Source organism: Lissotriton vulgaris, chromosome 10 (assembly GCF_964263255.1).
Source record: "Lissotriton vulgaris chromosome 10, aLisVul1.2, whole genome shotgun sequence".
NCBI lineage: Eukaryota > Metazoa > Chordata > Amphibia > Caudata > Salamandridae > Lissotriton > Lissotriton vulgaris.
In genome coordinates, this window is record NC_141698.1 from 329,574,388 (window position 1) to 329,646,476 (window position 72,089).

Here is a 72,089-nt window from a genome sequence, read left to right on the forward strand (position 1 = left end):
TGGTGACAGTAGAAATAAGTTAGGGGAAATGATTGAATTTGCGTTATTGGGCATACTGGAGCCCAGTTACAGATATGATCCACAGCCCTTCTGTTCCTAAAATTAATTACAACGCAATCACCCTGAATAGTTTTTACCCTAGGCCCCACCCAATCCACTCGTCGGGCGAAAAGGATTTCACTGGATACCTGGTTGGGAAGTGGCCTATTATAATTCAGCCAGTGGATGCATTTGTTTTTAAGCTCACTGTAGACCTAATTTTTTCCCTGGCTGAAAACTGGAACCCCTGTAAGTACCACCACATACGGTATAGACTCGGGAGGGAGATCTATACATGGCAATGCTTTCCTAGATACATCATGTGTCGTGGTGCTGTTAGTTGGAGTTTGTTGTTTCTCTACCCCCTCTTTCCCCCCTTCCCCACACTTCTATTCACTGCTAGCTCATTAGTCACAACAATGTCACTAGATTGAATTGGAGGCTCAACAGGTAATACAGTGGGGGCAGATGATACAACTACATTATTGGGGGCAAGCGGTATTGGAGGGTAACAACCTGCATTTGCCCAGACAACCCCTCTGAGTTACCAGTACCACCTTCAACCCGCATACCAACCTCTACCTGTGCCGGAACAAGCAATAATACAAGGTGCGAGAGTCTATCTTCTATGGAGTTAAGTCTATCATAGATAGGAAGACATGTCTTTGTAAATATGATTTCCAATTTAGACCAGAAGTCTTCTCCAAACTCAGTATGGGATACATCACCAATACTTAGTGTAGCCATAGTCACATGTTCGGTAAGCTGGGGTACATCCGGGCTAGGTACAGTTCTTATCAATGGACTTACCCCCATAATTTTGTTACATTTCAGAATTTTCGCCTTTCTATTTTTCAATGTGCACCTCCACGCTTCCTTTTGGCTACTGGGTCTGGTCCCGGATGATGAGCCCCCGCTTTAAAGCTAGATGCAGACCGTGTTTGCAGTCTTGGGATTGGTAATCCAGTGTGCTCGTCATTTTGCGACGAAGTGCATAGATCATTTGATACGACGTCCGTGATGGTAAAGGGACCAGACAACCCTCCAGCAGCTTGAAGTGACTGGTTACCCTTGCCAATATGACCCAAAGACACAGCATCAGTGGTTAGTTGTTGGACTGGCGACCGTACTTGGGCCAGCATGCCCATTGACGACCGTTTTTTTAAATCGGGCTCCATTGAGAGCCTTTTTTCGGTCATTTCAATTTCGTGTGCCAACACAGAGGAAGCCCTGGTTAAAAACTGGTCCAATATACCCACAATTGACCCTCCTTGTATAGACTTCCTGCCACTTCCAACCTTAGTGGTAGTCATTATCTGTGACAGTTAAAGCTAGAATGTCAGGCTACAGCTGCTCCGCTTGTCGGCACCAACAAGGATACAAACAAAAATACCAGGGCGCTCTAATTATCCAACCTGTGTGCACTAGATCTTCCTAGAAGGATTGAGGATTAGAAAGTAAATGAAAGGGGGGGCCCGTCCCATCCTCAACCGTGTTCGAACGGGCTCAAACGGGCCGACCTTGGCCCGAGATTTGCCCGGCGCACGCCCGCACAGGTCCCGCGAAGCGGGGGCCGCAAGTCGTGAAATCGAGCTGAGGATGGGCGGGGCTTAATTCTGTCCCAGGTGTGCGTGGCCAAAGTGCTCCCGGTCCTCCTACTCCCTGGACTCCAAATGCGGCAAGGAAGCAACCAGCGTGAACTCCGGCTGCGAGCGGCTCCCGCGAAGCGGGGGCCGCGAGCCGTGAAATAGCGCTGAGGGTGGGCGGGGCTTAATTCTGTCCCAGGTGTGCGTGGCCAAAGTGCTCCCGGTTCTCGTAGTCCCTGGACTCCAAATGCGGCAAGGAAGCAAACAGCGTGAACTCCGGCTGCGAGCGGCATTAGTTTTTAATTTTAAGCTATTTGCATCGTTGCTGTGGACCTATCAGTATGTTCTGTTTTTTGTCCCTTTGTCTTTTATTGAGAACATAAGAATATCGATGAGGTGTAGCAACCTTTCTTTATATGAGGTAGTCTGTCTCGTTCAAAGTGTTCACTTTTATCTGAAAAGAATGATGTAGTTTGGAGCCATACAGAATCTTTTATACACATGGAACCAAGAAGTCCTGTAGTCTCCAAATAAAAGTGATGAAAACATGAAGGATTGTATAGAAATATAGTAGACTGAGCTTCCACAGTAAGAGCCAGAGGATCCAAACAACTGTTATCAGATTCAATCAACACATATAGATTCCAAAAGAGAATGAGGATATAACTAATAACATAGCAGTAGAAGTATACATGAAATTAAATTTCATTTATAAGGCAAACTACTACCTGAAGATGTCTAGGCGGTAGTGCTCTGACTTAGGAGGAGAAAGAGAAGAAGTTGAGAATAGGGCGAGAGCAAGGGTCAAGGAAACATAGGGCCTAATTTAGGAAACTCCCTGCGGCTCCAGAATGTCACTTTTTGTGATGTTCTTTGGCACAGAAGCCTGTGTGATATTTATCAGGCATCACCAAACCACTTGTCGTGTTGCCCTTTAATCGTAGTGATGTTGAAAAGGAGTTGGAGTAGTAGGTTGGAGAGGATATAATTGAAGCTTTAGAATCCTCCAAATGGATTTCTCCAGTTGTAATCACCAGACGTTCAAATGGCAAAATTCGGCTATGTGTAGATCTTCGCCATTTGAACGAGAACATTGTAATTGATACGTTTCCATTACCTAAGATTTCTGAAATGTTGTCTTCTGTTAAAGGTGCCACTATTTTTCTACATTGGACCTTTCTGCCGCTTACCATCAGATCTCCTTGGATTATGACAACAGGCACCTCACAGCATTTATTACCCCTATGGGGTGTTTTCAATTTAAGAGGATGCCATTTGGTTTGGCCTCCGCTGCTGCCATTTCCAACGTATTATGCACCAGTTATTTGGCAAACATCCTAAAATTAGATTTTTCCAGGACGATATTTTAATTTATGGAAAAGATGAGGTTGAGCACAATTCCATCCTTGAAGAGGTTCTTAGTATTCTGGAAAATAAAGGTTTAACCATTGAGTTTTCCAAATGTCATTTTGGGGTTAAATCTGTAACTTACCTAGGTCATGTACTGTGTTCAGACGGTGTTTCAACTAAACCCAAGCTAGTTGATGCCATTAAGGAAGCACCCTCCCCAACTAGTAAGGATGATGTCCGATCATTCCTTGGTATGGTAGAATTCTATTCTAAATTTGTTAAAGGTTTCTCTAGTAAAGTTTTTAATATTAGACAACTTTTGAAAAGTAAAGTCAAATTCGAGTGGTCCGCCCTTTGTGAAAATGAATTCAATGGTATTAAATCCGACATCATCAATGCCCCAGTGTTATTCCCTTTTGACTTAGACCTTGATTCCGTCATTACTGTTGATGCCAGTAACAAGGGTTTGGGAAGCGTTCTTTCGCAAATTGACAGTTCTGGTAAAGAACACATTGTCGCTTTTGCATCCATGGCTCTTTCAGTTCCAGAAAGTAAATTTTCTGTTATTGAAAAGGAAACTCTTGCTGTTGTTTGGTCTTTAGAACATTTCCGGAGTTTTGTATGGGGCAAAAGTTGAGTAGTTAGAACTGATCATAAACCTCTTACCAAACTCCTCTCCACTGATGGCCTTTACAATGCCACTGCTAGAATTGCTAGGATGACTATGCGCTTACAAGACTTTATAATCAAAATCGTATATTTTCCAGGCAAAAGCAACGTTATTGCTGATTTCCTTTCGCGCATGCCCTCAGACCTGCAAGAGTGTGCGGTTAATGAGTGGAATTCCTTTCAAGTTGCTCTTATTCATGATGAGAATCCTTTTTGCATTGAGAAGAAAGTTTGGGCTGAGGAGTATGTTAAAGACAATGTTTTGACCTCTGTTGTTTCTTCTATTCGCAAGGGATGGCTGGAGAAAAGTAAATTGTCATCTGATCTTAAACCGTTCTGGGAGGTCAGGAATGAGCTCACTATTTTGGATAATACGATTTATCGTGGTGACAAAGCTGTTCCTCCTGTAACGTTGAGGGACTCCATTTTAGGGTTATGCCACAAGGATCATTGTGGTATTGTCAAGACCAAGCAAAATATCAAACAGTGGTACTGGTGGCCTGGTATTGATGTCATGTCTGAAAGAATGGTACGGGAATGTGTGGTTTGTTCTAACTCAGATAAAGTACTCAATACTTTGATATGTGTGTACCTGTAGTTCCTGATGGTCCTTGGCATACTGTTGCTATGGACATTATGGGACCTATTGGGGATTGTCAAAAATTCGTGATTTCTATCATTGATATTTTTTCTAGATGGCCCTGCAGTACCATTGTAGATAGAGTTGATTCAGCTACGGTTTTAGAATTTATTGATAACGTTTTTATGGAGGAAGGTCTTCCTACTCAAATTATTAGTGTCAATTGTGTCCAGTTCTTATAAAAGCTGGCTAAATCTTATTTTGACAGGACAGGTATAATTCATAAAACCACTTCATTATACAATCCGAGTGGTAATGGATTATGCGAGAGATTTAATAGAGACTTGAAGAGTGCCATTCAACTTGCCAAACTGAAAGGAGACGATTGGGAAGTTGGTGTTTACAAAGCTGTTTGGTACTATAGAACCAATACTCATGATGCATTAAAGATGTCACCATTTGAAATTATGAGCGGTCGTGTTGCTAGGACTAAGTACAATCCAAATTGGTTGCATAAGAAAGATTGTTTAGATATCTGTATGAATGAAATTAAAGACAAAATTATTGAAAAACATCTCCAATATAAGAAGAATTTTGACAATAAATTTGCTTCTGGTTCTGCGAAGGTTGAAACTGGGATGCTGGTTAAAGTTAAAAAACCGTGGAAGGTTCGCAAAGGTGAATCTCAGTTTTCAAAACCTTTAATGATTAAGAAAGTTTTACGCAATGCTGACCTTTTGAGTGATGGTAAGGTGTGTAATTTAAAGAGAGCTGCTATTTACAAAGGGAAGAAGGATTTTTGTCCTGTTAATTCTGCTAATTTTTCTAACATCTCTCCGGATCCTCCAACTGTTCAAAAGAGGATCATGGTGGTTTTCTCTTTTCTGAAAATATTTTTGCTCCTTCTGGAAATGTGTCTGTTCCTGTTAGTACCTCTACTGGTGGTATTAACATGAAGCTGTTCCAGAAGTTACTAATAAGGATGTGTTGGTTTCCACTGGTAATGTTAATGATGTTCACATTGCAGATGAATGTTGTTCTTCTAATCAAAACACCAACAACACCACTGTTAAAGATTTCAATTGTACTAAGGATACTGTTATTGGTAAGAAACGTGTTTGTTCCAAACCCATATGGCTACAAGACTTTGTTTGTTAATTATTATTTTTTTTTTCTTTTTGTTCATAAGGAAGAAGGTGTGTCGTGTTGCCCTTTAAGTTTTGTTTAGAATTGTTTTGCTTTGACATTCCTTTATGTCACATGATTCTCTTCTAGCCTCTGTGTGGACAGTTGCTGGGAAGAAGGCCTGTGTAGGTTGTACCCTACCTTGCTCCTGTGCTTTCCTTGCAATAAACTCATTTTTCTACTTAATATTGAGTGGACTCAATACTACACCACTTTATTGGGCTTAATGCTGCCTGATAAAAATCAGTCCCTTTAACGCAGTGTTCTGCGTTAAAGGGGCCTGCAATGGGTGTGGTTGCGGGCATTCCCAGCAACGTCCATGGCGTAAGGGAGGCATAACGAGGAGAAATATCTTTATTTCGTCTCATTTTTAGGTTTTCTTTCATTCTGCAGCACACATAGAAAGAGGAAAAGCCTCTTGTGATTATTTGTGTACAGAAAAGTTTCCCTTCCTGTACAAAAATAATCATCCCCGCAACACAGGCACCCTTGCACCATGGTACGAAGGTGCCTGCGTTGGAACACAGCAGCCCATTGTACGCCGGGGAAAAGGACAGGAATGCACTGTATCTTATAGATACGGCGCATTCATGTCCTTTTCTTTTGCTGTAGGGACCCTACGGCAAAACATCATAAATGAGGCCCTAAGTTATTAAGCAGCCATGTTTTTAGGGATTTACAGAAAGGGAGAAGATCAGACATTTGATGAAGAACAGGTGACAAGGCTATGCCATCTACAAAACCGCTCCCCACTGCCCCCCCCCCCCCCCCCCCCCCCCCCACAAAGAGGCTGTTTTGTCTTTGGGAATCACCAGAATAAATGCTGATGAGGATCCTAGATGCCAGTTCAGAACATACCAAAGAAATCTCTTTTTAAAACATTCAGGTCCAAAACCATGAAATGCTTTGAAGGCAATGATAGGGATTTTAATTCAATCCATCTTTTTACTGGAAGCCAGTGCACAACAAATCAAAGAAAATACCTCTTGGAGAACATTGTCATTTTTCATCTCATCCTCCCACTGAGCCATGGCGAATGAACCAAAACCACTTACCATCACATCCTGCACAGAGGCCACCATCCCTTCTGCCTGAAAATTCATTACAGATTCACGATACACAATCTTCCATGGCAAAGCTAAGCTTGACAAGCAATCCGCCTGGACATTCCACCACCCCTGCATAAATTCCACAGTGTACGAATATTCCTGAAGGAGCGCCTCCGGCCTAGCTAATCTGGCTGACCACTTGCCCACACATCCAGATGAAAAATCTTGATCAAAGGTGTGTGATCTGTTCACATTATGAAAGTCAACCCCCACAAATAGACCCTATACAGCTAATGCCTCACACTCCTTTCATGGAGCTGTGAGAGTATCACCCCCAACCAAGTGGTACTGCCATCAACAGTGAGTATACACTTCAACTTGTTGACAAACAGTGACAAAATTCCTTCCTCGCATATAGCAATATAGCAGTCTTAATAGTGTTAGAAGACCTCTGTTGTTCACTCTCCCAGACAAACTTCTCTCATCTCTACAATAATCTTCTCAAAGTTTCTGTCCTGACCGCAAAATGTTCTTCAAATTTAGAGTAGTACTTACCAAGCACTAAAAACGTCCAGAGTTGACAACCACAGTTGATCTTTCTCAATGGGTATGGATGCCTCCTTTATGGCTTCCAATGGGGATCTTTTGAGCCTCAACCCACCATTGGAAATAGTGTATCCTAAGTATTCCACTTGTTCACACAAGAACACACATTTATCTTTATTCAAAGTGAGACCAAATTCATCCAGTTTCTTTAACACTAATATAAATCTAGTATTATGTCACTTCAAAGTCCCGGCCATAACAAACATATCGACCTGGAAATAGACAACATCTTTCACAATACCTTCTATCTTTCACCAAGGAAAACAACTCATTTATATTAGGGAGGGGAAGGACATCAGTCCCAATCTCTTGTTTGAGCACCCTAAGATCCACACAGAATCTCAGGCAGGTGTTAGACGTCTCAGTAAGAACAACCAGAGAAATCAATGGTAAAACCTCTACAGATTCAATGATCCAGTCTTTGAGCATGTCATCTAGCAATGACTTAACACCCGTTCTCACTGCAAGTGACACCCTCCTAAGTTTGTAGTTCACAGGTTGAGCACCGTCCTTTAACAATATCTTATCTACAAACCACTTGAATCATCCAAGCAACCCTTCAAATACAGCCTCAGCATTCATCAGTACATCCTCTAAAGTAGTGTCCTCAACTGCCATAAAAGTGACGTGTTCTGGGATTGATCATAAAATTCAAATCAAATTGGTGCATCCGTCTAGAATCGGTGGACCCTCCACTAACACATATACTTTGCCCCTCGTGTACCACTCGCCCTATTGGATATTACCCTCCATATACCCTACTATATTAATGGGTTTGCCTTGGTATCCTCCAGGGTTAATATCTCTAGGCAACAACTCCACATCACCCCAATGTAACTCAAAAATCTTTTGGGGGTTGATGGTATAGATTGAACCAGTATCGACTATCAACTCAATATCTTTCCCACTCACAGAAAACATAGCCAGGAGTCTGCTCATTCTTCTGCTGTCACTTGCTTGACTCTCTACATTGAAACCATCAATCACAAGAACTCTGTCTCCCAAGTTGTCTCCATAATCCTCATCCACACTACCCACCCATAGCTTTTTCTCCTTGCCCCAGAAATGGTTATTTTGCAAATGCAAGCATAATGATGTTTACGCCCACACCTCCTGCATTCTTTCCTCACTGCAAAGCATCTTTTTGAATCTGAAGAATGATACTACCACACTGTGTGCACTCCCTCTCCTCTTATTTTTTAGCACCAAAAACAGTTGCTCTCTTGCCATCCCCTTTTTACAACACACACCTCCCTCTCTGCACCTGAGGAGCTGTCTTTTTCATGTTAGCAACATCATTCATTTTTTTGTTGGTTTCTTCATGCACTTTTGAGACTCTTCAATGACTTTAGCCATCTCAATAGCACTCTTCAGCGATGGGTCTTTTGCTGCACATAGCCTCTTCTGGATCCTTTTATCCTGACACTGAACAATCAGTTGGTCCCGAATCATCTCATCGGTCATCACGCCAAAACGACATTTGATGGAAAGTCCCTGAGTCTTACAACAAACTCATCAGTTGATTCATGTTCAGATTGAGGTTGTGTATAGAATATTTAGTTTACATAGCTAAATTGAGCTTCTTTGCAAACCTATTATCGAGGCTCTTGATTGCTTCTTTGTAAACATCAGCAATGGGCTGCCTATTCTGACCCATCGCTTGCAGCAAATATACTTTGGCCCTCATTACCTAGAGCACTCAATAACAATGCCTTCTTCCATGCAGCTGCAAAGCCCTATCCATCTTGTGCTGTGATATAATTTTCTTACATCTCATCCCAATTCTCCCATAGTAATTTCCTGGAACCAGGCTGAGAAAGGAAAGGTGGTGGACTGATTATATTGTGTGAAGCCATAATCTCCACAAAAGCACACAAACACAACTCCCCAAAACCCCCAAAACACCAGGTTACACACTACAGTACTACTATGAAAGGCACATCAATAACATTTATGAAGACTATTTATGGTGTGCCAATCACCGTTGAATAACACAATAAAGAATGAACTAATTACCCCAAGCCCCGGGATGTACAAAGCAGTACTTCTGTGAAAAGTATTTCAATAGCGTATATGAAATATCTTAAAGGTTTGCCAGTCACCATATAATTGATTTTTGAACTGGCACCAGTAATTACCCCACTCAGCAGGATGTACAATGCAGTACGCCTGTGAAAAGAACATCAACAACGTATTGGAACCAGCATAAAATAGCTGTCTCAGCACTGACTGCAACCTCTAGAATCCGATGAGGTAGGGCACAAACGTACATTAATCCTGGATGGAAAGCACTGCCGCCAAAATCCTGGAAGCCTTGAGGCACTCCTCCTGCTCTGTTTTGCCAAGTAATTGCACTGTGAATAAGATGTACGGCACTTCTGCTGGACAATATCGCCATGGGATTCAAGATGGGAGCCCTACACACTGCGACGTAGTGGCATAGCATTCCAGTGTTTCTGTTCCAAGAAAGCACTGCGATCAGTGCAACTACATGGACGGGTGCCGCACTGGGATGCACGTGAGTACACACAGGCACAATATCGCTCCAGGGGTTCCACGGGGGTGTCCTCATGAGGACTCATAATGGTAAGTCCAGCGTCCCTTGACCCAAAATGTAGTCCGCGAGATTTACCTTCTTGACTTCCCCAAATACTTCTCAAAGTGCTCTGAGAAAGGATGGAGGCCGGCAAAATCACATACAATCACGATTATTCCCAAGAAGTGGCACAAACTTTTCTCAGGGCTCCCCACACTGTGTTCAGATCGTTCTGCTCCCACACCAAACCATAAATCTTCACCAAAATGTTGCGATGACAGATAACACTGGCACACTTCCAGTTGATTTTACGAGGTTTAATCGGAACAATAGCCTGGCGTCAGCCTGCACCAAGATGCCCGCAACAACTGACATCCTTGAAACACTGTCACCTTACAATCCATCATGGAACAAACTAACATCACAATAAAAGTGCTCATAGATCAATGGTCACAATTGAAAAACATCTCACAAGTGCTCTACCCATCTGATTCACTTCCAGCCTCAGTTTGTCTCTTGTCTTTCCACATAAACGTAGGCGCATATTTACAAGCCCCTTTCACCACTGGAGCATCACTTTTTTGATGTTCTGGTGGAGTAGCAGATATTTTCCCTACATACAAGGTGGCGCTAACCCACTTAGCATGGCTTAATTTCACCTTGTGAATATGCCCCTTTCCACCTCAGTCCGCTGCAGTAAAGGGGCATGCAATGTGTGTTTCTGTGGGTGTTCCACCACAACACCCATTGCTTTTTGATGCAGCCCCAGATTTACGAGGCTGAGGCAGCACCACAAACGAACACCATGGGATACCAGGTGTTAGAATGGCAATACGAAAAGGAATTATTAATTTCCCCTCTTTTTTATCTTTTCATGTGTGCTTTTAGGTGTTCTTTCCGGCACATAAACAATCGTCCCTGCAGCACAGGCATTCTTGCAACATGGCAGCAGGGTAACGTGCACTGAAGCTAGGCAGATTTTTTTTATAACAGGCATAGAGTAAGCACAGAGAAACACTGTACAGGGTGCACTATATTCTTGTGAATACAGTTCTTCCCTGCGTTTTCAAAATGATGGAGCGCGGCACTGCCAAATTTGGTGAGGCTCCACGCTTCAACATTTGTTTGTCAAAATGCCCTTTATTATTTTCACCAGTTTTGGTGTTTTTAGGTAACCAGAATGCAGCACAAAACTTCATTCAAAAATCTAAATATATTAACTGTTTTCCTTATACGTCTTTTAATCCATTAGCCATGACATTAGCTGTGGTCGTGGAGGTTTCCACTCGTCAATAAGGTATTGAATAAGGAAATATTCAAGCTGCTCATCAATGAAGTTTAATAGAAACCACTGATGCATTAGCATAAAATCTCAAAAATATTATTCAGAGGTTTTAGCTTTCTAAGTTCCTGAAAAATTCATTACAGTGGCCACTGTGTACGTAGTGACGTCCTCTGGAAGAACATTCTGATCCGCTCGACAATACAGGAGAAAAAAGCACTATAAGGATGTCTATATTTGCATCATAGAGTATTCAGATGCCAGAGATGAAAAAATGCATCTTGTACTTTCCTTTAATTACTACTTCTGATTTGGAATTGTATTTCCAAACAATAACTTCTTCAGCTTATGTAGCCTCATTGTTATATGACAAATGTAATATTTCTAGTGGGGATAATATCAATTTTCCTTCGACGTTCTGAAATAAAGAATTAGACTTGTCATTATCTTTTGATATGTGGAGGAAAATTTGGGTGAATTCTGTCTCGGGTTGGTTACCTGTATCTTTATATCAAACTAATTCCTTTATACTTTTTAATTGTTTTGGGTCCCCTTTAAAATTGTAGAATGTGAAACATTTAAATTTGTCTAATTGTTGGAACTGTTCTTTAAATACAGGTTCAATATGACATATGTTATATGATTGTCATATTGTTACAAAGTACTGGAATGAAGTTTGGCAGGTTATCACTCAAATATTGAATGTCACAGATACTTTATTGTGTACTATAGTAATTTGTAATCCTCTTCACTATCCACTTAAATGTCTCTAATACATAACAAACTCTTTCATTTCTTAATATCCGCAGCTTTAAAATCAATTACTACTAATTGGAAAAATGCCTCATTATTATCAATCAATACATGTGTGGTGGGCTTGGATAATTTTTACTAGGATAGGTGCTCATTTGATGTTATCTGGTCTCATTCATATTACTCTGAATCATCAAAATTTTGGGAAACAAATTGATGAGTATCTAGATTTCAATCATTAAATAAGTGTTATTACAGGTTTTAACTTTTTATGTATAGGTTTAATACTTAACTTTAGTAACACTGTATATTTATAGATATAGATTGCTTTATTTGTTCCCTTTTTGTCTCTCTTGTAGTGATATCCTTTAGTAGTATAAATAATTTATCAATTAACCTTGATGCTTATTTATGATATATAATGTTTACTTGCTTGCATACATCTTTGCAGTTACTTGCTTTTGGCTAAGGGTTTTTAAGGGTTCTCTTGTGAAGATGCACAGTTACATACCGGCTTATTTCTCAGATATGTCTCTTATCCTCAGATTCTGTCTTTGCATTAAAAAAAACAATAGGATGGCTTGGTTCATGTTTCTCATTGCTAAACACTTGTGCAGTATGGTCAGTTGGAATTTAATGTCTCTTTTTTACTTTATTATCATTATAATGTTCTTTATTCTCCTGTATTGTCCAGTGGATCAGAATGTTCCTCCAGAGGACGTCACTGCATACACAGTGGCCACTGTATTGAATGTTTCAGGAACTTAGAAAACTAAAACCTCTGAATAATATTTTTGAGATTTTATGCTAATCATCAGTGGTTTCTATTAAACTTTATTGGTGTTGAGCTTGAATATTTACTTATTCAATACCTTATTGACGAGTTGAAACCTCCAGGACCACAATTTATGTCATGGCTAATGGATTAAAAATGTGTGTGGCTGGCTCATTTTAATAAAGGATTATGCCACAGCATTAAATTCAAGTCCAAATCATCTAATATCAATGTTGTAGATTTCAACATTACTGATTTCTTTAACAAGGCAGAATAATTGGAGAATGTGAGTAAAGTAGGTAATGGAAACAGTGATACTAAATTGTGTTTAATGCGAAGACATGAAGGTGAATTATTAGGGTCTATATGCTGAAACCATAAAGTACTTTCTTTTAAGATAAAAGATTTATGATAAACAAGGAAATCCGATAAACCAAACCCACCATTGTTTTTAGACAACTTTCATTTTTTATAACTCAACCAAGAAGATTTGTTATTCCAAATAAATTTAGAGAAATATTTGTCAATGGTCTTATAACATTTAAGAGACAATTAAATATGTATTATTGAAAAAAGATAGAAATGTTTAAGAGCCATAATCATTTTAATTTCATTTACTCTTCCCCACCAAGATAAACGCAGAGTAGACCATTTTTGAAAGGTATCCCTAATATATGCCAAAGTAGATTCAAAATTCAATGACAGAGATTGTTTTATGGTGCTAACAAATAAAATGCCTAGATATTTAAGCTTATCTTTTTGCCAAACTATTTTTTTTTATTATTAAGCATATCAGACGAACAATGAACATTTAAGGGAAATAATTCTGTTTTGTTAGTGTTAAGCTTATAACCTGAGATACATTTCAATTAAACTCAATAATGGAGGGATGGAAGAATCTGGACTTGCAATATATAAAAGAATATCATCAGCATATGCAGACGTTTTAATAGGAACGTTGTTTATCTGAAGGTCTTCAATTGCTACACAATTTCGATTAGTAATTAATGAAGGTTCAATTGCAAGAAGAAAGAGCATAGGAGATAATGGGGAACGTTGCCTAGTTCCCCTAAAAAGGAAACATTTATGGGAAAGCTGACCATTAATTAAAAAGTTAGGCAGACGGACTGGAGTATAAAACTGAAATCATACAAACATCCAATGTACCAAAATTCAAAGCAGACAAGGTGAGAAGAAGGTTTTGCCAATGTATTTTATCAAAAGCCTTATCTGCATCGAAGGCCAGAACACCTGCTGGAAAAGGTAGTAATGATCCAACATCAATTGCATGAAATCATAATCTAGTTTTATATATTGGCTGCCTGTTTTTCATGAAGCCTGACTGATCCATATGTATAATATGAGGAAGATCCCTTGGGAGCGGAGATCACACACAAATTGCAATAGCACAAATGTGATCTATATGATCATCTGCCCTTGCGGTCGCAAATACATAGGTATGACCATCAGAATAAAAAACCCTGCATTAATGAACATAGGAGCACAATACGCTGCAAGAGAACCACAACCAGACTTACGACCCATTTTTTAGAAATGGATCACTCAGACACAGACAAACAGCTGACCATCATTGAAAAAGTCACATCAAGAAATGGGGCACAGAAGGCACTCCTCTTGAAAGAACAAAGACGGGTGCACCGCTTAAAAACACACATGAGGGGCCAAAACGATGACATGCCTTGGAACCAGCTTGATAACCTGAACAAATAATATTATTTAGGCTGATACGTGGGTATCAGGTGACTTATCTTGAAAAATCAGATTCAAAACTGATCTCAGGCATTGATAATGGGCCACATCGAAATCTCGCACTTTTTTCGCGTAGATACAACTACTTAACTGTAAGTGTTTAGCCAGCAAATTACAGAGCTCACTGCCACGTTTATTAAAATAAAGGACCCCTTCACCTATATCCATATAACCCCATGAATTTTCTAAAAAAAGTATTTCGGCCAGCTGAAGATTGTAGGTGACTGCTTATGGTGACTCCACATGCACAACAAGTTACATCTTGTGTCAGTCTCACGTAGATATTACTATTCTTATGCAAAACGCTCTGTGTGTATATTACAAAGCTAACTATCGTGCTAGTTTCACATACATATCGCTTTGTATATTCAAAACATCTTGTCTGTACAACATAGAGCTTACTATCATGCACTTGTTAAACAATAAAGGCACCTTTCTGGTTCGCAGACTAGTTCCGCGACTTGCATACTCGAGGCCGAGGACCGGTAACACGTGTATTCCTGGATGACGTGGCACATGCAGCAGATTGCCTATGTGTTGTAGCTTGCATCCTGTCAATTAGACAGAAGGAAACCGCCCAGTTGAAAGCCAGTCTGTCATGACGCAACTCTGGTCACGTAAGCCAAGCCCCCTTCGGCACCCAATACTGAAACATCTTGAAGCAAAAGGGTATGACCGGCTGCTTTTTTAGAACTCCCGGTGCGGTGCCAAGAGAAGTATTTAACCCCGCCGGCTCCACTCACACTTTGGACAAGCAGGGGAGCAGAGCACCAAGTAGGTTACAGCAGGGTTGGACCTTTGACGAAGTAAGTGATTACTATACTTTAAATCGAGGCGCCAACCGATTTGCGTGCCTCGAGCCACTGCTCATTTTCTACTCCACATTTGTAAGGAAAGTTTAATCTTACATGAGACACGGCCACTGTTTATTCCTATACCCACAGTGTGTGACTACAAGGCCTCCACCCTGTGCTCCCTCGGGAACTGAAGGCCTGATTATACGGGGTGAGTACCTCTGAATAACTATGCTACCTCAGGACCTGTATGTATGATGTGGTGTAACAATACATAGTTTGCATGTTTATTGTGAAAGAAATAATTCATTTATGCACAACCCATAGCTCATGTGAAAATACAAGAGTGCGATTGGCTTGATATGTGTAGAGCATGATTCACATGATTAGAGCATGTTCCAGTTGCGGGGGATCACGCATGTTTCCCTTACACCGTCACTGCAATTTCTCCAGTGGGGACTACACTTGATCGTTTGAAGGACAGAATACGCCATTGTAGTGCACAATACTACAATGTTGCATTATACGTTTTCTTGTCTCTGCTTGCCTACAGGAAATTCCTCTCACGAATCCAGCGGCAAGTATTAGACTTGTTCCTATAAAATCACTTAGATGTGCCTTATGCAAATTGCGTAGTGTAAATGCACTCACGTCCCTGGGGGAAGTAACCTATTTATATACCACCCTGAAGAAATCCCAGGACTTATTAGGCCACTAGGAAGGGCTGAAACATGTTAGTGCCTAGTTTAGGGTCATGGACCATTACGTCTTAGAACCCAACTATGGTGTTTTTAGTCTTCCCTCCCACTCCACTAATAAAGGATACTTTAGGAGTGGGTGAGGAATTTAATCTTTAAGTTATGCTCCCATACACCTTTTTATAAGTGCTCCCTGAAAGATGGTTGGGCCCACCCCGACTTCTAGGAGTTGGGGTGAGGCCTATGATGAAGCATGTCACTACTAGAGTGAGTGAGGGCTATCTTAAGAAAAGGATATCTCTTCCTTCCCACACACAGACACAGGTTGGACTTAGAATTTCTTGGTACACCTCACTGAAGAGTAAACCATCAGATAACAAAGAACCTCCTAGTCCCCCTTTCTTCTGACCCCAAAGTAACATTTTGCATTCTTCTGAACGGACACCCTTTGCACTGAGTTTAATATGAGGAAGCGCAAGAGCTAATCTAGTTGCAATGATTTTAGCATAAAGTTTACAATCTTGATTTATTAAATAAATTGGGCGATAATTTATAACCAAAGAAGGGCATTTATCAGGCTTTGGGAGGACAACAATTGACAATTTATAGAATGAACATGAAGTAGAACCAGTATCACTAAAATAAGAAAACAATGAAAGCAAATGCGAAGAAAGGTGAGGTGATAATTTCTTATAAAATTACGCAGGAATACCATCTGACCCTGGAGATTTATGTAGCTTCAGAGATTTAATTGCTAAAAGTATTTCATCCATAGTAATTGGAAGATTGAATATAGTTCTCTCTGCCGGTGAAATGTTAGGCAAGCCATATCCTTCCAAAATGTATCAATATGTAATATATCAGAAGGAGGTGGTTTGTTGGATAAGTCAGAATAATATTTAATGAACTCATTAATTATGTCTTCGTGGGATAAAGCAATTGGGCCATTTGGAGTGTGAATAGTATTCATTTGATTTGTATCATTTTTAATTCAAGGATAGTTTGCCAGGAGTCTACCAGATCTATTAGCACAAAAAATAAGTTGCTTTGTTTTTAGAGGTTTGCATACCTGCCCTATTGCTTAATATAGAGTTCAATTCTTAACAAAGATTTTGCAATTGTACCTTATATTTGATTTGACTAGATGTAATATATAGACATTCATATTTAGCTGTTTATCAAAATCTTTAATTGTAGAATTAAATGACTTGTTATCATGTGCCATATTAGATATAGTTTCTCCCCTGATATATACTTTAAATGCATCCCATCTAATAATAATAGATATAGATAAAACCCTCAGGATTAAATGAGAAATAAACATGAATCGCAGACAAAAGACTTTTGTTCTCATTAAGAGCAATATTGGTATTAATGCCCCATCGACCTTGAACACATTGACAGGAGTTGAAACATAATACGCATGATATAATTGCATGGTCGGAAATATCTATATTCTGGCTAGTAGGATTACAAATTGAGGATATTAGACCATGAGATAATAATAAATAATCAAGTTCAGAATAAGAATTATATGGGGTAGAAAAAAAGTAAACTGCTTGTCTGTAGGACCATGTAGACGCCAAACAAATACCATTTTTGTAGTTCTAAAATAGGATTTAAGACTGAAAAAAGCTTTTTGAGGACAGTATTTGGTTTGGGAAATGCTATCCAACAATCGATCACAAATAAGATAAAAATTACCTCCAATAATAAGCGGAACACTACCTAATTTTAATACTTCTGAAGTAAATCGGGACCAAAAATCAGGATCATCACTGTGGGTTCATATACATTAATTAGATAGAAAATACTATTATCAATTTTGATATTGGCTATAATGAAATGAACATCGACGTCAGAACATTTATGCAAAATCTGAGCATATAATGTTTTTGCGAAAAGAATAGCGACTCCATTTTTCCTATTAAGAGCAGCAGAAGAAAAAATAGGTTCCTCCCATTTTTTATTCATATAAGATAAAACTGTATCATCTACATGAGTCTCCTGAAGTACACATATATCTGAGTTATGCCTAGCTAAATAATCTAAAACCTTAGTACATTTAACAGGGTGCCGTAAACCTTTAACATTTAAGGAGAATTTTTAAAACCGTTAACATTTGACAGTATGAGAGAAGAAGAAATATCGATAGAAGAATTGACGAATCAGAAAGAATGAAACAAGAAACATAGCTCCAAAACCAATAAAAAAAGAAAGTCACAAACTAAAACAGAAAAGAAAGACTAGACAACAAAGAAACATAAAAAGTACTCTTGAATCGCACACACTCATGTCAAGAATGACCTTACTCCACAAGCCCTTATAAAAATACTCTACTCAAAAGGTTAGCAAATCAGAACTCAATTATCATTAAGCTCGGTATCCATCCCATTTGTTTCCGTCGAGTACTGTGACTGTCGATCCAAAAAGCAACGAAGATCATCCTGATGCTGAAAAGACTAAGAGGACCCATCTCAACCCCTACCTTAACTCCATTTGGAATTCCTCTTTAAGTTCGGGGATTTACCCGGAGGCCTGGAAACATGCGTTTCTGGTCCCTATCCTAAAAAAAGCCAACGCAGATCCAGAGAGCCTGGCTAATTACAGGCCGATATCCCTCCTCCCTGCTCCAGCTAAGATTCTAGAAAGGCTAGCCCACCAGCAAATCGCCCACTACATTGAGAACAACGGACTCTATCACAATTCCCAACATGGCTTCCGTAAGGGCTACAGCACGGAGTCGGCCCTCATTGAGATGGCAGATTCAGTACGCTGGACATTAGATCAGGGATCGAGGGCGGTGTTGGTGCTGCTGGATTTATCAGCAGTATTCGACACTTTCTATCATTCCCTACTACTGAATAGATTGAGGGAGATTGGAATTCAGGGCAAGGTCCTTAAGTGGATCGGCTAGTTTCTATCCAATCGGTCACAACAGGTCCATACCCCCCCATTCACCTCTACTCCCATACCATTGAAATGGGGTGTCCCTCAGGGCTCCTCTCCTAGCCCTCTTTTGTTTAATGTTTATTTTTCCCCTTTGGCTAAATTGATCTCCTGCACGGGAATTAAAACGACGTCCTATGCGTACGATATCCAGCTTCTTTTCACATTTAATGAACCGTCCCTCAATGCCTTTGAACCCCTCAAAACCTGTATGAGAGACATAACTAAATGGATGGACCTCAATTTTTTACGACTAAATGCAGGTAAAACTGAGGTGCTCTTTTTTAATCAGCCATTCCCACTTAGCTCGAACCTATGGTGGCCGGAAGAACTGAGCCAAGCCCCCACACCGAAAGATTCCGTTAGGAACCTAGGAGTGCGTTGGGATGAAAAATTATCCTTTGAAAACCAGGTCCCTGTAGTCTCAGCCGCCTGTTATTCTAAGATAAGAACTCTAAAGAAATTAATAAATTTTTTCCAATGCACAAATAGAAAAACCATTGTCCATGCCCTAATCATTTCTCATCTCGATTATGCCAACGGATTGTACCTAGGTCTGACCAAAGGCCTCTGCCTGAAACTTCAATTGGTACAAAATGCCACCGCACGGTTAATTGGAGGCCTGACTCGTCGGCAGCATATCACCCCTTACCTGAGGGAATTGCACTGGTTACCCATGAGCAAACGAATAGAGTTCAAGGCATTGACACTGGCCTATCGATCCACCAAGGGGCTTGGATCTGCCCACCTAAGCTCTACTCTACGGCCTTACTGCAACTCGAGAGCTCTTCGATCTAACACCAAACTCCTGCTGGCCACTCCAAGATTCAAAAGAGCGCGAGCGGGGGGCAGAACCTTTGAGCTAGGAGCCGCCCAAAGATGGAATAAACTGCCCCTAGATCTGCGTAAGAGTACCTCTGAACGCGAATTTCGCAAATCCTTGAAGACCTTCCTATTCTGCCAGTAATTTCCTGTATTCAGAGTCCGTTTCTCAATCCTTTCAGCGCCGGGACACCCCGTTGGGGAGGCCGCGCGCTTTACAAATGACACTATAATAATAATAATAATATGCACATAGTGGACGGATCAAACAAGCCATACTTAAAACTTGGCCAGGGCGGTGAAATCCACTCCGTTCGTGGAGTTTGTGGAGTTTTCTGCAGAAAACTTCACTCCGCATAGTGCAGCAGAGTTTTTTGCCCTCTTGCGCTCGCCAACAGAAGTAGAATTTGTACTCGAGCAGCAGGAAGATCAGCGTGAACAGCAGTTCAAATTACACCACTTGTGGAACTCAGCTGCATTTTTTTGTCACTTCGCAGAGTTCTGCAGAACTCCGCAAACTAGGCCCAGAACTGCTAAAAAACAGCACTTCTCAGAGTGGTCGAAGATCAGAATATTCTTTGCAAAATTTACCTGTTTCATTAGCGAAGTCCTGATGAAAACACATTTTATTCCCATTGACCATTAAGTAAGGAATGCCTATGGCTGCTTTTCTTGTCAAAACTAAATGCTGATGACATACTACTTTAAATATAATTTGACAAGGCTTATCCTGTATTGGATTACGATGAGAAGGAATTGTATGCACGTTACCAATCTCCAATTTTTCAGGAAACTTTATACGTAAAAGACCAGGTAATATGTTTTCCAAATATAACCTGCAGTCATTAGCTTCCACATCCTCTGGAAAAAACAAAATTTGCAGATTATATTGTCGATTACAATTTTCTAAGTCCAGTTATAATTTATTAATTGGTGCTATTTTAGCTGTAATAGCCCTAAGGTGGTCAATTTTAAATGTATTATCCTGAATTTTATTAGCATTGTTAGACATTTTCATGGAAAGGCCAGCCATATCCTTTCTTAATTTTTTTATTTCAGACGCAACTTTATCTGTATTGGAATGCACAGCTTGTAACTCTTCCAATAAAGTGTGTAATGAAGTTTCATTATTATCCACCCATTTAGGCTTAACTGGTGGAGGTGAAATATCCTATTTATGCTTAGTTGACATAGTTTGTGTATTCTTGCCATCCATGTCCAAAAGAAGGAAACACAAAAAACCCACATACAAAACCCAGTCACAGTATTACCAGGGAAAAAAGGAAGCAGGAATAAAATATACCTTAAAATGGGCTGTGCAGCAGCTAAAACTGACGGTGGAAGTGACTAGGCCACAGCCGCACCCTTCCCTGCGAGTCACTCATTCCTCCTGACAGGAAGATTTGGCAGAATTTGTGAAGGAAACACTGGAGAGCAGTTCACTGCTAGTTGCTCCAACAAGCTGACATGAAAAGGCATCAGAAGCACACAGCTGGAAAGCGCTGAACAAAGAAAGCCTCCGCATCTTCACAAAGTGGTACAACAGATTATTTTTTTTTAAATCTTCAATTTAGGGAGAATTCTGCTGCAGCACAGCAGGAGTAGGCCATCTTGCTCGGCACGCTCGCATGACTCCTCACTGAAGCTCTTTAATGAACAAGGCCACTAAAATGTGACTATGAGGAGAGATGTTCACCGTAACAACAGAAGAGTGTACCTTTTATTTACACAATAAAGGTAGAGCAAAAAGAAGAAGAACCAACTAGGTTCTTTTTAAAGCCCTCACTCAGCAACCTATTTGGTGACATGCTTCATCGTCGGGCCCCACCAGGAGAGGCTGAGTGCCACCCTGGTGTGCTTTGACGCGAGAATTACTGCGGAGCTGGTAGTTCGTGTGCAGTGAAAAGTGATAAGTGAGAGTTAAAAATGTCACAATTGTGTCATAGAATACATTTTATTAGAAGCTAATCAGACATAGTTAAAAATGTGTGGAACATTAGGGCTGAATAGATTGTTCAGCGAAGTCCACTAGGAGGTGGTCAACATGTTTCTGCCTATGTGTTATGAATTAAACAGGCATTCGTCAGGACCGTAAAGTGTAACCTCTGCGGTATGGGCGCGTTAAGGCCCACCCTAACCAGAGGTTATAGGTATAAAAAATGTTAAATATATAAAAAATTATATATGATATGGGAGGCCGAGTGCACCAAGCGGATGTTCTGCACTGAAGGCGGTGTGCCACTGTTGTGACCACCCCCTCCCGAGACCTATGAGGTAGTTAGTGACTACTTCCCATAATAAACTCGGTTCCTCTGCAAACACGAGGGATACCAAATCATATATAATTTTTTATATATTTTTCTTCCTAGTGGACTTCGCTGAACAATCTATTCAGCCCTAATGTTCCACACTTTGGGGTAGATTAGGATCGCAGTTTTCCCGCATCCTCCTGGCCGGCGGAAGCCACCGCCGGCCCGGAGGATGCGGGAAAACCGCTGCTGAGCCACAAAAGACCCACCGCCATATTAGGATGGCGGTGGGTCTGGAAATCTGTCCGCAGCTCTTCCGCCGCGGTCGCCTTCCGACCGTGGTGGAAAAGCTTTAACATGGCTGGTGGTGTCTATCAGACACCGCCAGCTATATTAGCATGGTGTAAGATGTATGCTTTTCCGCGGCGGCTTTTCCGCCATGGAAAAGCATACGACCTTCACTTCGGCGGCCCGTTGCGGGCCCCCTGGGTGAAGGGGGGGTGGGGGATGCACATGGGGGGTACCTTTGGTACCCCCCTGCATTTGCGTGAACAAAGCAGCAGGCACCGCACGGTGCCTGCCGCTTTGTGCATGCACATGCACAACTTACATTTTTAACATTGCGGCGGGTGCTGCTTGAAGCAGCACCCGCCCCAATGTTAAATATACAGGATGTGACCGCCAGGGTGGCGGTCACATCCTAATTTGCACAGAGGGACCGCCGCTGCCCCTGCGAACGGTCCCTCCTACTCTATGGTGGCGAACAGACTCAGGTCCGTCCGCCATCATAATCGGCCCCTTTCTTTTCAACTATGTATGATTGGCTTCTAATAAAAGTTATTCTTTGACACAATCGTGACATTTTTAAGACTCACTTGTCACTTTTCACTGCACACGAACTACCAGCTCTGCAGTAATTCTGGCGTCAAAGCACACCAGGGTGGCACTCGGCCTCTCCTGGTGGGGCCCGATGATGAATCATGTCACCAACTAGGTTGGTGAGTGACGGCTTTATAAAGAACCTAGTTGGGTCTTCTTCTTTTTCTTTGTGCTCTACCTTTATTGTATAAATAAAAGGCACACTCTTCTGTTGTTACAATGAAAATTACCCTGGGGAACTGAGAGTGCTCCTTTTTATACTCTTCCCTCCCTCTCTTGTTATTTCTCAACATATGAGGAGAGATGACCTTGAAAGTTCCATCTTGAAAGAAGGAGAGGACACATTGTAACTATAGGCTCCCTTGTAGTTTCTAAATCCAAATAAGACTATTGTTCACTTTTCTGTGAGGCAAAACAAGAGTCAAGTGTGAGGTGACCCCTCCTTGCTGAATAGATCATCATGCACAAGAAAGGTATATAAAGTCCAGTGAGTGGTCTGGGCACACACACAAACCTGTTGCTGGAGGGATTCCAAAATTCACAGTTCCAATTTAAGGCTAATGGTATAATAATGCAAACAAGGGGCTTTACATGACCTGGCATATAGAAATAAACAAATACAACTTCTCTTTAAAGAGCTTGTTATAATTTACTTACTATAAAATACTTGTAATACTTACAATCACTCTCATTTACATGATGTAAATTAGAGTGTATTATAAATATTTGTAGCAAAGTTGCCTTTTCTGAGTGGTCGCCCTGGATATTCTTTTTACCTTTTTCTGCACCCTATGTTTTCTGGTGTTGCTACCCTGAGCCTCCTATTGTCAGAACATGTATGCACCGCCCCTAAAAGAATATGTAAAATGCATTTCGCCTAACTGGTCTATTGCAATCTCTAGTTAGACCATAGTAAGTTGTCGCAGAAATTTCACCAGTGGTGTGGAGGTTGATTGTCATATGTGGGTTTCTGTGTGTATTTACACGTCTCATATTTATGCCACAAATATAGGGCTGCCAGCAGCAACATTGCACGATGAATGTCTGCTGCTTACAATTACTGCAGTGACAAATGCCAGGGAAATATGTCTTTGCCTCATAGAAAAACCTAGTTTTATATACTTGAATAGCCAATGCCTAAACTGTGCCTGTAACAAGCCCATGTGGGCAGTCCATAGTTAATATATGAACAAGTGGCATACTACATATTGGGAATACTATGCCGCCAGAATGAAAAATTGTCCAAGAGCTATTTTCGCTCTGTAGTTAAAGCTGCATTGTTGAGATACAGGCCTAGATGTAAAGAAAATCCAAATTGTATGTGTATACCTAGAAAAATGCTAGAGAAATGAACCAAAGTTGGTTTTCACTTTCTTTAAAACATCTATTTCAATGGTGAAAGTAGATTATTATTATAGATCTAGTGGAAAAGCAACTTTGACAAAGTTAAATTTTTCTGCCTTAGAAAAAAACTAGTTTTTAACCAGTTTGAGTCTCAGCCTTGCTCTGGAGACTAAATACACAGTTAGGGCCTTATTTATGAGGCCCTATTGACACTATCACGCAGCCAGGATGTCTTTTTTTTAACGTCCAGTGGCGCAATGTGCCACTGGCATATGTATAAGGCCAAATAAAGCCACGTTAGGCGACTTTTCATGGCCTTATGAATATGTCCCCCTTTCACGCAGAGAACTCTGTGAAAGGGCCGTTCCATGGGTGTTGCTGGGGGCGTTCCCAGCAACATCCATGTTTTTTTGACACTGCCTCATATTTACAAGAAATTGTAAGTTGGAGGCAGCACGAAAAACTTATGCTTCCCCTGGGAAGGTGTAAGGGAGGCACAAGAGGAGAAATATCTTTATTTCTCCTCGTTTTTCCTCTTTCTATGTGTGCTGCATTCTGCAGCACACATGGAAAGAGGCATAGCCTCTTGTAATTGTTTTTGTGCAAGAAGGCTTCCCTTCCTGCACAGAAATAATCATCCCCGCAACGCAGGCATCCTTGCACCATGATGCAAAGATGCCAGCGTTGGCGCACAGCAACCCATTGTGCGCTGGCGCAGGGTAAAAGGACAGGAATGCACCTTATCTAATAGAAACTGCACATTCCTGCCCAAATCTTTTGGCGTAGGGCAGCGCCCTACTGCAAATAACCCATAAATTAGGCCCTTAATTGTCTTCCTGGATAGAGGACAATTGATTGACCTCTGGGCTTAGTAAGGCAGTGTCAACAACTGGCCACTTAACATGTACCAGCCATATGGGAGGGGACAGAATTGGCCGAAAAAAACACAGTCTTAGCACTTCTTCTTTTGACTTGGTGAAGCCAAATGGCCCTGGCAGGACCTGTTCTCTTTCATTTTTAGGTCTATCCTAGACTTTTTGGCTTCAATACCAGCAGCAACATAAACAAGTTCAGACCCTGCCAGAGCAGAGGGGTCTTTGTAGAATAGGGGAGCGATTAAAGGAAGAACAGGGCATCGCTAGATGATGGAACAGGGCAGCCCTCTTGCATTTAGGGGTTATACGATTTTTTGCAATAAACCAAAATAGTAAGTGTTGAAAAAGAAAGTGTTGCTAGGGTGAGAAAGTAGTCAGGATGTGGTGAAGAGAATGTTCTACTCACCAGCTAGTGTACATAATAATACTGGCACCTCACCACCACCGCCACAGAACTTCCTTGGGCCTGTAAGAAAACTGCTGCTGACAATCTGGGAGTGGAACTGCTCCCCAACGTTCAAATGATTGTCATTTTGTTTGCCTTCTCTGAGGACACAAAAATACAGAAAGACTACTGGCCTCCAATTAGTCACAACTGAACACTGAGGAGAGGACTTTGAAGGAACCCTGACTGTAGTGACCTGCTCCCTAGAAACCTGCCCACAAGACCTGAGGATGGCAGGATGAACCAGGAAGATTTTTCCCAACAGTTGGAGAAAATGTGGACTTTGTCCTTTTGTCGATTCTGGATTCCTGGGACAAGGTGCTGAGGCTTGCACAGGAAGGGCACATCCACAGAAATTAAGAAAAACATATTTGTCTCTCTTAAAGCTTGTTGCTGCATTGAACCTGGTTCAAGGAGTTTTCACAGTAAAGGTATTGAGGCATGTGGAGCCCTGCCTCATAGCAAGTTCAGTAATTAATCAACTGGTAGGGAGGAGGAAAAAGTGATCCGTTTATTTCCTCATGGTGAGTATGAAGATAATCAGAAAAAGAAAAGGGACACTTGAAACATTTCTAAACCATTGTTTAGAAGAGTAAATGAAACACCCTCAAAAACTCAATGTTATTCGAAACAGCGGTATATATTTTTCATCCGCCCCACATTGATGTTGTGGCATTTATCATTGGATGTTCCAATACGTGCTCAATGCCAGCCTCATCCAGAGGCATCTCTGGTATAGAATGCAGTGTCCAGAGATTGAGGGTTACCCCCCAAAAAAGGTGTAAACAAAAACAAGAATTCTTGAAAAAGAGATATGTTAAAAAGAGAAAGTCACCCTAATGCTTTAATGTGAGGTGAGATTCTGCTATCCTAAAATATACAGATACTTCAAAAAGATTGAGTTACTGGATCTATTAGTATAATAATAAGCTTGTCGACATGTTTCAGCTCCTTTTGGCCCAGCCGGGTCTATGGAGCTTTCGTCAGGACTAACATACATGAATATTTATACTGACACAACTTGTGTAGTACATTTAAGTGTTCGCTTTTTGGCACTTAGTTATGAAAACGTGCTCTCAGTAATCTGTAGTATAAAGAGAGAGGCAAACAACAGTACACAAAATTCATTTGTCTGTCTGATTGATTTCTTGGTTGGGAGGAGAAAGGGGGAGGGTTTGTATCATCCTTTCACTGACAGCGTTTTTTATCGCTAAAGTGCTGGTTTAGGAGGGGATTAGTTAGGTAGTGGATTAGGATTAACGAGCTAAATGTGATGGAAAGAGTTACATCATTTTGTTAAAATGACATAGTGACTTGGCATTGTTATAGATCAAGTCTCACTTATCGCGCGTCTGACCACGCTCTAATCGGCTGATATGTTAAATGCCATATTCATTGGGGGTTTATTATTGGGTATTTTCTAGTGTGCTATACATGGATCTTATAGTATATAATGGGATACACAGTGACTTCGAATGTCTCAAACAATTGTTTTATTAGTCCAAATTTTATTCTAAAAACCTCTCGTAAAACCTCTAGTTTGGAAAACTATTGCCCATTACTTTATTCTATTCTAGTTGTTCTACTCGATGAATAATTAGTGCCGTTGCGCTTCTGTAATAAGGTACTGGTTCCCCAAGTTGCACGTGCCTCCGTATCTCTAGTACGCTAGCACATTAGAAAAATGAATGCGGAGACATGGTAGTCATTACGGGTTGTTTTTGCTCCGGGCTAAAGATATTTCATAATAAATCCTACCTGTTTGTAAAAAGCCTGTTACTTCATCAGGGGGATGCCGCTTGTTAAGCTTAACAAGCGGCATCCCCCTGATGAAGTAACAGGCTCTTTGCAAACAGGTAGGATTTATTATGAAAATATCTTTAGCCCGAAGCAAAAACAACCCGTAATGACTACCATCTCTCCGCAATCATTTTTCTAATGTGGGAGCGTACTAGAGATACGGAGGCCCGTGCAACTTGGGGAACCAGTACCTTATTACAGAAGCGCAACGGCACTAATTATTCATCGAGTAGAACAACTAGAATAGAATAAAGTAATGGGCAATAGTTTTCCAAACTAGAGGTTTTGCGAGAGGTTTTTAGAATAAAATTTGGACTAATAAAACAATTGTTTGAGACATTCGAAGTCACTGTGTATCCCATTATATACTATAAGATCCATGTATAGCACACTAGAAAATACCCATTATTAAACCCCCAATGAATATGGCATTTAACATATCAGCCGATTAGAGCGTGGTCAGACGCGCAATAAGTGAGACTCGATCTATAACACTGCCAAGTCACTATGTAATTTTAACAAAATGATGTAACTCTTTCCATCACATTTAGCTCATTAATCCTAATCCACTACCTAACTAATCCCCTTCTAACCAGCACTTTAGCAATAAAAAAGGCTGTCAGTGAAAGGATGATACAAACCCTCCTCCTTTCTCCTCCCCCCAAGAAATCAATCAGTCAGACAAATGAATTTTGTGTACTGTTGTTTGTCTCTCTTTTTTATATTACAGATTACTGAGAGCACGTTTTCATAACTAAGTGCCAAAAAGCGAACACTTAAATGTACTACACAAGTCGTGTGAGTATAAATATTCATGTATGTTATTCCTGACGAAAGCTCCATAGACCCGGCTGGGCCAAAAGGAGCTGAAACATGTTGACAAGCTTATTATAATACTAATAGATCCAGTAACTCGATCTTTTTGAAGTATCTGTATTTTTTAGGATAGCAGAATCTCACCTCACATTAAAGCATTAGGGTGACTTTCTCTTTTTAACATATCTCTTTTTCAAGAATTCTTGTTTTTGTTTACACCTTTTTTGGGAGTAACCCTCAATCTCTGGACACTGCATTCTATACCAGAGGTGCCTCTGGATGAGGCTGGCATTGAGCACGTATTGGAACATCCAATGATAAATGCCACAACATCAATGTGGGGCGGATGAAAAATATATACCGCTGTTTCGAATAACATTGAGTTTTTGATGGTGTTTCATTTACTCTTCTAACCAATGGTTTAGAAATGTTACAAGTTTCCCTTTTCTTTTTCTGATTATCTTCATAGCAAGTTCAGCCTTGCCCCATTGGTGATTCTGTGAACCAAAAAAAGTAAAAAAGTCTGCAGGTAAAATATTGGACTGGTGCAAGGCAGCACATGTATCCCAGCCGCAAAATGAACTTAAAAGGTCCAAAATCCAGTATAGACCCTCACTCGACTTTTCTACTTAAATAAATGTGTTAAGGGGATGCTTAGTGAAGATGTATTTGACTTAGGTGACCCTCAATGGTTGTAGCATTAGCTATTTTCGCATTCCAATTATTTGACCACCAAAAAGTAGAGTATGTCTCACAATGAGTTTGTTGAAAACGTGGGATATCTTCATCCATCCCAATCAGGCTTTCGCGCTAATTATTCCACAGAATCCGCACTCCTTGGGGTGACTGAGCGACTCCGACACGGTATCGATAGCGGTGAGACCTTTGCGCTTATTCTTCTTGATTTAAGCGCTGCGTTCGATACCGTGTCCCATTCCATCTTATTGGAGTCTCTCTGCTCCCTTGGTGTTGTTGGACCAGCGCTTGCCTGGGTGGCCTCATTTCTCAATGAGCGCACCTTTCAGGTTTTCTCAAACAAAGCTGAATCTGCGATTCACTCCTCTGCTTACGGCGTCCCTCAAGGGTCTATATTGAGCCCTCTGTTGTTCAATATTTACATCAGACCACTTGCTTCTATCGTAGAGGACGCCGGTCTGTCTATATACTCATATGCAGACGACACGCAGATTGTGTTTTCTTTGTCTAGCAGCGGGGCTCAGGACACTTCTGCCCTTAAAACTGGCCTTTCTCGTGTTGCAGCTTGGATGCAAGCGCATCTGCTAAAGCTCAACGGTGACAAGACCGAGGTGATCATACTAGGCAAACATAAAGATCTGTGGGGCTCTAGACACTGGCCCAGTGATATGGGTCCGCTGCCTACCCCCGTGCCTGTTGCTCGTAACCTCGGTGTCCTGATCGACGATAAACTCTCGATGAGGCAGCAGGCAACTAAGGTCGCTGCAATCTGTTTTAATACTCTACGCTGGCTGCAGAAGATCATATGGATGTTGCCTGAGTCCACTCGAAGAACTGTGGTACAAGCCCTTGTGATGTCCCGCATCGACTATGGCAATGTGCTCTTTCTAGGAACAGATAAAGCCACAATCAATAAACTCCAGGTTGTACAGAACTCAGCTGCTCGCCTGCTGCGCAATGTTCCACGTAGAACGTCCGCAATGCAAGCTTTGCGTGACCTTCACTGGTTAAAAATTTCTGATCGTGTGGTCTTCAAAACTTTGTGCTTCCTATTTAAGATTCGTCAGGGTTTTGCTCCCATCTACCTGCACAATCTTGCCCAGCCATATCAGCCTGGCCGCTCTCTTAGGTCATCCAACAATGGCAATCTTGTGATTCCTAGAATCCGACTGGAAAAAATGGGAGGCCGTTCATTCGCATATCTAGGACCTAAGAAGTGGAATGCTCTCCCGTTGGCGCTAAAAACAGAAACTAGTCTTCTTGCTTTCCGCAAAAAATTGAAGACTCTTCTGTTCTAAGTTCTTCGGTTCTGTTTTTCTTTTCTTTCAGCAATTGCTTGTTTTCTTCTTCAGTCTGTCCCTGGCGCCGGGAAACCCATTGCGGGTAGCTGTGCGTAATACAAGTTCAATAAATAAATAAATAAATAAATAATAGGTAAAATCTTTCACCAGGGCGACACAATTAGAATATCGGACCTCCACTCCATAGTGGTTGGCCTGAATTAAAACCTAGGGGCATGTTATCAAGGGGGTTTATCTCCGCTTTTTTGGCTTTAAAAGCCAAGAAAGCTGAGATAAAATTATCTCCCTATTACCTAGCTGTCGCTAACACCAGTTAGCGACAGCTAGTAGGAGATTGTGACCATCTTGGGCCCCGCTTTGCATGTCAGTGATATTTATCACTAATGATATGCAAAGTGGGCGTGCCAAGATGTTAGCGACTGGAAACAGTTGCTAACATCGCTATCTCCAATTACCAACTTTTGGAGATATTCGCGCTAAGCGCGAATATCTCCAAAAGCTAACACCTGCCCTGAGCAGTTCTTAGCCATGTTATCCAATGGTAGGTGGATACCATGGCTCAGATCATTAGCTCGGTAATGCATGAATATCGCTGACTTTTCAGCGATATTCATGCATTGCGGACGATTTTTATCGCATTTGCGATAAACCTTGGTAATGCCAAGGTTTATCTGCGATAAAAATCGCCGCAGGTCGGTGATACATTTTTGTCTCTAACCAAGCAATAGCGATAATTATCGCTATTGCTTGGTAATATGCCCCCTAGTTCCTCAATTCTTTTCTTTGTATTTTAAAACCATAAAAGACATCAGTAGTATAAATACAATATATAAAAACATACAAAAAAGACAATTCATGTAAAATCAAGAGACTCAAAATCTGTACAGGCATAATTTATCATGTTTTACACTCCGTATAAAAACAGCAGTGTTTAAAAAATGAATAACATTTGCAACAACAAATGTATCTGGTAACATCTGCAGAAACAGTAGGGCTGTGCAAACTTGTTTAGAGCCTTTTCCTTTAAATAACAGAACTATAAAAGATCTCTTGGGTTCCTTATAATATTCCCAGGACATAATAAAATGCAAGGAATCCTGAGGAGATTTGTTATCCCAGCCACACGGGCCCAGGGATTTAAAATCATACCAGCTATGTGGTGAGGCTAAAAACAGATGCAACAAATGGAATTTAAATTGATTTAACAGACTTCTATCTCTGTTGCACTTCACCAGAGTTGGGTTGTGCTCCATCTCCAGGGTGGTAGTTGTCAAAACATATGTTCGGACTGTGTTTTATTAGCTCACTCTCTTCCCTGAATATAACCACTCGGTCCCTAGATCTCTCTTTAACCCATTTAAGGTTTTCTCTGTGAATGCCCTCTGGATTAAAACATATATAAATCCTCCCCAGGTTAACAAAAGAGTCCCTTATATACCATAGCCAGAGTATTTTTGAAGCATGATCAAGTGACAAGCAATCCCCCATAACTAAACGATTCAGGCCCAACTCTTTCCATGACCAATATCCTAATCCAACTCTTCAGTGGACGCAAGCTATCTGGTCATTTAGATACTTAACCCCTAAACACCTCGTGCACACAATAGGTTGTCAGTCCCAAACAGTGCTTTTGATATACAATTAGCCACATAGATTTTAACTCAGGCTTTAAGGGGTCTACTGTCCAGCTTAGAAGCAAAACTAAAAACAGCTCCTACAAACTTCCTAAGCCCCTGCTTCTTGTTCTCAACCAGGGGTTTCCAGATTCATTTTGAATTGAACAAATCCACCAAATAGGGAAAACTTGTGACTTGTACTATAGTATGCTGATTCAAGGTAAAAGTCTTAGTTCTGGTTGACATGGTTCCCACCAGTATAAGACTTAGAGAGGTTGACAGACAGGTCTAAATCTCTAGTAAAGCAATCAAAGTAATTAACCAAGGTTTGCAAGCCGTCTCACCATTAGGACCGCGTCATCCACGTAAAATAATACTGGTAACCGACGGGAGACAGCAGCTAGACAATCAGCTTTGGAAGCAGCTAAGGCCTTCTCCAAACCACTTATGTATAAAGAAAACAAAAATGGGGCAAGACTACACCCCTGTCACATCCCCAGCTTATTTTAAAACTATTAGTTCATGCTGAGTTGTTTGAGAATCTTACTATGGTGGTGGTTTCAGCTTAGAGATCACGTGAAAAATAATGCGGCAGAGAGTGTTGAGAGAGCCCTGTCAGTTTTCTCCTCTCTGAAAATTATCTAGTCTCCTTTAGAAGCTTGGGACATTTTCCATGAGACACCAATAATCTGGAGGGTAACACAAGAAGATTTATTTAGGTATAACACACATGTTAGATATTGAATTACTGCTGAGTAAGGGGCATGAAACACATAAGGGAACTCATTTGATTGATTTATAGCTACATTTCAACAACTTGCTATCCTCCTATTGATTAGGAGACCTGCAACAGCCCAGTTCTACTTATTTAAAGACTAGAAAGGAGAATAATGAAATGAAGAGTCACTGCTTTTCTTGTAGAGAAATATTCCCCATATCCAGGTGGACACCAGGCAAAAACAGTTGCCCAAAATAAGGGGTCCATTACGATGTCGGGCGGATCGCCCGACATTCATGCCCGCCCGCCACCCATTTCCCCCCACCATATTACTATGGCAGGGGGTACCGCGGCGGACGTATACACCGTCCACCGCTTTTCCGCCTGGTCGCCTTGCAGACAGGGCGGAAAATATTTATTATGGTGGCAGTGTCTTTTGGAGACCGCCAGCCATATTATGATGGGCTTGCAGACATGCCTTTCCGTAGTGGCAAGGCATGCAGAGACTCTCTGCGGGGGCCCGTTGCGGGCCACCTGGGACTCCGGGGGGTAGCGGGTGCACATGGGGGTACCATACATTTCAAAGTGCAACATGGCAGGCACCGCGCGGGCCTGTCATGTTGTGCTTTGAAATGCACAACGTGCATTTTTACCATTGCGGCGGACGACGCTTTCAGCACCGCCTGCCGCAATGGTAAAAATACAGGATGTGCCCGCCAGTGTGTCGGGCGCATCCTAATTGCCAAGGCGGGACCGCCGCTCCTATGGCGGGCGGTCCCGTTTTGCACGGGGATGGCGGGCGGGCAAAGTCCGCCCGCCATCCTAATGGACCCCTAAGTACAGGAATTGTGACTGAAATAATTTGATCAAGGTCTTTGGTTGATAAACTACTTTTAGAAATTGGGTTAGAAAATGCACCCGGTCCACACAGAGGCCACAATCGTAGTCCGGTTAAGCTAGATACACACTAAAATATGTGATTATCCTCTGGTAGCTTAGCACAGAGCAGTCAGGCTTCTCTATAGAGGCTATGTGTAAAATATCTGTGCAACACACACACGCACACAGTAACACAATGAATACACCACAATAACACTCCACACAGGTGTATAAAAATAGGCTATTACAGTATAAACAAAACAAGACCAAAACAACAAAATTCTAACATATAGAATTTGAACAGTGTGGGGACACGTGCACACAAAGCAAACTTTGCAAATAGTCATGATGAGGCTGATCTGGGCGAGTGGTGTGAAGCATGATCGGCACATGCTATATGTGCCATGTGGAGCACATCTATTGGTAATGCACCAATCAATAAAGCGATGTACATCCCGAGGGTCAAGGAAACAATGAAGTGCGATCAAACTCAGGCGCACAGGACTAAAACCATGCAATTTAAATCAGTCTGTCGATGTGAGGAACTGACAGTCCAGGGCAAGCCTGACCAGTAAAGCTATGCATGCGACTTGCAGGGAACATGCGGTTCATGCATGGTGCGCACAACGTGCTAAAGTGCAGGCAATAAGAGAAAACTATTAACCTATATGGAACAGCTGAGGGAAAATCACTGCATGCTGAAAACAAAGTCAAAAGCCCAAAACATCATGAAAAACTATTTACACTGGCACTGAGAAAACAGGCAGACTATTGACCTGTGTGGAACAGCTGTGTAGACAGCTTTGTTCCTCTGTTTCAGAAGACTGGGAGTTGCATCACAGCTAAGATTAGAGCTGTGCCCTCTCTCTGACATGCGTGCTAACCAGTTACTCCAGATTCACAGAAACAGATTACTGGAATGAGTAACACAAGGCATGCAGAACGGAAGCGTTGGGTATTCTAGACTGGGAGAGCTTTCTTCTCTTTGGCCCCCAAGTTATTCCTTGCTGCGCCTGAGACTTTAAGAGCTGCGGAACAATGCAACATTTTTAAAAATTGTGTGAATGGTTAAAAACTTGGCTTTTCTGCTAAGCTCCCAAACAATTGTGTTTAGCACTTAGAGTCCCTTTCAGGCAGATGTTAGCGTTTAATAAATGTAATTCATTCATTTATTATGTAAGAAGTATCAAGAGTATACTGAGATACATTGCCCAGGTGTCACAGCGATGTGTTGTGGCTCAGCAATCGCCAGAGAGAAAGTCTGAGATCACTATATGTAATTTATACACTGAAGGTCAAAAATAGTGAACCAATCATATCGACTACAACTTGTTTCAGAAGATCCTTATATATATGGAGTTAAGAATAATACATATTCACTGAAAAAGCCATAGGTTTCAGGCCTGACCTATGACCCTGCTAGCAGGCAGGTCACTCCCAACGCTGCTGCACGGCTCTGCCTGCATTGTTTTTGCCTAATCTTGTATTTTTCCCCTGTGCCTAACTTTCTTTCTTGCGGTTGAGTGCGCTACTGGGGTGTAAGCGCATCCCTGTGGTGGGCACACTTATGCAGGTTCTATGTGTCGGGTAACACATTAGATTCCAATAAAGTTCAGTGAAAAGTTCCAAGTTATAAAGTTGTCGGATTTATTTGAAGATTTTAATTTCACAATTTTCATTTGTTACTTCAAATTAGACATCAAATGATCGATTTAGTCTTCATCATTAGATTAACGTGGCTCCGATGCATTTCGGACTAACCAAGTCCTTTCTCAAGGAGCACTACAACAGAGAATACAAAAAAAAGACCTAAATCAGTGATACAGCTAAATCAGCAAAACTAATGTACATGAGTGAATGGGTGGGCCAACCACATGCTACCCTCGGTGAATGATGAAACAAAGTGAAAGGTAAAAAGGTGATGAGACTCCAATGCATTCAAGGGATGATAGGCGGGAAGGTGCAAGGGAAAGCGAAGAACAAAAAAAGTGGGTAGTAGAAGTTCAGGAATACCAAGGTCGTGCTACTGACGGTGAAAGCTATATACAGAGTGCAAACGGGTGCATGCCGTGGGTGTCAGGGGAGGCTGGGGAAGTTATGGCAAGATAACGGATATCCTCGGGAAGCGAGGCTTACGTGGTTATCTTCGCATGGATTGCGGAGGCTGTAAGGAAAAAATAGTCGCAAAGATGCGTTAAACCCCGAACGGGTTGTAGGATACGGGTAAACTAAACCGGTGAAACCGGAGGGTGACTTACTGGAACTGGAGTCAATGCTTGCGTGCGGAGAGCCGGTTCAGGAAGCTGAAACTACGCGGAGTGAACGCGGAGTTTTAGAGTGAGGGGAGAATGAAGATGGAAAGAGAAAAAGGACTGTGGAAAAACTGAAAAAATGGTTCGGCCATCTTGGAGAAGGAAAGGAAAGAATAGAACCATAGAAGGGTTGAAGAGTTTAACTTTCATCATGTAATAGCAACAATCAGTAGAGTAAAGATACATTGCATCAATACAGTGCCAACACGGCATCATAAATAACAACTAAACTCAGTCCGGTCATTAAGGTTCTGCGCTTGAAGTCTGTAGATCCAGGCTGAATCTCTTTGCAAGAGAACCTTGTTGTTGTCTCTTCCTTCAGTCCTGGGGAAAATTTCGAGAACCATATATTTTAATTGAGCCACGTTGTGGTTTGCTTCATTGAAGTGGATGGCTACATTTGATTTGGAGTTCTTGTTGCGGATATTTGACTTGTGTTCGTTCACACGGGTCTTTATTTTCCTGCTGGTTTTCCCCACATAAATTTTGCCACAGGGGCACTTTAGGAGGTAGATTAGATTGGAGGAGTCGCATGTGGCATCCAAGTTTAGCTTGATGTTGAAGCTTCTCATGGGGTGATTGATGTTGTTTCCCTTAATGATGTTGTTACAATTATTACAGTGGTGACAAGGACATGTCCCAGTGTGTTGATCCGAGCTGGTGTTGGGAGTAGTTTTTGATAGAATTTCTTTGATATTCATGGGTCGTGTGTATGCGAAAATGGGGGGTTCCTTAAAAAGATTTCCAAAGTCTGGTTCAGATGCCAGAATACGCCAGTGTTTTAGTATGATGTTCTTGTAACATTTGCTGGTGGTAGAGTACCTAGATACGAGGACCATCCTCTGTGAATCTGTTTTTAGACGCTCCGGAGGGCATCAGTGTGGGGAGTGGCAGTAGTTCTCTCGATGGCTTCCTTCAGTATTTCGTCAGGGTAACCTCTGTTAAGGAATCTTGACGCCATGGATTGGATTTGGTTCAATCTGGTGTCTGGATCGGATACTATACGAGTTACTCTCAACATCTGGCTGTAAGGTAAATGTCTTTTGAGGGAGTTCTGGTGGAAGTTACTATAAAGTAGAGTGTTGTTACGATCCGTCGGTTTTCGGAATATATCCGTCTGAATTCCCTGAGGAGTGATTTTGATTAGGACGTCCAAGAATGCGATCTCTTGGTGGTTAATGTTCCACGTGAACTCTATCCGGTCATCCTTGGTGTTGAGGCTTGTTAAAGCGAGTTCAAGGTTTTCCTGTGTGTTCTTCCAAATGAAGAACAGGTCATCTATGTAGCGTACATAGAGTTTAAGATTGTCAGTCCAGGTTTTTTCTCCATGGATTCAAAGTTGCCCATATACAGGTTCGCGTAAGTCGGAGCCGCACAATTGCCCATGGCCATCCGGGACATTTGCAGGTACCATTTCTGTTCGTGTACAAAGTAGCTATGATACAAGGTGTATATCATAATCTCAAGAATGAAGGATTTTAGAGGATCGTTAATGTCTGATTGGAGTAAGGCTTGTTCCACTGCAACAATTCCACCTTCGTGGGGAATAGAAGTGTACAAGCTTTTAACGTCTGCTGTGCACAGGATTAATTTTTCATTTTCATTGATTTGTATGGAAGAAAGTCTGTTTATGAACTCCGTGGTGTCTTTAATGTAGCTTTGTAGGCCGGAGACCATGGGTTGTAGATATCGGTCTATAAATTTTCCCGTTGGTTCATGTATCGACCCTCTTGTCGAGACGATTGGACGGAATGGGGGATCCGTGAGGTTTTTGTGTATCTTCGGTAGCATAGTGATGGTGCGGCTCCTGGGATATTCTACTAACAGGTATTTTTTAGATCTCTCATCGATGATGCCATCAGATGTCGCTCTGTCAATTATTTCTGTCAGTTCCGTTTTAAATTCTCCCGTGGGATTCCCTTCTAAGGGTAGGTAGACATTGGAGTCCAGGACATGTTCTGCGATCCGTTGATCGTATAATTGCGTGTTGAGAATGACAAGGGCACCCCCTTTGTCTGCTTTCAGACATTTAATAGAAGGATTCCTGGCAATGTTCTTTAAAGTATCCAAATCTTTATTGGAGATGTTTTTATGAGTCTTCTTGCGATAGTTGATTTTGGCGATGTCTTGTTTCACAAAGGTCTCGAAGGTATCGATGCTCTTATGACTTGCGGGAGGCATAAAGGTGCTTGAGGGTCGCAGGCCCAAAAGTAGATCTGGTTTGGGGTTCGTAGGTGGTTCTAAAACTTTTTCGAAGAAATGTTTTAACCGTAGTTTCCTGGTAAATTTAAAGGTGCTAACTTCCAGTTCAAGCTGGTTTGTGTTGCTTGTAGGGACAAATGACATTCCCTTTTGAAGGATCCTGGTTTCGTGGCTGGTCAGAGCAGTGTCAGAGATATTGATTACTAACGATTCCTCTTTGTTTTCGGTTTGGTTTTCTGGGGTTGTTGGGTACCTTCGTTGTCTTTTTCCTGCCCTTTTGCCCCGTCTGGGTCGTCGGTTCTGTCTGGGCTTATCTCTAAAAAAGGCTCAGTGATAGTTGCATCAACGTTAAGTGCCGGCGGTATTTCACTGGGTGTGGTTGTGGAAGACGAGGCTCCAGCTGGAGTTCTTTTTGGTGGGCGGTTAGAGGTGTAACTCCCAGAAGATGAGGTGTCTGTGTTAGGATTGAATGGTTTATTCCTGCGGCGTTGGGCGTAAACGTCCGCCCACGTATACACCTCCCCTAGCTTGTAATCCAAGGTGTCCCGGCGGAATTTCCGAATATTTCGGTCATTAATATCCTTAGTGTGTCTGTCTAGTTGTTTGTTGATATCTTCTAGGGTTGCGGTAAGTTCTTCTGGTGAAATAGAGTCTTTGAGTTCGTTTTCGATGGTGGTGATTTCTTGTGTCAATTCCACTAAAATACCTGATAGTTCCTCGACGATTAGTAATATCAGATCCAGACTGCACTTGTTAAGAATGGCATTCCATCTTTCAACAAACGCTTTCGAGTTCTTGCATAAAGACGGTTTGAGGGCGATCCGCAGGCCTCGGGGAATGCGGAGAACTTTATGGTACTTAATTAAGGTGTTGGCGTGAAGCTTTTGATTGATGCGCCGTTTCGATAAATACAAGAGTTGTTTGATGCATTGTTCTTTGGATCTACTGGTTGAAGTTTGAGTCAAATCCTCGTTGATGAGGGCATAGATTCTCTCTGTTGCTTCAGTGTCGAATGCTAGTGTCTCAGCTCGTGCTTCCGCCGACTTAGAGATTTCTTCGTATTGCATTTTTCGACTTTTTGATGAACTCGGGGGTGAACGTGTGCTGCCTGCCCAGTGAACAGTAAAGGCAATATGAGCAGAGGGGGTGCATTGCCTGCATTGTTTTTGCCTAATCTTGTATTTTTCCCCTGTGCCTCACTTTCTTTCTTGCCCAGACTTGTTTTTATTCCCCTGTGCCTGTACTTGCTTTCTTGCCCAGACTTGTTTTTATTCCCCTGTGCCTGTTCTTGCTTTCTTGCCCAAACTTGTTTTTATTCCTCTGTGCCTGTACTTGTTTTCTTGCCTAAACTTATTTTTCCTTCCTGTGACCAGTTCTCCAGCGGCCCGCCTTTTTTTCCCGCCGCTGCATCCCTGTGGCCCTGCCCACCTGCAATCCCATTCGCCACCCCGCTCCCGCCTCCCAGCTGCTCCTCCCTCCCACATCCCCTCATATGGAAGCTGCTACGCGGCCGCTGCACGCCGCTGGCGAACCTAAGGCAAGCCCGTTTGTGCCCGTCCGTGCCTGGACCGCTCCCAGCACCAGGACCCCTGGACACCACGAACGCCACAACGCCCGACACCGCTACGATGCCAGAACCCTCCACTCACTTAACACCAGACGATCACACACCTGCTTCCTGGCCGCCCGAAGCGCACCCACGGAGCTTTCACCTGCTGGAACTGCAGCTTCACAAGCATCCGCCCCACCACACTGCCGACCAGGAAAGAACCCAACCACCTCAGATGCATCCTTCTCAACACCCGCTCCGCCCGAAAACATGCCGTTGAACTCTGGGACCTACTTGACTCAACTTCCCCAGACGTCGCCTTCCTGATGGAGACCTGGCTGAACCCCGCCTTGGCACCCGACATAGCCATAGCCATCCCGGAAGGCTACAAGATCACCCGCAAGGACCGCACCAACAGAGTGGGGGTAGGAATTGATATCGTCCACAGGAACACTCTCAGAGTCTCGACCAACACCGACGACACCCTCAGCACAGCCGAACACCTGTACTTCCAGAGCCACACCGACCCCAACACCACCCTCAGAGACCTCCCGGACCCCGACCACAGTTCAGCGACTCCATTGCCGTCTTCGTCAGCACACACGCCCTCGCCTCCACGGACTACATCCTCCTCGGGGACCTGAACTTCCACCTCAAGAACAATGACGACACCAACTCCACCACCCTGATCGACAACCTAGCCAACTTCGGACTCAGACAACTCGTCACAACACCCACCCACTCCGCCGGTCACATGCTTGACCCCATCTTCTCCGCAAGCCCCCACGTCTCCTTCAACCATACCACCGGACTCCACTGGACCAACCACCACTGCATCCACTTCACCTTCAAGAAACCCACCACGCACCACCTCACCCAACAGATGCCTCACCGCTGCTGGAGCAAAGTCACTGAAGACCAGCTAACCACCACCCTCGCCCAGAGCCCACCCGCCGACCATACCGACCCCGACACCGCCACCCACAACCTCAGACAGTGGATCAACGACTGCACCAACACCCTCGCCCCGATCAAGAAAGCCTCCAACAATCATATCAACAAGAAAGCCATCTGGTTCACTGAAGACCTCCGGGCCTCCAAGTAAACCTGCCAAAAGCTGGAGAAGATCTGGCTCCATGAACGAACACTGGACAGCCACGCCGCCCACAAGAATGCTACCCGCAGACACCATCAGCTCATCAGATCCGCCAAAAGGGCCTCCTTCAAAGACCGCCTAGACAACAATGCCCACAACAGCAAAGAGCTCTTCAACATCGTGAAGGAACTCTCCAACCCCAGCTCCAACACCAACGAAGTCCCACCCGCGCAAGACCTGTGCGACTCGCTGGCCACCTTCTTCCACCGCAAGATCACAGACATCCACGACAGTTTCAACGCCACGACCGCCCCAACAACCACTGAGACCTCCTCCCCTACGAACAACATCCGCACCAACCGCCTGCTCTACTGGACCAACATCAATGACGATGACACCATCAAAATCATGAACACCATCCACCCCGGATCTCCGTCAGATCTATGCCCACACAACATCTTCAACAAAGCCAGCCGAACCCCATCTCCAGAAAGTCATCAACACCTCCTTCGATACAGCAACCTTCCCGAAGAGCTGGAAGCACGCCGAGATCAACGCCATACTCAAGAATCCCAAGGCGGACCCCAAGAACTTCCGGCCCATCTCTCTGCTCCCCTTCCCGGCAAATGTCATCGAGAAGACTGTCAACGAACAATTGATCCGCTACCTCGAGGAGAACAAAATCCTGGACCCTTCCCAGTCCGGGTTCCGCAGCAACCACAGCACCGAGACTGCCCACATCGCCGCCACCGATGACATCAAGACCCTACTGGACAACGGAGAAACAGCGGCCCTCATCCTCCTGGACCTGTCAGCCGGCGTCGACATGGTCTGTCACCACACACTACGAACACGCCTCCACAATGCTGCGATCCAAGAAAAGGCCCTGGACTGGACCACCTCTCCTTCCTCTCCGGCAGAACACAGAGCGTCCGCCTTCCCCCCTTCCGCTCCAAAGCCACTGAGATCTGCGGCGCACTCCAGGGCTCATCCCTCAGCCCAACTCTGTTTAACATCTACATGGCACCGCTCGCCCACGTCGCCCATCAGCATGACCTCAACACCCTCTCCTATGCTGATGACACCCAGCTGATACTTTCCCTCACCAAGGGCCCCCACACTGCCAAAACCAACCTTCACGAAGGAATGAAGGCCGTTGCTGAATGGATGAGGAACAGCCGACTGAAGCTGAACTCGGACAAGATGGAGGTCCTCATCCTCTGTTCCAACCCTTCAGCCTGGGACGACTCCTGGTGGCCGACCTCATTGGGAACCGCTCCAACACCCACCGACCACGCACGCAACCTAGGGGTCATCCTCGACTCCACCCTCTCCATGACTTAACAGGTCAACGCCGTCTCCCCCTCCTGCTTCAACACCCTCCGCATGCTCCGTAGGATCTACAAGTGGATCCTCACTGAAACAAGAAGAACAGTCACCCAGGCCCTTGTCAGCAGTAGGTTGGACTATGGAAACGCCCTCTACGCAGGAGCCTCGGCCAAACTCATGAGACGGCTCCAACGCATCCAGAACGCCTCTGCACGCCTGATCCTCGACATCCCTCGCCGCAGCCACATCACACCCCACCTGAGAGACCTGCACTGGCTCCCAGTCAACAAGAGGATAACCTTCAAGCTCCTCACCCACGCACACAAGGCACTCCACAACACCGGACCAACGTACCTCAACAGACGACTCAGCTTCTACACCCCCACCCGCCAGCTCCGCTCCACCGCCCTCGCCCTCGCTACAGTCCCTCGTTTCCGAAGAGCGACCTCAGGTGGCAGATCGCTCTCCCACCTTGCCACAAAGACCTGGAACACCCTCCCCATCCACCTATGGCAGACCCAAGACCTGCTGACCTTCAGAAAACTCCTCTAACCTGGCTTTTTGAGCAGTAGCAGCATTCCCCACCCCAGCGCCTTGAGACCCTCACGGGTGAGTAGTGCGCTTTACAAATGATATGATTGATTGATTGATATAGTTAGGAATTGGCATTTAAAAAACCTGTTAAATTCACTGAAAAAACCATAGGTTTAAGGCCTGATATAGTTAGGAATTAGCATTTATAAAACCTTAGAAATTCACTGAAAAAAACATAGGTTTTAGGGGTGTTATAGTTAGCTGGACATTTCACTCGTACAAAACCATTGAAATTCCTCCGATATAGTTAGTTGTACTAACTATATCTCGTGCGCCGGCAATCCACTGCTGATGATGTCACATTTTACATCATTCATGACATGGTCAGTGACATCACTGATGGCATCTCAAATGACATCACTGATGACATCACTGATGACATCATCCAGTGAATGTGGTTTGCTTTGGTATTTAAATATGTATTATATATATAGCAATTTGCATTGAAGAATGAGTGGATATGTAAATATAAATATCTGGATGGAGGATTTAGTAGCAGTGTGATTGACTGTTTACTTGACTAATTTAAAGTGTCTCACTAAATATATTGGATAGTGACTAAACTGTGTGAACATCTGTATCACTTTGTCAGTTGTTGTGTAAACTACTTCTCCAGTTGGTTACTAGCTATTTGAAAGTCTATATTAGTTATTGATTAGTTAACTGAGTTTTTGTATGGGAAAGTGAATGTGTGTGTGGTTCGGTGGGAGGTGTGTGACTGCCCAAAGATGTGTGAATAGTTGATTTAGTAGGTAAATGACGTTAAGACTACATGTTATAACAGTTGTTTGGGTGAGTGAATATCTTTATGGGTGTGGCGATGAGCAAATATCTCTCTCAATGGTACATGTCCAACAAAGTAGAAAAATAAAGGGCGATGTATGTGTCAGTTGTTGTTTATAAATAACTATACATAGGACTCAGTGATTGTATGCGTGCCTGTATGGATAACTGTATACTTGTAATAGTGATTTTATAACACACTAAGTATAAGTTACTATATATATGAATAGATAAAGTGGTGTTTGTATAAGTGTATAGCTAAGTAAATGTAAGTATGATCCATTGTTTGCATAAGTGAATAGGATGACTTCATGAGTGAACAGGATGTGTGCTGGTGTGTTATGTCGATAGATGTGTATAAGTATATTTGATAGTGTTCTATTGATCATTGACTGCATGTATGAGTGAATCTGTAGGTAAGTGATTAGATGTGTGTATAGATCTAGGAATCACTGAGTGGGATTTTAGAAACTTGTTTTAGTGTGACAATGTATTCAAATATGGTACTCTGTATTTTATAGTGAGTGATGAAAGGTTATACTAATGTATGATGAGGTGTATCTGATTGTCACGTGGATGATGTCATCAATGATGTCATTTGAGATGTCATCAGTGATGTCACTGAACAGGTCACTGACCATGTCATGAATGATGTAATATGTGACATCATCAGCAGTGGATTGTGGGCGAACAAGATATAGTTAGTACAACTAACTAAGTGGTCGATTAGGATGGTGGACGGACTTGCATCCGTCCTCCACCCCCGAGGTGGAGGGCCCGTCCGCAGGGGCAGCGGCGTTCCCTCCATTGGGATTAGGATGTGACAGCCACCCTGGCGGTCACATCCTGTATATTTAACATTGCGGCGGGTGCTGCTTTAAGCAGCACCCGCCGCAAGGTTAAATAGACATGCTTTGCAATTGCAAATGCACTATCCCATGTGCACCCCCCACACCCTGGGGGCCCGCAAGGGCCCTCCAGAAGCTAATGTCTACATGCTTTTGTACGGCGGAAAATCTGCTGTGGAAAAGCATGTTTACAAACCCATCGTAATTTGGCTGGCGGTGTCTTGCAGACACCTCCACCAAATTGCGGCCAACACCCGCGGATCAGCGGCAGACGGACCTGCCGTCCGCCGCTGCTCCCACCGCCATCATGATCTGGCGGTGGATGTTTTGCAGGTCCGCAGCGGTGAATCCCCATCCTCTGGGCCGGCGGTGGCTTCCACCGGCCCGGAGGATGCGGATTCACCGCATTCATAATCGACTCCTATATCGGAGGAATTTCACTGGTTTTGTACGAGTGAAATGTCCAGCTAACTATAACACCCTTAAAACCTACTTTTTTTTCAGTGAATTTCTAAGGTTTTTTAAATACTAATTCCTAACTATATCAGGCCTCAAACCTATGTTTTTTTCAGTGAATTTCAAAGGATTTTTAAATGCCAATTCCTAACTATATCAGGCCTGAAACCTATGGTTTTTTTCAGTGAATTTCGAAGCTTTTGTAAGTGACAATTTTTAAATGTATTAATTGTTATATATTTTTTTAGATACTGATTTACTACATTTTTTAAACTATTTATTTTTAGATATTTTATTTTTTAAATTACATAGTAATTACATTATACATTACATTACAAACTATACTTTCTCAGAAGGAATTACTTTAGTTTAAATACTTTGCAAATAGGCAATAGACTTTTAAGTACAGTAGTTACAGTTGTTGCAATGGGCAACACAATTTCAAACACAGTGCAACATTGACCTCAATGTGTTTTTCTAGTTAAATGAAATTAGTTACTTTTCTAACCACAGGACTGGATCCTAGATTCAGTCCTTGGACATCTCCTGTAAACGGTTGAGTAAAAGTATTTTAGTTACAGTAGTGATTTTTAAGGAATATTATTGTATTTTAAAAGTTGACAGAATTTTTTTCACTTAGAAACACCAATGTTATCCTATGGGAGGAAATTCACTTAGCAGGTAAATAGTGTTATCATTACTTTTTCTTACTCAGTGATGGATCCTGGATCCAGCACTGGTGCATCTCCTGTAAACAGTTGAAAAAATGCGTTTAAGTAATAGTCCTATGGAAGGAAATACAAGTTATTGGTAAGTACGGTTAGAATTACTTTTCAGGGTGAGTGCTGGGCTAAAAGATGCAGCACTGGGTTATCTCCTGATAACAGGTGAGTAAATCGGAATACGTAGTTTGGATGATTTTAGGTGAATATTTAAAGTTCCAAAACTCCACACTTGGAAGAATTCCCAAGTGAAACCAGTCAATGTTAGCCTATGGAAGGAAATTCAAGTTACTGTAAGTATGGTTAGAATTACTTTTCAGGATCAGTAGTGGGCTGAAAGGTGCAGCACTGAGGTCTCTCCTGATAACAGGTGAGTAAATCAGAATTCGTAGTTTGGATGATTTTAGGTGAATATTTAAAGTTCCAAAACTCCACACTTGGAAGAATTCCCAAGTGAAACCAGTCAATGTTAGCCTAAGGAAGGAAATTCAAGTTACTGTAAGTATGGTTAGAATTACTTTTCAGGATCAGTAGTGGGCTGAAAGGTGCAGCACTGAGGTCTCTCCTGATAACAGGTGAGTAAATCCGAATTCGTAGTTCAGCTGATTTTATAGGAATTTTTTAAAGTTCCAAAACTCCACACAGAAGAATTTCCAAGTGAAACCAGTTAATGTTAGCCTATGGAAGGAAATTCAAGTTACTGTAAGTACAGTTAGAATTACTTTTCAGGATCAGTAGTGGCTGAAAGATGCAGCTCTGAGGTCTCTCCTGATAACAGGTGAGTAAATCGGAATTCGTAGTTCAGCTGATTTTAGAGGAATATTTGTACGTTTAAAAAATAGACACTTAGAAACTTTTCTGGTGAAAACCACACAATAGATTCCTATGGAAGGAAATACAAGTTACTGGTAAGTACTCTTAGATTTACTTTTCAGGGTCCGTACTGGGCTCAAAGATGCAGCACTGAGGTCTCTCGTGATAACAGGTGAGTAAATCGGAATTCGTAGTTTGGCTGATTTTACAGGAATATTTTGCTCAATAGCGAAGGAAGTGGGCAGGGCCTGAGGTGACATGTGTGCAAACACGCCCTGTGGCGCGTTTGAAGTTGGGGAATTAATTCCTCTTCAATCCTGTGGTCCCCTGTGGGCCAACTAGCCCACCAGGTACCTCCAGTATGCGCCTGGGAGCTGCGTTGCATAGAGGTGTTCAGAGGCCACGCCCCCTTTTTACAACACTCTGCAACGCAGCACCATTGCGCTAACTGGAGGTACCTGGTGGGCTAGTTGGCCCCTAGGGGACCTCTGTATTGAAGAGGAATTAATTCCCCAACTTAAAACGCGCCACAGAGCATCTTTGCACACATATCACCTCAAGCCCCCCTACCTTCACCACTGTGCAAATGCGCCCCATAGCCCGTTCTAAGTTGCGGGATTAAGTCCCCTTGCATACTGGGGGTCCCTGGGGGCCAATTAGCCCACCAGGAACCTCCAGTATGTGCCAGGGGGCTGCATTGCAGAGAGGTGTAAAAAGGGGTGTGGCCTCATTACACCTCTCTGCAACGCAGCCCCCTGCCGCATTTCGAGACGGGAAACTAAATCCCCTAGAATACTGGAGGTCCCTGGGGGCCAACTAGCCTACAAGGAACCTCCAGTATGCGACAGGGGGCTGCGTTGCAGAGAGGTGTAAAAAGGGGCATGGCCTCATTGCACCTCTCTGCAACACAGCCTCCTTGTGCATACTGGAGGTTCCTGGTGGGCTAGTTGGCCCCCAGGGACCCCCAGTATTCAAGGGGATTTACTTCCCCCTCTACAAACGCGCCAGGGGGCGCGTTTGCAGAGTGATGCAGGGAGGGGGCGTGGCCTCCCCGATCCCATTTAAAAAAAAAATACTTTTAAGAAGGGGGGCTGGGTAACCCCCCCTTCTTTTTCTTTTTTTTGTTGGCCCTGGGAACCCCATCCCCCAGGGCCTGCCCCCAAATTTTTAATTAAAAAAAAAAAAAAATTGGGAAGGGGGCCGTGTGACCCCCCTCCCGAGGCATTTTTCAGCCCAGGGAACCCTATTACCCGAGGCTTGGCCTTTTTAAAAAAAAAATCTCTTTTGGAGGGAGGCTACTTGCCCCACTCCTGTGACCTCTAATGGCCCCGGGGGCCCCATCCCCCGGGGCCGTTTTTAAATGTTTTAATTTTTTAATTTTTTTGTGGAGGGGTCCGCCCCTGCTGGGCAACCACTAGCCCAGGGGACCCCATACCCTGGGGCTGGCCCTCCTCGTTGGGGGCCATGGCGGGTCCCCAATCCCCCCACGGTCCTTGCCAGCTCCTTGCATCCTGCCAGAGCCAGCATTGCTTTTCTACATGGGGAGCAGCTAACATGCTGCTCCCCATGTAGAAAAGCAATCGGCTTTGGTTTTTGGAAGAGAGAGCAGGTTTTCTGCTCTCTCTTCCGAAAACCAAAGCAGTTTGCTATGGCGGCTCGCGCCCTACCATAGCAAACTACAGTGTCCCGGGGGTAGGCACCCCGGGGGACTGCAGGAGCCGGCCCTGGGGTGGGTGGCGGTCCCCAGGGCCACCACAAGGCTCCAGGAGGGGGGCCTCGCGGCCCCCCTCCCAACATTTGAAAGCCCCGGGGGTGGTGGTCCCCGGGGCTGGGTGGTCCGTCACGGACAACCCTATTTTGAATATTAGAGCCCCGGGGAGGTGGCGGTCCCTGGGGCATGTGGGGGGGCTTGAGTCTCCCCACACAGGTTTTTAAAATTTATTTCAGAAGCCCTTGGGGGTGGCGGTCCCCGGGGCTGCAGGGGGGCCGTGAGCCCCCATACATAATTTTAAAGCCCCAGGGGGTGGCAGTCCCCGGGGTTTGGGGGCTCCTCTAGGCTCCCCAATATTATAAAACACATTGCCCCCGGGACTTGCCCCCCCGGGGCTTAAAAATATTGGGGGGGGCCTTGGGGGTCCTTACGGGACATCCTGAGCAGGCCTAGGGGGGTCAGGGTCTTTCTACCCTGCCCCCTTCTTGCGTTTTGCGAGGTTTTATTTTAGGTTTCTTGTGCCTCTGTTCTACCGAGACACAAGATGACTGCCAACACTTCCTGGTTTGGAGTGTTGACAGACAGTTGACAGCCAATTAGCATGCAGCTTGTGCTCGTAAGGGTACGCGTTAGTCCTCAGACGGTACTTCGTCCATAGATATATCTATGATTTTACTTTTGATTTTCTCAGAACTACTGAACTATTCACACCGTTTAACAAAAAGCGTCATCTGCGAACCAAACTCTACCTTTTTGTCAAATTTGGTGTAATTCCGTTCAGTAGTTCGGGCTGTAGCCTGTCTTAAAGGTCCCTATGGAAAATTGCATGGGGAAAACACGTTTTGGTACCCCCCTTTTTCTCAGCCCCCGCTTGACGAATCACCTTGAAACTTTCAGTGAAGGAGCGGAGCAGGCCATCTACTTCGGTGTATTCGTGGACCGGCGCAAAAGTGATTCCAAATAGAATGTTGCGGATTTCTTATGGAAACTAGGTCCTAACTATATCTACCTACTGGCGACCGCCAGTAGGTAATGTACTTACTTTCTTAATATAGTGGTAAGCAATGTAGCTGAGATATCTTGTGGATCGATATTGTTGACCTCGATATAATTATTGTGCAGATTGCATGTCGGGGTGGAGATTAGGCTCTGTTTATGGAGCTTCTATGACCCCTGCTATGTTACCTGCTGACTGGCTTGGTTCTCTCATAGCGTCCAATCACAAGGGGCGTCAGTCTCTCTTAAGAGGAGAAGACACAGGATCACTTGAAATCAGAGGTCTTGACTCGTGTGGTTATAAAGATGCTCACAGAAGGTCTGCCAGTCCACTAGGGTAATGGTCTCTGTCCCATTGATCAAGGGTCATCGGCGATATTAAGTGATCTCTGCCTGCCTGGTCAGGATTTGCTCACTGTGCAGAGCTGTTTCTGCGGGGACTTCGTTTACAGCAGTGTGGGTTTGACAAGTAGACATCATGTTTAAATTTATTCTATGTATTACATGGCATATATGGTCAGGAAAAATGATCACATTTGCACCACACCCAGTACTGAGAGATAACCAGCACTGTGACCTCCAGACTTATTGGTGGAAAAGCCACAGGTCGGAGCTTTACACTGGCAGAGCCAGCAGACTCTCTACTGGTGTAAAGCTGGCACTTTCCCTGAAGCAGAGGAACTGTAAGCTTTGTGAGTTAGGAGCACCACCAAATTACGGCAGTACTATTGCTCATCCAAACAGGGAGTGGGTCTCAATGATGCCTCTCCGAAACTCTGGTACAATGAGGCCAGCTGCAAAACCTTAACTCAGAGGAGGAGTGTGCATTGACTTTAGGTACAGTGCAATACAGTTACCATTGGCACAATAAAGTATGACTGTCCAGCGAAGGGTATATGCACACACTACTTTTAATAATACTTCATGTAGGTATGAATTTGACAATAGTAAATATATCAATAGAAAGTATGCAGCACAATACAAAACTCAATACGCAATAACGAGAAAAAGAACCTATATAATTTCACAATGGAAACGTTAATCCATGATGGGTAGCAGTCTGTAGTTAAATAAAATAATAAGGGTTATGGCAGTGATACGATCATGTAATGTTCACCATCATTGTTTTAAATTTTAAAAATGCAGACAAAGCGTCTATCGTTAAACTGATTCACTATGAATTCAGATTAAATGTGGAGACCACTAGCCAGATCCCCTTGTTCCACATAGACAGTTCAACATTTTAAACAGCTGCCATGAGACAGGCAAAAATGTAAATGCTGGATCTTCAAATCCTAGTCAGTCCAATAGGTAATCTTAGTTTTTTTAGTTTAAGGTTCAAACTAAGCTTCAGGAGAATCTGGGTGGATACAGTATATTGGTTTACCTATAATTCAGATTCCTTTCACTTCAGGGCATAGACCATCCGTGTGGGTATAAGTGATAAGTTAACATTCATTCTAGGTTTCTTAGCGTGTTCACCAAGGGTTTTGTTGAACTTGCCTGCTGGCTTTTACCCGCAAGCTCCACTGCTGGGCGTTGGAGTAATGATGGAAGAAAAAGCATCTATGTAAGGTATTCAAACTTAGGGCTAACTTATGTCTATGGCAGCTGATGGACTGCCGTAACCACGCTGGCAATGCGTGCACTGTTGCACCGGGGGCCCGACTGCCCTATTAAAAGTTGGGTGGTCAGACCGACTGGGACCGCCGCAACTGCCAGGGATCACAGATCCCTGGCAGTGTTGCAGCAGTCTGGAGGCCGCAATATGCTTGACTGTGCTGCTGTGGCACCAACAAGTATATTGTGAGCTTCCTCTCTGCAACAGTTTTCAAGGCAGTGAGCCCGCCATGAAAACTGTAGCAGAGAGGAAACCAAGGGGGCCCTAAAGGGCCCCCTGTTGCCTCAGGGCCAAGGGGTGCATGCAGGGGGGGGGGCTTATGTTGTGATCCCCTGTTGTATGCACTCCAGTTCCTGCACAGCATGAACTGCACTAGTCCATGCGTGCATGAACTGCCTTTGTTTCCTCAATTTGCTGTGTCTATGTCATAGGCACCGCCAAAGAACCCGACTTCAGAGATTAAAAGAAGTTGTAATTTAGCGGGCAGTGTCAGTATGACTTTGGCGATCTTGGAGCGGGGCGACAACATGGCAGCCCAGCTCCATGAACGCCAAAGACGTAATTAGGCCCTTAGTGATTATTTGTAGTGTCTATTACTGCTGTTATGTATGGTTTTCATAGAGAGCCTCTATCGTTTATTTCAGTTTCTGAATCTCATAATCCACTGCAAAGACACCGCTTGAGTTAATAACTAAACTAGTTATCCACTGTTGTAGTTTTATAAAAGCTTCCAGGCCAGGCAGATAGGCCTCCCTGAGAACCTGACATTACGGCTTTGACTGAAAGCAGAAAGCACAGCAACAAGAGGGGAAAGAGGACATGGAAGGTGGTAGGGGTTGGTCAAGGATGGTAGATATGTTTATTTTTAAGCCTTGGTATAGGGAATCATGACAGAGGTATTGTTATGTATGGCTCCCCCATTACTCCTCGCTCCTGTGTAGAAGTTGAAAGAAGCCATAGATGATTTTGGGGGCCATACATAACATAAAATTGTAGGGATGTTCTGAGTCACATCATAGACAACTTGAGCTTCGCTCTTGTTGTCTACTTGATGTTACTCAGATCCCCTGGTTGAAAAACATCCCTGTAATTCACTGTTACCCATCTATAATTCTATACGTTGTGCGTGGCTTCCTAAAGAAGCCTACGTGGATATTTGACAAGTAATCCTCCTCCCCCTCCTTAGCGCCTTGAGACCCTCTGGGTATGTAGTGCGCTATACAAATTCTCTGACTTGACTTGACATAATTTACAGCAGATTCTAATTCTAGTAACTGACTGCTATGACGTAGCAACAGTTGATAACAACATTCATTTCCCACTGTTGCTATGTCAGAAAGGCCTTCTGGGCCACGTTGACAGGGCTCTCTGAGAGCCTATCAGTGCAGCACTGCTTGTCTGTTTTGACTGAAGGTCGAAAGCACAGCTGCAGGAGGGGGAAACAAGTCAGTAAAGCTGGTGGGGTTTGTATAAGAATGTCAGGTAAGTCATTCTATTTATTTTTTTACATTTGGGACAGGGATACATAACAGAGACCATGTTATGCATGGCTTCCCCATTACTCGACTGCACATGGGTAACAGTTGAAAGCAGGTGCAAATGATTCTGGGGGACGATATATAGCCTATCAGTGCAGTGCTGGTAGACCACGGAACACATCAGAAGGGGAAGAGAGAGATGGACGAAGGAAGGCACAGAGGGTGGTGCTTCTTTGTTTTGGGCGACACAGAGGAGAGGCCAAGTTAGGTATGGCTTCCCAACTGCTTCTCTGTCACTGCATAGTTTTTTAACCCCTCCCCTGCTGATGACGGAACCGCTCCGTCATCAGCTACAGTTGGGTTGTGCTGATGACGGAGCAGTTCCGTCATGGCCCGGCCGCCGCGCCTGCCCGGCGCTGATTTCGCGCCTACGCGGCAGTTTTAATGAGCGGGGCGGGTCATGACGGAACCGCTCCGTCACCAGCACAGCTCAACCGCGGCTGGTGACGGAGCGGTTCTATCACCAGCATGCGGCCGCCGTGCGTCCGCCCCGCCCCTTTAGCGCTGCGGCGGAATAGCCGCCGCAGCGAAAGGGTTAAAGCAGTGCCAAAAAGCAGTGCCAGATGATTTTGGTGGGCCATACACAGACAGCTTGTGCTTCACTTTTATTGTCTATATGATGTCATTCAGAACCTCTGGTGGAAAATATACCTGTTACTCAGTTACCCATCTATAGTTCAATATGTAGTGTACACCTGAAGTTAGAAAGATAAACAGTAAACAAAACTGCACACATTTGCAAAAAATGAAAAGCAGCAATTCTCAGGAACTTCAAATGTGTAGGTTTTTATAGAGTAAAAGAGCAGCCATGTGTTGGTAGAATAAGGGAACATAAATCACCTATTTGTTTTTGTTGTTTTCTTATTATTTCAACAGCCTCGAGGATATCAAATACTAGATCCCTCTAAACTGCAGTCACTCTTGGTGATGTGTCTCTATAATAATGCTTTGGTATCTTCGACCGTCTTAATACAATCTGTTGGATAAAAAAGCAGTTACCACCATTAATACACATGAAGGAAGAGACTGGGGAGGGCATTTGGGGGTAAATTGCAGCAGGAAATTGACATGTGCATTGGTTACGTTTTCCCATCAGGTACAGCGCTCAACAAATACATTTCAAAGGTCACCTGTTCTCATAAAATACTCAATCTTTTGGTCCAGGTAGCACAATGTGCTGTTTATATTTCTTGCACATATTTCTATTTTGGTATTGGCGAGTGACACATTCTTTTCGCAGTGTTATTTTTTAAAATATATTGCACCTGTGCTTCTATTTTTCTCAAAGGATTTGTAAAGATGGATATACAGGGAAAGCTATTTCTACAATTGTGTTTGAAGAAACAAAGAACGAAAGCAGGCATCCTTTCAAACACACGCACCTGAAAAACATCTTTCCAGCCAGAGATGTGTTATCTTGTGATAAGAGGATGACATTTCCAAGAGGGCGGACAAACGCTTGCTGAGAAGCATTATTTAACCAAAGCTTCCAGAATATAGTCTGAGGAGAGAGTAAGATTGAGTAAAAAGCTGCTCCCTCGCCAGTTCATGTCGTCATGAGTTACACATGAAACAGTTTTCATAAATCACAAATCTCCCAAATGTGTGAATCACAGTTATTTATATGACAGCAACAGAGTAGAACTACTGCTCACTGAGGAATCCGAGAAGTTAGAAATGTAGAATCAAAGCCTATGTTGTGGGCTGTTTTTTTTGCAGTAAATTGAGCTGTAGTTCCAGCAAGCGCTCGTTCTCTGTTCACATTCACCCCAAGACAGTTTCGAGATGCCAGTTTCTGGATGACTCCATATCCGATGAGATTAGAATACCGTGTCAGCTGTGCTGAGAAACAAAAAAGAAGTCTCGATAGGGAGGTGATGTGTGATCTCATTTCTAGGTCTGGGTTTAGACAGTTGTGGTTCACTTCGCTCATTAGTAAAAGGATTTGTGCATGGTTTTAGGCAAAATGTTTAAAAATTGCACTATGTTTTATAGCCCTCTGTAGCAAGCTATAGCTGCCATTAAAGGCCCGCACCAGCGTTAAAGGACCTAGCCGAAGACAAGGGCATTTAATAAGGGAGCAGGCCTTTATTGGTTGTTATAACCCAGATGTAGTAAGCTGTAAAGCTATAGAATGTTCGGCCCCATGTGGGCACTAATACAGACACTCACCCAAACAGCAATTCACACAACCACACATTCACCCATACACACACACACACTGATAAAGCCCCTCAGATTCAGACAGTTTCACAGATGCTTAGATGCCATATGTTAGAAATAGTATCAGTCATTAGTAGTACAGAAACCATAATAATTTAACTTATACAGTAGGTTACAATTTATCTTTTAGTGTCAGAAACATTTACAAAACACTTACATGCACTGGATAATGTATATATTCACTGAAAAAAAACAAAGGTTACAGGTACATTATGGTTAGGCTCAGGTTTCACTCATACGAAACCATAGAAATTCAACAGTTATAGTTACATAAGCTAACTATAACTTACGCCCGCAATGCACTGCTTATGACCTCACATATTACATCACTCATGACATTGTCAGTGACATCACCGATGACATCTCAAATGACATGACTGTTGACATTGTCCAGTAATTGTGGGTATTTTGTAAATGTTTTTGAGTGTTAAAAAGATATATTAAGGTACTACATAAGTTAAATTAGTATAACCTGTTTATTCTTCTGAGTGATACTGTTTCAAATATATATTATGTGAGTGGCTGTATGAGTATGTGCATCTGTGAGTGGGTTTGTTAGTGGCTGTATGGGTTTGTTAGGTGGTTTGTGATTGGCTGTATGGGTTAATACGTGGGTGTATGAGTAGCTGTATGAGTGAATAAGTGGGTGTGTGAGTAGCTGTATGGATGAGTGTCAGTCAGTAAAAGCAAGTTTATTAGACCATTGGTCTCTAAACAATATGCTACATATTACAATAAATAGTATAAAACATATACAAAACAATTTCGCTGATACTTTAAAAAGGCGGTACCTTCACGGACAATTCCTACCTCCCTCCCACAGCTTAAAAATGTCATATAACAGTACTCCTAAATTTGCAATGAGCAACAGTCACGCTAACATAAGGATAGTATTTCCACCTAAACACAATTTACTTTGAGAGTGTTCCACTATATTTCCATGCCAATTTCTATCCAATCATATTTGGTTCCAACAGAGTCATTTTCACCGCCTTCGTATATTTTGCCATGGCAATTGCGATGTCAAGGTTTGGCATGTCAGTAAGTAGCTTAATTGCTAGCCGGCGCTCAAATATACCATATTTTAAAAACATAGGTCGTAAAAACAATTTCCGCTGTGACACAAATTTTGGCAGTCTAGTAAAATATGTAAATTGTCACACTTAGTACCTAATCCACAGTGACATTTACCGTCAGGATGTACCAATTCTGCTTTTCTTTTTCCATGAGATGCCCAATGGTTAACCCCTATTCTCCATCTGAGCACTTCAGCTCTTAATCCAGCATTCGGTAGTGTATCCAAATAGGGGTACCACATATCATTCTCCCAGCTGTTCATCATATAATTGACTGATACTTTCTTTCTCAGGTATATCATGTCCTTTTCCCTGGATACTTCTCTTCCTGCTGTTCTAAGCTCCCCATTTGAGGCTTCAACCGACACTGTGACCTGGTCAAATTTTACTTTTAGGCTTTTACACATTGCGCACAATTTCATTTTGATCACCTTGGCCCATTTTAAATCTCTGCGCAAAATCTCCTCTTTGCACCATTGTGACGCTTTTGTAACTTCCTCCGATCCCAATCATTCCAAAATCTTAAAAGAGCCACTTGTACCTGTGTGTTCCATGCTGTCACTTCCAGCTCCAATCGGATTGCCTGGATCATAGAGGAGCTAAGCAGTGACATCAATGGTTTGAGACATTTCCCTTCCTCAGTGTCCAAATTGTTCTTCCCACTCAAATACAAGACTTCGGCCCCATACTGCACTTGTGGGGGTATCATTGCCTTATAGGCGTTCAGTAAAGGCCCATGAATGAATGGGGAGTTATTCCTTATTAGCGATTAGCAATTTGCTAATCACAAATAAGGATGCGATTTCAAGGGAGCCAGGGGTGTCCAAAGTACCAGAAACAGAAAGGGGGGGGGTTGTGCCCAAATTACCCTCATGTACATGAGCACATGACATCAAAAAGATGTATATAAATACAAAGAGGCAGAGAGAGATCGATTTAGTGTTTATTTGTAATCAAGGTCAAATTAAAAGCCTTGATATATCCAAAAATGAATTTTATAGAGTAATAAATACACAAATTATGGTCACATATATAGCTGTATCAAACAACTACGTGGAGCACGAAAAACAAGCAACAAATGATTATATACAGCAAAAGTACCTTCACTTGTACTCAATCTTTCCATATAATACAATATACAACATATACATCACATATATATATTTACACTCAAATTGCACAAAGAACACAGCCCTACAAAAGACAAAAAAACAAAAATTACACGAAAAAACACACTTGTATGTCTATGTGTGCATTCCTGAATTCCAATGCTACACTGCCAGGTAGTCCTATGTAGCAGCGCCTAGGGCAACTAATTACCCCAACAAAATTATTTCAACTGGCACTTATGCTACAGTATAGCACAAATTTACCAATTGAAACGGACTCCTCCACAGAATATCTGTTGAAGCAGTCGCGGTCGCGTTTCAGCCACACGTATCTATGGGCTTCCTCAGGACAGAAGGGCCAAATTACAGAGATCCGACGAAATTATACGGTCCCTGTGCACCGTGGTTGCAAGATCCAGGGTAGGAGTACACCCCTCGGGGGGTTCTCTAGGTAGGTGCTCACTTCAAATGCCCACTCGGTAGAAAAATACACCGCCGGGGAAGGAATAAATTCTTCTCTCTCTGGCAGCTCAGGTCCGCACGGCTCAATGAATTCGGGAAGCGTTGGGAACTAAGTTTACCGGCACAACGGGTGCCCGCAAAGGACACCCTGTAGCACCCCTGAAATGAAAATGTAGACTGATGTTGTGCACACACATGTCCAAAGGACATGTGTGTGTAACATACAACTTAGAAAAATGCACTAAAGTGCATTTTTCTAAGTTTTCGCTATTTACCACAAAGTCAGACTTCACGGTAAATAGCGGCCAAAAATTGCGAATTCGCAAATAAAAAATGGTTAATGAATTGCATTTAAGGAATCTCAAATAGAGATTCCTTAAATGCAATTCCTCGCAATTTAGCGATTTTGCTATTAGCGATCATTGCATTTGGGATGATGAATCCAATTGCAAAAATTGCGCTCACAAAGGGCCAGATTCTCAGAATCTGGCCCTTTGTGAGCACAATTTTCCATGACGAACCTGGCTGTATGTGACATATCCCCATAGATTTTGCTAAATTTCCTTAGCCCGCATCCTGATGTATGGGCTTTGGCATTCTGGGCTACGAGATGGATGTCCCATTTTAAAGACTTTTCGAACCAGATACCGAGGTATCTGTATTCATTCACTATTTCTAATTTGCTGGAACCCAGATACCAGTTAAAGTTCTGAGTTTTCTTCCCAAAACATAGGATTTTAGTTTTCTCCATATTTACAGTCAGTATTTACCCAAGCAGTATTCATTGAAGACAGATAACTTCCTTTGCAATCCAATCTCCGTTTGGTCAAAGATTACCAAATCGTCGGCGTACAGCAAACAGGACAATTGTTTCCCATGCATTTTAGGGCTGATGCTTCTATACACTTCTAAGGTGGCTGGGAGATCAGCTAGATATATTGCAAACAGTAAGAGGGCTAATATACATCCCTGCCTTAAACCATTCTTAATCAATATTTTAGGTGTTAGGGCTCCGTCTGTGTCTTTAATACCTTGCGCCCAATTTTGTTTGTGTAGCTCCTGGATAATTTTCAGGAGCCCCTCTGGGACATTACATTTTCTTAAGGCCTCCCACAGGCATCTCCTATCTACTAGGTCAAATGCCGCGCGGAAGTCTATGAAGCAGCAGCATAACTTCCCCTGTTTTTCCACCGACTTCTGCGCCACGGCCCACAGTGCGAAGCAGTGATCGATCGTGGAATGCCCCTTCTTAAACCCTCCTTGTTCTACTGGCACGATCGTCCACTGTTCCACCCAGTCTTTCAGATTGCCCAGGATTATTTTGGAAAATACCTTTTCCCCAATATCCAGCAAGTTAATAAGTCTATAGTTTTTTGGTACTTTTCTGTCACCCTTCTTGTGGACGGATCTGATTACTGCTCCTCTCCACTTTTTGGGGATCTTGCCTGACTCCAATATTGCCAAAAACATACAGGAAAAAAATTCTGCCTACCAATCTTGCTGGGATTTTATGATAATTGCTGGTAGGTTATCTGGACCTGCAGCACGGGTTAGGTTTAGACTTGTTAGGATTTTATTGACCTTTTCTGTAGTAAATAAGGGTTTTAGGTCTACCACCGCCTCCATCCAGGGACAGATCTCCCCACCTGCTTCTTAAGCATATGTTCAATTAGCCTGGGCGAAGAACTACGCTCCGTCCGTGGAGTTTGCGGAGTTTCGGCAACTCCGCGCTCCGCGGAGAACGCGTAGTTGTCGAATACTCCGCAATCGGCAGTGTAGCATAGTTCTCGCGCACTCAACAGCGTTCTCGCGCGCGGCAATGTCTTACCTTGGTTTTGCGTTTGCTTTCTCTATGTTCTTTCCCGGTCGCGTGTGCCACGATGTTTGTAAACCCTGCCGCACAATCTCGCGCGACTGTGCAAACACGATAACGTCATTTGGATACGCGATCAAGTCATTAGGACGCGCAAGGATGCTTGTCGGTAAGATCGAGTTGCCGAACACCCAGAACTGCAATCTGGCACAGAATAACTCGCGAGCATGGGCGGGACAATTTAAAAAACAAGATGGCCGCACCCATAGCCCACCTCATGGGTAACTTCGCGTGCTACACATCCCGAGCGTGCAGGCTTTTTTGTAAACAAGAGGGACCCAATAGGTAGCTATGGACCATGGGTATCAGTTAATTTAAGAAGACAAAGGTCCTGAGCTAAGCAAAATTTCACAACGATACTGTATAGACCACAATAGGCTGCTATATATTTTTCCTTGCCCAGCCGGGCTTGGAATTTATTATGAATCAGATCAAGTGTTAGGAGTTTGGATACATTTGGCAACAAACACTTTATTGCAGTGAGGCCCAGTCCTGTACCGTACTGAAAAAGTAAGAGCAAATGGAAAGAAAGAGTAGTAGAGAGAAAGGTTCTTCAGGCAAAAAGAGTGAGCAATCTGGGCACTGTTTTAAATCAATGTTATCAGTGTTTCCCAGAGTAGCACATACAAGCAATAATATACAATAGTTAAACGTATGTCTACTAAAAAGAGTCGATGTTTCGATCCCGTGCTCTAGTTACAAGGGGATCATCTCCAGGACTTAACAATATATTGCCTGGTTTAACAGTATGTACGCCTCGGCAGAGGGTGGGGGCACAAGGCGTGCGGAATCGCTGTGCGATCCGAAGAGGCTGGATTAGCTCATGTGGCTCGCTTCCTGGTGGCGCAGGGCGTGTTGTAACGCTGGCGCATGGGTTCAGGGGGATAAGAGACTGCCAGTGTTCCCAAGGTGTGGCAGTCGCGGATGCAATGCGGGCTGAATGGCCTTTTGGATGAGAAGCGGTCGATGGGTTCATAAACGATCCGCGATTGTTAGAACGATGTCTATATTCCGGAGAACCGCGGTGCGGGTCCGCTGGCGCTTCCAAGTTTAGCCCCGAACACACGCACCGCGCTACCGAAGAAGAAAAACGGCTCGCGAATGGGTCGAGCAAGCTACTACGCAAGCTCGCGGAGCTATGCGTAGCTTGCGGAGTGCAAGAGCAACTTCACGTAGCTCAGTGGAGTGCAGCTACGCGAACTACGCCCACTCTTAATGTTCAGTATAAATCACCTAGATATTCTTCCCATGCTGCTTCCTCTACTACACAGGGCATAGCCCCGTTAGCCTGACCTGCTGCTTCCTTTATCAAATTCCAAAACATTCGCAAGTTTTTAGATTTAATAATTTCCAGCAAGTTAACCCAGCATTTCTCTTTAAATTCTCTCTTTAGATTTCTAACTACCATTTTATACTCCTTCCTCATAATACTTAAATTTTTCTGCCTTGTTGGATCATATTTTTTCCTCAGGCTTCTTTCTTCCCTTCTTATTTCTCTTTTCCTGGTTAGACACTCCCCGTTAAACCAACTCGGCTGTGTGCCTTGCATTGATTGTTTAGCAGTTGTGCATGGGTCCTTACTTTTTATATTTACTTTAAGGCACTGCGCCATTTCTTTTATCTTTTCCTCGAACCAAGGCACTTTCTTAGCCCTAGCATCTTCCAGATCCTCTTTCTGTTGGAATCCAGCTAGCTTTCCAATACATTGCTCAGTTAATCTTGTTGTCAGCCATTTACAGTACTCTACTTGTTGAGGGAGAACCAATTCTCTAGAACTTTGAAGTCCGCTTGCTAATGCAAATTGCAAAATGTTGTGACCACTAATTTCAATTTATTTTATTATGTTTTGGCTCTCAAGAGAGGGCCACATAAAATACATAATACAAATTGCAGACATAGGATAAGATACAATAAAATATCAAAAGACAGTTTACGAAAATTAACAACAGACAAGAATAATCAACAACAGACACCTCCATATCTCATTAATAAATAGCTAAAAAAACCTTTAAAAAAGTTAAAAATACAGAAGCAAAACATTTTATTTGGGGTGAAATACAAGGCCTGCAAGAAAATATTTACATTAGAAATGTCGAGTTGAAGACATATTGGCTTTAACCATTTCAACCGTAATGAGCGCAGTACGGGACATAAAAACAACACATGAGTTCGATCCTGAACACTCATATTACATAGGTTACATATCGGAGAAGATCCATACCATTTGGATAAAAGGAGATTTAAAGGTAATAAATCATATCTTAGGAGAAACCATAGTCTTCGAGCTCCATGTGGAATATTCCATGTGACATATGGTTGGGCAAGCTTCATAGAATAAGAATTAAGAAGGAGATCACAACCCCTCTTTTCTTGTAGTACATTCTTATCCAAATTAAAGCAGAGTTCCCACAAAGCCTGTTTCAGCAAGGTTTTTAGCTGAGTCGGGGAATGTATAAATAGAGTACTTTCATCCAACTCTAAGAGTGTCACAGCTTTTCTAAAATTCCTAACTATTTGAGAGAACTCTTTAAAGCTGCCCAACAATTCTCCTTTAAGAAGAGCTCTCAACGATCCCGGTTCTCCTCTGGCCAAACATGCCCCCCATCATACCAAAGCGCATAATCCCTGAACCCAACTACTCCTAAGGCTGAAATCAAGCCTACATGCGGCCACCGAGCAAGCTGTGTTAAGGGTAGATAAGGATCTTAATAGTTTTCCTTCAACTATGTGGCTGAAACCCCAATGTTTCAGCTCTACAAGTTCTATTCCATATAAAAGCGTAGCAGGAATTTTTGCCCTAAACACCTCAAGTAAACAAGCAAAATGTCTTTTCCCTGTGGCTAGGTAAAGGGAACTCAGACCTTTGCCATGTGCAAGGTCTTTACGCGAGCTATGATCAATATGGGGCTTCTCGCTCTGATTGGCCAAAATTATTTTACCTAAAAAAGTATAGGATCTAACTACCTCTAATTTCTGGCCACCTATAGACCATCCAAAATTTTCTGATCTTCATTTCTTTTTTCCTGAAATGCACATAATTTTACTTTTGGATGTATTTATCTTCATAAAATGGGACTCAGCAAATGGATGTAGAGCCTGCAGACGATTTGCCAAACCCTTAGGTGTTAAGTCTAAGATGAGGATGTCGTCTGCATACAGCAAACAGGAAATAGGAAACCCCCCCCACGACCAGGGCAATGCCCGCACATGCAGATAGGGAAGCAGGGAGATCTGCAATGTACAGGGAGAACAATAATGGGGCCAGAAGGCAACCCTGTTTAAGTCCATTCAAAGATGGAATTAATTGAGAAAGACCCCTTTCTCCACCTTGGAGCACACGACACCAGGTATCCGTATGAAGAGCACGTACGAGATCCAGTAAGTGGGATGGCAAACCCAGTGCTGCTAATTTTCTCCACAGCGTACGACAATCTACTTTGTCGAACGCTGTGGACAAATCGATAAAAGCAGCAAACACCACCCCCCATCGAACGTGTATGTATTTGTCCGAAATCACCTGGAGGGCGGTGAGATTATCTAATGTACCGTGCCCCCTACAGAAGCCAGTTTGTTCCAATGGTAAGATATTATTTTCTTCAACCCATTCATTAAGTAATGTCAAGATACACTTTGCAAAAGCTTTTCCGATTGAGTCAAGGAGAGCTATCAAACGGTAATTCATAGGGTTGTCCCTAACTCCCTTCTTAAATAGTGGGACCAGTATGCTTCCCCTCCAAGAAGCAGGCACCCTTTTAGAGACGAAACAGGATCTGAACAATGGAAACAGTATCTTACTCCATAAGGACGGATCCTGCTTCAAAACCGATATGGATAACTCTTCAGGTCCCATTGCTCCCGAGGAGCGCATGTTCTTAATGGCCATTTCCATAGTTTTCTCTGAAGGGAAGTCAATAGGACCCTCAGCTGCTTGGACAGACCCACTATCCTCAACCAATGTGTCATTCCCAGCATATAGCTTTGAAATAAAAGAGGTCCATACCTCTTCAGAGATGGGAATGGGAAGAGGGGTAGTTCTAACTCCACATCCCTTGCCAACTATAGACCAAAATTCTCTAGCCTTCCCATGCACAACGGCTTCCCTTATGCTTATCCATAAAGAGTCTTCTTTCTCTTTTTTAAGTTTCATTCTCAATCTGCTTCTCCTTCTTTTTAGCATCAATATTTTATTTGCTAAATCACCAGATCTACGTAGAAATTGCTCCCGTACTAATTTATTTATTTCCTTATTTAGGGAGAGCATTACACTAGGATATAAAAACTTTTCCTAGGAAAACTAGTCTTTTTTGCAACCAAGGTAATCTTCCTCATAAATTTTTCTAAGTGCATGATTTCGGAACCCAGCCAATCACTTAATTTTAATATAGTTTCACAAAGAATATCCTGCACACCCTTCATGGCACTAGGATTCCAAAAACATCTACCCGAGGATTTATGGAAATTAACACCTTTGTTATTAAATGACCAGGTATCAGAGGGAGGAGGTTGTAAAGAGATACTTAAAATGATCATATTATGGTCGCTCAAAGCTGTTGGGGATACCATTAGATCCTGTACAAGCGGGAAAATACTATAATCAGAAATCACATAGTCTAGTATTGAGTTGCTAGAAGAGGACCTATGAGTAAATTTCCCGGGAGTGTCTGAGGGGAATCTCCCATTTAAAATAAGCCCCTCGACTGCAGACAGTTCTTCCAACAACATCTTCCCTCTTTTGTTAGTTTTTATTTTATCTGGGAAGAGAGATTGTGGGATGAGATAAGCCTCTTCTTTAGATTTATTTCTAAATAAATTTAAACTAGAATTAGAAATTTTACAGTTCAAATCCCCGACAAGTATTACTTCAGGTGGGGGATATACCTCTTTAATCTGTTTAATATAAAGAAACACTTGCTTCAATAAAGTATTAAAACATTCTTCGGGAGGAATATAAGCATTAATAATTACAACAGAAAATGTATTGCCAGTGCTAGAGAGACTAACTATTGTAATTGCTTGGAAGAGATTACTTGAATCAATATAATGGGAAAATCTCCACTGCAATTTATTAGACAAAAGACAAGCAATTCCCCCTTTAGCGTGTCCTTTCTTGGAGGGGGAGGCCGCAGCCTCAAGCACATAGTAGTCTTTCCCTGCACATATGTTATTAACGCACCATGTTTCTTGAATGCAGATCACGTTAGCCTCCAGAGAAAATAAGAACTCTAATTTCTCTGGGATATTATGTATCCCGGCTGCATTCCAGGAAATGATTTTCAATTTATTGGTAAAGATGTTGAAACAATTTGATATTGTCTATGATTTTATTAGACAAGGCACTAGGAAGCCAATTCCACCGTTGATTATCCTCTAAAGGAAAAGAATTCTGAATTAGCGGGGGAGGCAATACCTGGGAAACCGAACGTTTACCTTTTGAAACCCAAATCTTTAAATCATTAAAAGAAGGAAGAACCCCATCTTGCCCATCATCCCTTTGAGCCAACCCATTTTGGTGTAGATTAACTTTTCCTAGAGAGAAGATAGGTAAGACGACAATTCCTCTACATTGGAAATTCTCAGCCTGTTGTAATATAAGATTTACAATAATTTTGGAGTAAAATTTTACCCTTATGCGTGACACACTATCTCCACCTAACAGGGTAACTAACTCAATATCACTCGATTGTATAAGTTTTAAACTTTCTAAATCTTTGAAACAATTGAGTAACCATGACCTATTTAGGGGCAGGTCGGAATCAAACAGTGGCAGGAAGTCCAAAATCAGGGTGTCAACATAAGTCATTGATACTTTAGTCAAAGAGAGTTGGGGACGTACAACAACCTCTTCTGGAAACGAATAAGAAGGAGCTAAGGGGTTGAGAACCCCAGATACAACCGGGATAGGTCTTATCACCTCTGCAACTGGAGGGGAAATCAACCCTCCTCCACCGTCCGGGGGAAGGACCTCCACAGAAGTAAGAGGCGTCTTAAAGGGAACCTTTTCTCCACAAGCAGAGGCGAGGGTATCAACATCTGGACTAGAGGGCACTGATTTAGTCTCACTAACAATATCATCTTTACCAGTTAAAGCAATAGGATCTTGAAAAATTATTTGCCTTTGTCTTTTCTTCCTGTATTTACGCAAAGGTTTCCTCTTTTTTCCTTTGTTATTTCTATGTTTACCATTTTTTTATTTCTCTTTTTCTTCATCATCATCATGATGCCCCTTTTTGTCTGGCACAAAAATTGGGAATAACTCATTTACAGTTTTTAAATCTGGAACAATCAGGCTTTCTTCCTCTATTTCAAGTTCAGAGGTCTTTACACAATTAGCTGCGGCAGGGATAGGAATTCCAGTGGAATCCTTTTCTTGGACTACCACTGGAATATTTATACCTAAATTTCCCGCAGAAACATTAACACACACCGTTGCCTTCTGAGAGCCCGCCTCAGGAGCAGGATCAGGAATCTTTTCCGGAACTTTTAGCAACATAGTATTCAATATTTGTGTAACAGAATCCAGGATACAGTCAGAGCTTCCTACAAATTTGCCCAAAAGTAATAATATAGAGGTCAATATATGTTCCAGGGCAATCAAAGATTCAGATATAGGTTTTTCACCCAGAGAAACAGGAGGACAAATGCCTGATAGATTAAGCACCGGGCTCCTGGAGACATTTAGCAGTGCAGACATGTCATGCGCATTTATAGATGGAGTACTACTATACAACAATAGTCCAGAGGGAGTAGCACCTACTGGAGACTTGATGGCCTCTGGTGATTTCAGGCTACCACCATCCAAATAACGACCACAGAGCTCTAGGTCAATGCTTGACAAAGAAGAATTGCCTCCAGACGGAACATTAGGTACAGAGACATTAAGAGCTGATAAATTATTATATTGCTCTCCCTCAACAATTGGTACATGTTGCTTAATATCACTATGAATTTCAGAGTGCACAAGGCAAGTCTTCACAACAGGCCCTACATGGGAGGAGTCCCTCACAATCGGAGAGGAGTCCGTATTGTCTATAACTCTTGCAGGTCCCACAGGCGAAGCTATACCAGAGCCTTCAATTGCAACAACTGGCAAAATCTTATCAATGGGTTTTTCCCACAATTTCAAAAGCTGACATTGACCCTTCAATAGGGGGTTATTGACTGATTTATTTCTTAAGGGGTTGGATCTTGTTTTTACACAAGACCTTCCCCCCAATATTCTTCCAGATCGGAGTTTCTTAGTCATCATCCCCAACAAATTAGAAAATTAAACAATTTAAAACTTAAGATCCACAAAGAATGAGATTAAGAACAGAATTAGTCCATATAATAAATGAAACAATGGAGGAAAGTCTGGAGTTACATTCCAGTCAAAAGTCAAAAGAGCAGTCTGTCGATTTTTTTATTTTTACCACACAAAGTGCAGCTTCGTATCGAATCTTAGCAGATATTTAAAAGGAAAATGTTTATACCGTGGCCCAGCCCAGCCTACCTCAGTCATCGAGGGCCACAGAGGTCCCGCCCTTTGCCCGGGCTTCGCTCCGGGCGTCCCGCGAGGGAGGGAATGCGCCAATTTTATGCGCCTCCTGGCGCTTGTTGCTGATGCTCGTAGGGCGCAATGCACGCTGGGGCTTGTGGTTCCCCCGCCCTCCACACTGCGGCAGCTCTCCGGTATTCAGGGAGGCATGCGGCGGGAGGCGGAATGCTGGGAGACTCCTGCAGAGGTAGCAAGGCGGCAGGTATGAAATGCTGGCAGCTTCGTTAAACAAAACGTGGCTGAACAAGTTCAATCAGGAAAGTTCCCCCGCTCTGCAGGGAATGCGCCAATTTTATGCGCCTCCTGGCGCTTGTTGCTGATGTTCGTAGGGCGCAATGCCCACTGGGGCATGTGGTTCCCCCGCCCTCCACACTGCGGCAGCTCTCCGGTATTCAGGGAGGCGTGCGGTGGGAGGCGGAATGCTGGGAGACTCCTGCAGCGGTAGCAAGGCGGCAGGTATGAAATGCTGGCAGCTTCGTTAAACAAAACGTAGCTGAACAAGTTCAATCAGGAAAGTTCCCCCGCTCTGCAGGGAATGCGCCAATTTTATGCGCCTCCTGGCGCTTGTTGCTGATGCTCGTAGGGCGCAATGCCCACTGGGGCATGTGGTTCCCCCGCCCTCCACACTGCGGCAGCTCTCCGGTATTCAGGGAGGCGTGCGGTGGGAGGCGGAATGCTGGGAGACTCCTGCAGCGGTAGCAAGGCGGCAGGTATGAAATGCTGGCAGCTTCGTTAAACAAAACGTAGCTGAACAAGTTCAATCAGGAAAGTTCCCCCGCTCTGCAGGGAATGCGCCAATTTTATGCGCCTCCTGGCGCTTGTTGCTGATGCTCGTAGGGCGCAATGCCCGCTGGGGCTTGTGGTTCCCCCGCCCTCCACACTGCGGCAGCTGTCCGGTATTCAGGGAGGCGTGCGGCGGGAGGCAGAATGCTGGGAGACTCCTGCAGCGGATGCAAGGCGGCAGGTATGAAATGCTGGCAGCTTTGTTAAACAAAACGTGGCTGAACAAGTTCAATCAGGAAAGTTCCGATGATTGCGTCGATTATGGCTCGGTGGCGGCAGCGGTTTCCACAGCGTTACAACAGCCAGCCTGCCTGCCTACTCGCTCACAGCTGCTCAGTGCACGCTCCAGTGCTCAGCAGCCCATAGGCAGCCTAGGCAGTCCTCAGGCAAGAGATGAGAGACAAGGGGGGGGGTGTGGGGGGCGAGGCACGAGTGTCAATAATCCCCAGCCCAACCCCGAAGCTTAATGGCTGATGGCTGATGGAAATATTGGTGGCAGCGCTGGTTGCCCCCTGCAGGCGTTCTCCACGCAAGCCCTCACCCTGGTCCGCTGGTGGCCGGCAGGTCCTGCAGGTGGACTCGCAGACTCAGGCGGGGTGGGGCGAGTCTCACAGAAGGCCCCCCGCCGCTCCACAGACCACCGACCGCTTCACCAAAACCGCCAAATTGGAGGTGCTCCAAGGGCTGCCACGTGCCGGGGGCCGCCGACCCCCCTGACAGGCACTACTTCCCCCTTGAGGGGTGTTTTGAGTCACCGGCGGGCCCCGGCGGGTCCCGGCGTCTTTTAGCGTCTTTCAGCGTCTTTCAGCAGCCCCTGCGGCACAACGCTGCGTCTGCTGCTCAGCTTGCTTTCGTGGAAAACACGATACAATTGACTACAAATTGAACAAAGTATATATGTGTATCCTTGCGTAGTCCTTCGTTGGTTTCTCTTATCATGGACATTTTATTTTTAGTCCTGTGGTTGTGTTCTTAGAAACATGCAAGATGGTAGAACGAGCACCTGGTACCCACATTAATAAGGAAAGAAGTGGGTTGTTATTTATTTAACCGCAGGCCTCGTTTGGGTCTCTAGTGTGGAATACTGACCTCGCATTTCGTTTTCGGCAGCACTACACGACGCGGAGTCCACTGTGTAACAGTCAGCTTGTCTTGCAGCCGGTCATTGCACAAGCAGCGCCGTTAGGAGCATTCGGTAAGAAGTGGGGATTTTATCGGTTTAATGCATCACCCAGCCCGTTGGTACGATCATTCAATGAGAATTTCTGTAAGTTTTAGACATTGGTTCCAGAGGTCGCAATTACGAGTACCCTTGTGGATGTCCCTTTACATAGAGGTAGGCATTTCATGTGATAACCCAGTTCCTTGAGCATACTGATTGTAGGCATTGCACTCAGTCATAGTTTGTTGTATTTTCTTCTGTTATTACAGAGTCTTGATGCTATTTAGTTGTCTGGAGCTATTACGCGCTGCATGTTATCTAAAGTACCTTTTTACCACACTAGGTTTTCCCCTATTATGACCCTAGTCTTTGAATTTATCTATGGCGGAAATTGGGCACAAGTTTACATTGATACACACCTGTTTGGTGTCTTGGTAATGGTAATCTCATGAGTATAGGGCCACAGTTGGGTTTCCGGCAATTGTGCTTGGTACGCTGGATTGCAGGGGGTGGTTGTCCTTCTGGCGGTCACATCAGTCCCTTGGCATGATCTATTTCGGTATTTTGGGTTTAACTTGACCTGCACATCATTTGAATAAGTGTATTGGATGTTGTTTACAGTTTTCTTCTGTGCTTTGAAAATATATCAATGATTGATGTCTTAATATTTCAGATTCTTCCCTGACGAAGGGACAGGGGTCCCGAAATGCTGTGGGCTTTTTGTTTTGTTTTGTACATTACTTTGAATGTATTTTGATTGTTTGTAATTGTAAAGAAACATGCATAATATTTGCTTCTTTTGAATATGTTCAACAAAAAGAAAAATACTACATCTCATGCAATGATTTAAATTGTATGATGCGACTACTGTACTTCTTGATTGAAAATTGTGTCTAATACTGAGAATTGTTGATAATAACGTTAGTATTAACCCTTGAATGCTGTGCTCGTGAGAGCCCAAGTCGCCTGTCGGGGCTTGGCCACTTTCACTGTTCACTTACATGTTAGGCTAACATGATTTACATGATGTACTCAATATTTTTGTAAATAATTGAACATTGAGAACTCACATCAGATCATAGGTGTGCGCAATCCACATTTGCTTTTTAGTACTTGTTTGGCTACTTTTTGGATTTGTGCACCCTGCCCTAAAAATGTCTTTCGAAACAATAGCTAATATCACAGATAATAGAGGGAACACGAAAGCTTACATCGCAGAGGAAGCAGATGTCATTTACAGCCTTTTTGAAGAAACAAAGGCTTTCAACGCACAGAGTGGAACCATTTCTCAACAATTAAAACAATTGGAATTTTTGAACCGCAGGGAACTTAATCAACGTCTGCATGCCGCAACTTTGATTCAATATCACAAAGTAAAACGTATTCCTCGTGGTCCCAGACTAGCCATCAAACCGATGTTATTTAGACTTCAACACAACCACTCATTCACGGAAAAATGGAATGCCATTTTAAATAAATGTTCTTTGGATTTGATACTTCTTCTGATTGAAGAATTGTCGAAGACCATCAAGGACTTGGAGAAAGAGATCTTCAACACCAAAAGAGATTTGTCCACAAGAATGGAGGAAACATCATGGAAAGATCATCTTGATGATTTGAACATCAAACTCAACAAATATGTCAAAGAGTTACAGGAGATAAAACTTAGGAAGTTCAAACGCGATACAATTGACTATAAATTGAACGAAGCATATACGTGGGCGGAAGTATACACCCAAAAACGGTTCACCAGGAGACCAAACATGGGGCCATTGGAAGAAAGCGTGGTGACTGAGAAAGACAGCGACACCAGAAGAGTACCACTTATTCTCCAGGCCCACTGAGCCAAACTATAATAACTGAAGGGAATAGAGCAGCACAAGGTAGTTCCACATCAGCTTCTTTTTTAGACCAGGCCAGAATTGCAGGGAAACCACCGGAAACACAAACAAAACAACCACAACAACAAAGAAAACCTGGTGGGGAAAAAGAAAACCAAAAAGTGATAATAGGATTGAGGAGTCAAGACAAAACCTCATAATTAAGATCTCTTCTATTGAATGTACAAAACCACAGGAACGAGTTCTAAACAAAGGAATTACGTACATCAGCACATATACAAGCACTAAATTGGAAAATGAAATAGCTTTTTATAAATTCATGCACATCCTACGACTCAAGAACTTCTTTACCAATATCATGCCTTCTGTTTCTACAGTGGAAGAACCGATGTTCAGACCTAAAAGCACTTTTTCCGCCCCTGTTTCACACAAAATTTTAGACACTTTTGAAACTCTTGTAATGAAGAACTTAGACAAAATCGACTACATAAGCGCAGCCAAGGTGAAAAAAAGTTTTATGTCGAGCTGATTACAGTATCCTTGAAAATCTCAGGAAGAACACTTCAATCATTTTTCAAAAAGCAGGCAAAGGTGACGAACTCGTGATCATGGATCGTGAATTTTATTAAAGTAAAGTGCATGATAATGTTAAGGACACGAACATCTACGTTAAATTGGATTATGACCCCACTCTTGAAATTTGCCACGAATTGGAGAACATATTGAAAAAAGGAGTCAACACAGGGAAAATGTATGAAAAAATGAAACAGTTCCTGACAACTTCATTCCCTAGAAGGCCTAAACTTTATATGCTACCAAAAGTGCACAAGTGTGTGAGTAATCCACCATTTAGACCTATAGTCTCTGGTTGCAGGTCTGTGTTTGAAAACCCTGGGAGGATCATTTACAAATGTTTATAAAAAGCTGGTACACGTACATTGAGGACACCAATGATTTCTTAAGCAGCATGGATTTGTTATCTGCCACAGTGAATACTAACTGGATATTCTGTACCATCGACGTGGTTTCACTTTACACAATGTACCACATGCATTGGATATAAAAGCAGCAGAATGGGCTCTTCTCCAGAAATCTAATGACCACGATAAAAACTGTTTTGTGTTAGAACTCCTTGAATTCTGTTTGATGAACAGCTACTTTGAATGGAAGGAAGACTTTTTCATGCAATTGAATGGAACGTCTATGGGTTTTCCGGGGGCACCAGTCTACGGCAATACTTTTATGGTGAAATTTGAGGATGAGCACATTCTGAAAAACAACGAATGGCAAAAGGGCTTGGTTTTCCTGAGACGTTACATAGACAACATTTTCCTAATTTGGAAAGACAGTGAAGATGCATTGAACCGCAACATCACATATTTGAATTCTATTGAGGAGAGAATACAATTCACGAGCATCATAAGAAAAAGCGGGATTGCTTTTTTGGATACATGGATAGAAATCGAGGAACAACAAATCTCTACAAGAATTTATAGAAAGGAAACCGATAAGAACAACACGTTGGAATTCAGTAGTTTTCATCCGACTTCTTTGATCAAAAATCTCCCGTATTCCCAGTTCCTCAGAATCCAAAGAATCACCACGATGTCCCTTTACATAGAGGTAGGCATTTCATGTGATAACGCAGTTCCTTGAGCATACTGATTGTAGGCATTGCACTCAGTCATAGTTTGTTGTATTTTCTTCTGTTATTACAGAGTCTTGATGCTATTTAGTTGTCTGGAGCTATTTCACGCTGCTTGTTATCTAAGGTACCTTTTTACCACACTAGGTTTTCCTCTATTATGACCTAGTCTTTTTATTTATCTATGGCGGTTATTGGGCACAAGATTAAGTTGATACATACCTGTTTTGTGTCTTGGTGATGGTAATCTCATGAGTACAGGGCCACAGTTGGGTTTCCGGCAATTGTGCTTGGTACGCTGGATTGCAGGGGGTGGTTGTCCTGCGGGCGGTCACACCAGTCCCTTGGCATGAGCTATTTTTGTGTTTTTGGTTTAACTTGACCTGCACATCGTTTGAATAAGTGTCTTGAATGTTGTTTACAGTTTTCCTCTGTGCTTTGAAAATGTATAAATGATTGATGTCTTAATATTTCAGATTCGCCCCTGACGAAGGGACATGAGTCCCGAAATGCATTGGGATTTTTTGTTTTGTTTTGTACATTGCTTTGAATGTATTTTGATTGTTTGTAATTGTAAAGAAACATGCATAATATTTGCTTATTTTGAATATGTTCAGCGAAAAGAAAAAAACTACATATCATGCAATGATTAAAATTGTATGAAGCGACTACTGTACTTATTGATTGAAAATTGTGACAAATACTGAGAATTGTTGATAATAACTTTAGTATTAACCCTTGAATGCTGTG